Source organism: Durio zibethinus, chromosome 17 (genome assembly GCF_047325235.1).
Source record: "Durio zibethinus cultivar Kanyao isolate XHJ-2024 chromosome 17, ASM4732523v1, whole genome shotgun sequence".
Taxonomy (NCBI): domain Eukaryota; kingdom Viridiplantae; phylum Streptophyta; class Magnoliopsida; order Malvales; family Malvaceae; genus Durio; species Durio zibethinus.
In genome coordinates this window covers 10,828,424-10,900,512 of record NC_143178.1, presented here as the reverse complement: position 1 = coordinate 10,900,512, position 72,089 = coordinate 10,828,424, and the positions used below count along the sequence as shown (strand labels likewise).

At 28.9% G+C, this 72,089-nt stretch overlaps 3 protein-coding genes across 3 annotated transcripts; 2 read left to right on the top strand and 1 right to left on the bottom strand.

Annotated features, from left to right (window-relative positions):
- Window positions 1–40,029: 40,029 nt before the first annotated feature.
- LOC111281841 (uncharacterized) lies at window positions 40,030–41,226 on the top strand. Its single transcript, XM_022869565.2, has one exon. The coding sequence runs from the start codon at window positions 40,318–40,320 to the stop codon at window positions 41,008–41,010; it is 693 nt and encodes a 230-aa protein (XP_022725300.2). The 5' UTR covers window positions 40,030–40,317; the 3' UTR covers window positions 41,011–41,226.
- Window positions 41,227–42,194: 968 nt separating this feature from the next.
- Window positions 42,195–44,717, top strand: LOC111288603 (uncharacterized). The gene is made up of 2 exons (XM_022879562.2): window positions 42,195–42,760; window positions 44,386–44,717. The coding sequence occupies exons 1-2, from the start codon at window positions 42,302–42,304 to the stop codon at window positions 44,557–44,559; spliced, it is 633 nt and encodes a 210-aa protein (XP_022735297.1). The 5' UTR covers window positions 42,195–42,301; the 3' UTR covers window positions 44,560–44,717.
- Window positions 44,718–45,431: 714 nt separating this feature from the next.
- LOC111274598 (non-specific lipid transfer protein GPI-anchored 10-like) lies at window positions 45,432–46,907 on the bottom strand. Its single transcript, XM_022859357.2, has 3 exons — window positions 46,235–46,907; window positions 46,078–46,140; window positions 45,432–45,963 (listed from the first exon to the last, which is right to left on the bottom strand). Exons 1-3 carry the CDS (start codon window positions 46,590–46,592, stop codon window positions 45,803–45,805), a joined length of 582 nt encoding a protein of 193 aa, XP_022715092.2. The 5' UTR covers window positions 46,593–46,907; the 3' UTR covers window positions 45,432–45,802.
- Between the last annotated feature and the right edge of the window lie 25,182 nt (window positions 46,908–72,089).

The window sequence follows — 72,089 nt, the reverse complement described above, 5'->3', positions numbered from 1 at the left end:
TAATTCTATTAAATTTATATATAGTTATTATTAAAATTTTATGCCAACAATTAAAATCAGCCATGAACTAAACCCTATAATCAAATAGATAATTTCATTGATATTTTCTAACATTATCATGCATAGTCTACCTCATTACTTAGTGGGATGGCATAAAAATTCCATCCAAAGCACTTCAATAATGCAAGTTAATTTGATCCCATTCCTCACAAGTCAAAACAATTTTTAAAAAAGGACAAATCATATATATATATATATATATATATATAATTAAGCATCCATCTAATAAAACGTCGTTTTTGATAGCGATAAGCAAAGGCTAACCTAACATTACACGTCTAATATTAATATGGATACAACTTAGAAGAGTCAATGTTGGTGAGCTTCGTGGACTACTCCATAAGAAATTAAGAAAATGGATTTTGTGTGATGATTGGCTAGAAATTATTCTTACTTACAAATAGATCAAGTAATTTTAAATACAACATAATATAAAAAAATAATATCAAAGTGATATAATTTAAAATTTTAACAAAAATAATATATGTGTTTTGTAAAATAAAAAAATATATATTTTGTATTTAGTATATCAATATGAATTATGATATAATAATTTTTATATTTTACAAGTATTAAACACAAAATAAATAAATACAAATAAACAAATTACAAGATTAGTTCTTGAAAAGAAAAAATCTAACAAACTTTTATCGTGGGAATGACTTTGATATTGTACTAGAAATCCATTCTTTCTTAAAGTTACAACAAAATTTCCGCCATGGTTGGTTCGTCTTTTCTTGGTGTGAAATCGAATTTTCTTTATCACTTTAGAGAAGCTAAGCATTTTTGCTAGGGGGTTGGTTAGTCACCAAGAAAACACAGAAATGGGCATTGGGTATATGCTTAGTGATAAGAATTTTGCTATGATTAGCCTCCTTAAAAGGTAAATTAAAGATAAAATTAGGAACAATAAAACAAGCATCATTTGAAATTGTGAAAAATTTATTCTTCCTTTTGAATACTTGATGTTGAATCTAATTTTTCACACGAAAAACGACAAGTTACATATTAAAGCAAATTTAACTAAAAGACTCAAATAATCAAGCGTAATGGCTGTGTCATCCATTAATCTTTAAGGGGAAAAGTTGTACAAGTTGGGATCAATCTCAATTCTCAAATACTATAATCAATTTATTTGCTATAAATTTTTTAGATATATTAATGGGGGAAAATAAAGAATGCTAGCTCTTGAAATTAATAAGTAGAAGAGTCTTCACTCTTTTTGGTCATCATGACTAATTATATTTTTAATAGTATATATGTTATAAATTTTTCCTAGACATTAGGTTGTGGTAGAGATGATATTTCACATTTTTTCCTGAAATGTTTCCCTCTTCTTTTTCCTGGAAAGAAAACCTCATTGAAAATGGAGTAAATCGGGTCTTTTATTTTCATTCTTGGTTTAAAAACTTGATTATTTCATTTATGATCTTTTGAATTTATTTTAATTCTATCCATATGCGAACATCCTATTAAAGTTTGAATAAAATATGAACAAAATTTATTGCGTGATGTTTTTATGGATACACAGGTGGCAATTTTGCATTTTGAAAGTTGAAAATAATCCTTTTGAAATATATATGGTAAGATACAAATAAAAATGAAATTCCTTTCATCATAAATGAATTAGGCTTAGGATGGAGGCAAGGCAACTTTTTGACAATAACAAAAGGGAGCGGGGCTGTTGGAGACTTTATTTTTAGAACCTTTTAAGTTTTCGAACCCTTACTAAAAAATATTAAAAGTATTCACGAACAGGATGGAATTTGATTGACGCATATGAAATTCTTGTCAATTAATAAAGTCTATTTAGATTTGATTTTGTTTTTTACTATTTTCTTTTATTTTATAAAAAATTTTAAAAACTAAAAATAATTAAAGTATTAATTAAATAGAACCTTTGTTAAAAAATTTTTACTTATCCAAAAACTAAAAAAAATAATTTTTTTTAAGTTTTGACTTTGTTTCTAGAATTAAAGCTTTTAACAATCTAATATAAAAGTACCAACTGGGGCTACATCTATATATTTCCATTAACAGCTTTTTTATTAATTATTTCCATGTTCATGGTTACCCTGATTTTTTATCCTTTTCTTTGTAGACAAGTCTAGTTTTGCTTCCACTTTTCTAAGTGTTAATATTGCAAAAGCTTTCATCCTTTCTTGCAATTAGGGTTTTTTTTTATGAGCAATTAAAGTTTTAATAAAAAAATTTTAATTTAATGATTGAATTATAAAGTAGCATATATTATCATGTACCTCAACATTAAATTTATTTTTTTATTTTTTTCTTATCAAATTGAGTGTAAATGTTTATTGAGAGCTAAATAAAAATATTATTACTCAATCCTCAACTCCTTTTCCTAGTGATTAAAGAAATTTTAAGAAAGACATAAGAATTTTGATTCAAACAATCATAAATTATATTCATGTTATGCACCCAAAAAGAAAATTCATTACTCATGAAAAATTCTCATCTTTTTTTCTCAAATGGTCACTATGTTTAGATTCAAACCCACATTTACACGTCAAATGGTACAAAAGTTAGACCAGATCAACTGTAATGAGCATCTTTATTTGGTTTCTTCGTATCATTTCAATATTAAAAACATACAATCTTTAACTCAAAAAAAAAAAAACCTTGCAAGCACAATAGAGTTTTTTTTTTTTTTTCCCTCTATAGTTCTGTCACTTGTCAATAAAGAAATTAAAAAAAATAAAAAGCCTAGCATCTAGAGAATCTGGACTAGGGACGGTAATCAACCCCGTCCCCGATGGGTTTCGGCCCGACCAGACCCTATGGGGTCGGGTTTTTTTTTTTTTGAATTTTGGTTTTCGGGTAGGGTCGGGTTGGGTTCGGGTATGCCTAAAACCCAACCCGACATTATATAAAAAATTATTTTTTAATTAATTAATTATTTATATATATATATTTATATAATGATATTTTTAAATATTTATATTTAAAAAATAATATTTTATATTTTAAAAAATAATATTTTATTAATTTCGGGTCGGGTTGGGTCGGATCGGGTTCGGGTATAAAAAAAAATTGGGTAGGATCAAGTTCGAGTATGCTAAAGCATAAAGTCGGGTCGGGTTCGGGGCGAGCAAAACCCGCCTCGAACCCGACCCGATGCCATCCCTAATCTGGACCAATAAGAAACTCTGAGGTTTCGAATGCAAATTTAAAGCACTTTTGTAAAATAATTCTTTCTTTTTTCTGCCTATATGCAACACTGTATCATATATTTAAATTTAAAATCTCTTTGTTTTATTTTTGTTTATATTTTTTATGTCTCAAAACTATATTTCTTTAGAAAAATATCTAATTTTTTACTTTTTCTATTTCAATTATTTTATGATTTTTATTGTTTACATTAAAAATTATAAAACTTATAAAAAAATTTAATCTAACAAAAATAAAACAAAGTTACACTTTTTCTTTTATAAAAATCAAATAACGACAACAAAAATAAGATAAAAGCAGTATTACATTTTTTATTTTTAACCCATACGTTAGTAATTATAAAAGCGCAAAATTCAATAATAAAAAATTGACATGTGGTAATTAGATATTGTTGTATTTATTTACTCAATCAATAACGTCAATTCTCATAATTGCGAACACACACTTGATTACCACGTCACTACATATAAGAGTTGACATCCAGACTCTTTATCATAGAAAGGGCTTGCCCTCGCCAAATAAAGACTTGTCCAACTATCTCCATCAACATCCCATGAAATTATCACTTTAAAACAGGTTGACTCACTTCTAACTTACTTGAGATTATTAAATACAACCTACAATCACCTAAGTGGCCCATCTTCGAACTATATGAAGACTTACCATCAACTATCAACTGTCTTGTTCATGTCACCACCTTTTCTTTCATAAATAAGATAAAAAAGAGATATAGGTATGATATAAATTAAAAATCCTTCATCTTAAAGCTTTTTAAATGTTTGTTGTATAATTTTTTCCCTCACTAAAACCCTCAGACACTTAACTGATTAAAACATTGGAGTCTATTCCAGAAAACAAACTTTGGCATCCTTTAACCATGCTTTCTTGTTGCAATTCCAATTGTCCCCCACACAACCACTAAGCTACTTCCTTTCCAACCAACACCCGAAAATACCATCAACAATTGGCACCGTTTGTGGGAACAACAACTATGTTTCACTCCCTACTCTTTTGAAATAGCAACACCAATCATGAACATAACCACCCAACCTGCAATCATCTCAAATGCAGTAATCATTCTCCTAACTCCTCAATAAATCCTATCACCAAACCTTCCCTCATGGACACCACGATATAACTCCATTTTTCCAGCTACCAATAACCTAATGTTGTTGAATGCCTATATAATCAATGGGCTATTACCAAAACCTAATGAGAGTTTTATCTCTAAAAATGACCCTAACCCCCTATTGGTCCACACCATAACTGTTGGACCCTCAAACCTAACTTCCCAACCACCCCTTCTACAAAGGCAGTCTTCACAGCCAATTAATGCCACTTATTGGCAAAACATTCCCCTTGCCATATCCACTGTACAAGTTACACTCCCAACCCTAATGTACCAAACAAACATACAACAACCTCTCTCAAAGTTCTACCATGCATTAATGACGTAGATCTCGCTTTTAAATGCCTAAGTAGCCGCTCAACAAAGATTACTCTATTAATACCAATAAGCCACCTAACAAACCCCATAAGAAAGATTTCATCTAAAGAAAGCTTCACCTCTTCCTTCTGAAAACCACCTTAGGTTTCCCTAACATGAGGAAAGTTACCTTAAACCCTTTTAAAACAATAGTTATCCCACTAAACCACAACACAAAATGAAACGTTGACCAACCTAAACCTAAAAAATGAGCTGATAGCATAGGTGGCTATCGTATAAAAAAAACTAGTTGATATCAAAATGGAAAAGAACAGGGACCTACAATGGTTAGAAAACAACCATAACCTTTTAACCACCCTCATCAGACAAGTTGACATCCTTAACTCCTTTAAACTTTCCAAATAAACTTACAACAAAGACATCGACCCAGAATATCACCTTGACCATTTAAAGACCTTTATGGGCCTTCATAACGCCTCAGATATAGTTAAGTATAGAATCTTTCCTATAAAATTATGGGATAAAGCCCATATGTGGTTTTATTCAATAACCCCTACAACCATCGATAGCTTAGATAAGTTCCTAGCCTACTTTTTCAATAGTAGAGCAGCAGCAGGCTCTTTTGCAAGCTTGTTGGCTATAAAGCATAAACTTGATAAAACTCAATGGTAGTAACTAAATAAATTCAATGCAACAACCTTAGAGATTAAAAACCTAAACACAGAATGGGCTATTCAAACAATCACCTCTAGGCAAGACATGATCACCTCAGATTTTCTCTTAATAAAAATAAAACAAACAATTGTATCAAAACTATGAGAAAGCTTAAAAATTCATAGAGGTTAAGGAAGTTAGAGTTGTAAACAGAGCTACTAAGCATGATTAGCGCCTTAAATGTCCACGAGGTGATAGCAAGCAAACAAAAACCCTTTAACTATTGATTTCACGATAACCACCAATCCTACAATCAATCTAGAAGAAGAGCTTAACAACAAAACAATAGTTAGAGCTCTTAGCCATAGCCTAACCACTACCAAACCATAAACAGAACACTAAATATCATTATCCAATAACCCATCTAAAAAATTAATCGAAGATCCAACCAAGCTAGACCAAGGCCAAATAATCAACCCCTAATAAAACAACACTATAATTATCACTCAACAAGGGGCATTCCATTGACAAGTACATAACCTTTTAGAATAAGATTGAAAAACTAGAGGCCCTAATCAACAACCAATCCATTTATCATGACAAGTGTTAGAACAATGCATCAGCCCACCTGCCAAGAGACATGCTCAAGTGATAAGAGTACGAAAGTCCCTCATAACAAGAAAAAAAGGCTCACCAAGCGAAGATAGTTAGTTAATGACCTATTTATGGATAACCTACTTTATTTTGGGCATGACAGCCAGTCTAAAAGTAAATCCCACCAACATAATGCTATGACTATCAGTGTGGCCACTAAAAAAATGAACAATTTATGGGTAAAATTTTTTTAAAATGATGTCGATATCTTGGTGGACAATGGCAATGACCCCATCATGGTCTCACCAACCATCGCCAACTTCTATGTGCAAAAGATCTTGGTCAATAGTGGGAATATAGTGGACCTTATCCAATACCAAGCTTTTAAACATATGAGATTTTTGGATGGCAACTTAAAGCCATTAAGGCTTATATTAGGTTTCACCAACCAACTTATTGCGTTTAAAAAAACTATCACTCTACCAGTCACTATTGGGGATGGGGAACATACGCTGATGGTAATGGCAAACTTCATTGTTATAAACCAACTTTTTGTATACAATGTCAATTTTTACAAACAATTGATGAAAAAAGCGAAAATGTTTATTGCCTTCTGCTATCTTAAAGTCAAGTTATCAACTTTTACAAGGGTTGGATTCATGCAAACTAATTGAGTGACGACTCACAAATGCCACATATTTTTCTTACATTTAACATAAAAGGCAAAGCTAGCAATTAAACAACCCTAAACCTACCAACAAGCCCTAATAAACAACTTATGGGATAACCTACAACCCTATTTTTAGTGCATGTTATGAACCGTGCTCTAGCAAAAACTTTTAGCATTGATAGCTTAGACACTCATAATGAGACGAGGCAATCTAAAGCTCACTTTATCAAATAGACTGTATCAATGCAATATACCCTTTAACCTAGAGTTAAACACTCAGACAGGTTCTTTGTTAGACTTTAAAGCCAAAAGTACATTACACTGATTTTTGTAATAAAATATAGATGCTTTCGCCTAGTTTATCGTAAACATTGTAGGCATTGATGAGTGTGCTATCTCTTATCCCAATAGCCATGCAGGTGAGATAAAAGAAAAGGTGTTTTACCCCTAAACATATCTAAGCAATCCATGAAAAAATGGACAAATTGTTGGTAGCAAGCTATATCAAGAAAATGAAGTATCCAGAATGGCTCATTAATGTGGTAATTGTAAAAAAGGATAATAACAAATGGTGCATATGTGTAGATTTCACATATTTGTATAAAGCCTATCCAACATATAGTTTTTCTTTGCCTTTTATTGACAAATTGGTTAACTCCTCTATAGTTCATCAGTATTTTAGTTTCATGGATGCCTTTTCAAGGCATAACTAGATCAAGCTAGCTAGATCGGACAGGTGAAAATGTCTTTTACAACTGAAGATGATCTATTCTACTATACAATTTTATCCTTTGGGCTAAAAAATACAAGAGTTACTTATCAATGGTTCATCAACAAAATATTCAAAAAACAAATTCAGTGCTCTTTGGAGGTTTATGTGCATGACATGCTGGTGAAAAACCTTTCCCTGAAGCAGCATATACAAGATTTGGCAAAAGATTTTTTTTATCGTACACCGTTATAATATGAATGCAAACCCTACCAAGTGTACCTTTTTTGGTGTAAAGGTAAGCAAATTCTTAGGATTCATGATCTCTAATATGGGTATTAAGGTAAATCTCAAAAAGGTCATAATTATCTTAGATATTAACCCTTAAGACAACTAAGAAAATGCAAAGACTCACAATGTAAGTGATAACCTTCAATAGATTCGTCTCTAATTTGGCTGACAAGTGCTTACCTTTTTTCAAGATTTTTTGAAATACCACCAAATTCAAAGGGATGACTAGTGCCAGAAGGCCTTTGAAGAACTTAAATAGTATCTCTATTCACCCCTTTACTTGCCAATCCTATCCCTTATGAGCCTCTATACATATACTTAGCTATATCAAATGAAAACATGAGGGCGATACTAATTTAAAAAGAAAATGAAAGCCAAATCTCAGTATAATAGACCTATAGGGCATTGTAGAACAAGTAAGTTAATTACGCAAGGTTGGAGAATATTATTTTTACCTCAATAGTGGCTGCTTGTCAGCTGAGGTAATATTTTCAAACACATGCCATTATTATACTGATCAACTAGCCTCTCAAAGAAGTTTTACATAAGATAGAGACTTTGGGAAGAATGATGAAATTGAGTGTTGAACTAAGTAAATTTTATATTAAGTTTAATTTTAAAAAATCTATTAAAGCCTAAGAGCTTGCAGATTTTATGGTCAAATGTTGTTTTACCATCTAAACTGAGACTCTACTACTAAACATTGCTAAGCCCTAACATTAACCTCTAGAATAGCAACAAAAGAATGAGACAAGCATGTTAACCAATACTATCGACTTACCCCTCAATTTATTAAATGCCCCCGATGTCAAAACCCTTACCAAAGTAGATATAGATGTTGTATGTTAATAGCTTTTCAGGAAAATATAGTTCAAGAGCAGGAATTCTACTATTAAGCTCTCACAGGTAAGAGTGACTATATAGATTATCTTTCAATTTTCTATCTTTAATAATGCAATTAAGTATAAAACATTAGCCACAAGGCTAAAATTGGTCGTTACTCTAAATATGAATGACCTAATCATCTACACTGATTCATAGCTAGCTACTCGCTATATGATTGGCTAGTATGAAGTTCAAAAACCTACATTCACCAAATATCGCGCTATCATTTGCCAACTTAGTCAACCCCTTTACAACCTTGTCTCTCGAGTAAATCCTTCATGCCGACAACACTAAGGATGATTTCTTGTCCAAATTAACAACTTCAATTGAGATAAAAGAGCACAAAAAAATCCTATTAAAGGATATACCAACACCTTAATACTTACAACGTGCCCTTATTCTATATGTGGAAGAAGAAAATGTTGGATAGCCCTCATTAAAGCTTACCTTAAAAGTGAATACTCTTCTAACCCTGCATCAAGCAAGAAAATCCAAAAAAAAGGCATCTTAATTACACTCTTAAGGGACATGTTTTACAAAAAGCTTCTTTGTCCCCTTCTTTAAATGTTTTTCACCATCTTAGGCAAAATATGTTCTCAAGAAAATCCATGAAAAGGTATGTGGCCATTATGTAAACGACCAAGAGTTAGCATAAAAGGCATAAAAATAGGGTTATTACTGGCCTATTATGAACAAAAATGTAGTCGAATTAGTTAGGAAATGTGAAAAATGTTAGTTGTTCACTAAGGTTTCACGGTAGCCAACAAAAGCGTTTAATCAGATTTTCAATGCATGGCCATTTGCACAAAGGGTTATTGATATCTTAGATCTTTTTCTTATGACAATTGCCTAAAAAAAGTTTGCGATCACAGCTTGTGACTATTTCACAAAATAGGTTGAAATAGAACCAATGGCCACCATTACTGTTAAAACAATAGAAGACTTTGAGTGAAAGTTTAAAATATGCAAATTCAATCTCCCTCACACCATTGTTTCAGACATTGAAATACAATTCCAATCCAATAAACTAAAATACTTATGTCAAAATTTTAGAGTACCTCTCATTCATATCTTAGTAGCCCACCTTTAGACTAATAGTCAAGTGGAGTTGATAAATTAAAAGATTTTAACCACCCTAAAAAAGAAACTTCACAAACAAAAAAAGGCTTGGATTGAGGAAGCCCTTGGAGTACTTTTGGCAATTAGGACCACTGATCATTGATGACAAGCAAAACCCCATTTACTCTAAGCTATGGGTTAGAGGCTATAATACCCACCAAGATGGGCATACACACTTCGAATAACACATTTCAACCTTGAAAAAAATGAAGTTGCCTTAAAAGCCAATATGGACTTACTCTAAGAAACCAAGGGTTTTGTTGACATAAAATGGTTGTTAGAGCCCAATAAGTTGTCAGATACTAAACTCTTTAGTTAAGCATAGCATTTTTAGGTAGGTGACCTATTACTCAAGAATCGTGAAACTAGTAAGTTAGTGAAAGAGAGAAAAAAGTTGTCCCATACTAAGAATCTCTACAGTTATTGAGTTTGAAACATATAGATTACAAGATATAGGATCAATCCCATACTAAAGACATGAAATGATGTCCACTTGAAAAAGTATTATATTTAATAGCACCCACTGTCAGGTTACCACACCTTTTAAGTTTATTACTTTATAGTATTCAAGAATAGTTATTTTTTTTGTATGTGTATTTATATTACATCAGCTCTTATTGTAAGACTTATGTTAAAAAAATCTTAATGAAAGAAAAATGACATTCTATTACCTTACTCCACTTATTTCCATTTCACGTTAAGGCTTCTATGTCAACACACCCAATACAGCTTATATGCCATCTTCATTTTGCATTAATGCTTTAATACCAACACACCCATTGCTCTATACACACCATCTCTATTTTATATTAAGGCTCTCATCCCAACACACCCAATGCACCTTATACGCCATCTTAATTTTATGTTAAGCTTCCACACCAACATGCTTAAAATGCCTTATGTACCATCTTTATTTTATGTTAAAGCTTCCACATCAAACACGTTTCGTGCATCATGTTTCCTTTTATAACAAGGCCACTACATTACAGCTATCTATGTGTAAAAAGTCTCATAATGTCAGCAAAAAATGACACCATAGCACTATAACAATGTAAGCCTTACTTGCAACACTCAAAGCATATACTATGCTAACTTCTTACCAAAACTCTGACTTCAACAATAGCATGCACTCCCTCAGCACGACTCTAAGTAAAGTATCATTTTACTTTGCAACAGACACAAAAGCACTACCAAATATCTACATAGAAATACCATCATACAAGATATTTAACCCACTTAGTCTTTCAGAATGAATTATGTTCCAAATGGGTGAACCCCCACACATAAAAGAAAACCATTGTAGAAAGTTGCCCAATCTACTTATTCTTATCGAGAGCATTGAAATAAACTTAGCATGATTTGAGAAAACTTCTACTAAGCATGAATTGACAAAACTTTTTACTTAGCAAGATTTGAGCAAACTCTTATTTCTATTTAGCATGATTTGTACAAACTTTTAAATCTATAGGAAATCAGCATCCCCAATTACTTACTTAAAAACCATTGAGCCTATGACAAAAAAAATGGCGAAGGTTAAACTTGCAATCACTGAAAACAAGTTTGGATTATACAAAGTTATCATAGGCAAGTCATGATATCTAATTTATAATGTAAAACTAAGTTACCATAAGTCTTTTAACTTAGCATTTTCACACAATAACATAGGACTTTACCCTGCATTAACCCATAAAGTTTAACAAAGTGCAAATTAAACAAATTCAGCCCAAGTGTAAATTAAATACAAAATGACAACTGTTGAAGAAATTTTCATTTTATCCATAATTAATGTATAAATACAAAGAGTTTAATTAAAAAATATATAAAAATACAAAATACAAAATATGTGTACTAAATCATTAAGAAGTTATAGGAATTGAATCACCATTAATACCAAAAGCTTAAGCAACGTCGATTAAAGTAACGGAAGGATCAATAACATCAATAACAGAAGCCAAGCCTTAGTCCTCACTTAAAATCAAATAGTAGTCATGGATGTTCTCACGAGTGGCTATCTCCAGGTGAGACAGTTTTTCATCTTTTAGAGTGTTCACTTGCTTTAGCTTATCCTCTCTAAGCTTTAGAGTCTCTCTCGTCAAGACACATGCATGAAACCACTTAATCTTAAAATTGAACCGCATGCCAGGCATCTTAGTGGCCACCATAAACCTATCATACATTGGGTGACTATTTGACAACAATTCCACCATACACGATAACAATAGGACCTGGAGATAATACAACCACCAATTGATTTCTCTCAACATGTATAGTATCAAAATCACATTGACTAAAGGAACCCACTTCTTTAGCCAACAATAAATGAAGTAGTTCACCATGATAACCTAGACGTTGGTGCCAACTATGATAACAATACGTAAAGAGTGGCCAACACCAAGTGAAAGAAGAAGTGCAATAACAGATGAAATCCATGGCGAAAGTTATGTAGATAAAAACCTACCATTATTTCATTCACCCCAATATGACTAATGGTAAAACATTTAAGCAGCAGCAATATATGATGCATGAAGTTCCTCGGATTAAACGTCACATGGTCTAGGACTAACTCTACCAAGGCCGTTATAGTTGTGGATCGATAAATATCTAGCGACCACATTCTTAGTGCCAAGTTTTTGGGCTCTTTCACCACTTCATCTTTTTTTTTCCCTTTCCAATTTTCGTTACTATCGCTAAGGACACTTGCTACAAAACCAGGGGGCCCCCCCTTTCTAATCACAATTTTACGATCGTAACCACCACTACTCTAAAATCCCTAACCCTTATAGCCCTTATCCTGACTACTTTCTCCATCACCTTGACTTTCACTATTTATAGCAAACATCTAGGTACCCTAATCATCACTCTAGCTCTCAATAACAATCTTTCGCTTTGGTGCCATTTTTCACGTAATAACAAAACAACCATAAATAAAAATTGAAAAGATTACTTACCCATAAAAATTTTTCAAAAAGATAATAGCAAAACTACCTTCATCGCAAAACTCAAACAACAAGTTTTATCTTACTAGCAAATTGCAATGTAAGTTTGAAAATTTTCTATCTCCCCTATTTATACCTAGCTAAACAACACAATTGAAATAATACAAATTAAAACACCATTTCAACCAGGTACAAAATGGTCTAAGCTAATTCCTAATTAGAGTCGACCTTTTGGTTACACACTTTTTTTTAAAAAAACACACATTTATTACCCCATTCGTTGAATCGGTACAATTTTAAATTTAACCTATTAATTGCATCTAACAACTCTTCAACCCTATTGCACCATGTGTTTTATATAGCCATAAATTTCATAAACACGGGTCCATGACCAATAATGGATTCACAAAGGCACTCTAATCACATATAATACACGTTTTACATGGCAAATAATACAAAATTTTTTCTTAAAGTCCTCACTTACTGTTTCTTTATATCTCAACAAAACATATGGTACATTAAGCTCTCATCCCTCACCAACAAAAGACACATCATCACCATGACTCACTAAAATAGCATCGATCACCAAATACTAATACATCATCATGCACGGTCCATCAAGGCAACGTTATACAACAATTGCTCCCTCAACAATTTTACCAAAGGTCTAAAAGTGATCATTTTATAACCCCTAACCCCTTCAGACCTGGTGGGCAATTGTTGTATCCATTTACTCGATCAACAAAGTTAACTCCCACGATTGTCAAGTCAACACACACTTGACTATTATATATCACCACACATAAGGGTCAACATCAAAACTCTTCATTGCAAAGCAGGCTTACCCTCGTTAAGGAAGGACTCGCCCAACTCCTTCCACCAATGTTCCATCAAAGTATCACTTCATAATAGACCAATTGGCCTCTAACTTACCTAGGATCATTAAATGCAACCCACACTTGCCTAGGGTCATTAAATGTAGCCCACAATTACCCACATGGGCCCTCTTCGAGCTCCATTTAAACTCACCTCAATTATCAACTATCTTGGTCATTTCACCGCCCTTCCTTTCATATATAAGATAAAAATGATGCTTAAGAATGGTATGAACTAAGAATCCTTCCTCTTGAAGCTTCTTAAGTGTTTGTTGTATACCTTTTCCTTTACAAAAATTATTAGACACTTGATTGACTTGAACATCAGAATGTATCTTGGAGAACCAACTTCATTGCTTCTTGATCGTGCTTTCTTATTACAAGTTCCAACTATCCCTCACACAACCACCAAGTTGCTTGCCTTCTAACCAACACCTAAAAATACCATCAACAATATGTATGTTTATTCATCATCGATCCATCATCCATATATATACCATAAAAATTCCTTACTTTTTAATAATTTACTCATCAATCAATTTTCTTGCTTCTAAGCATTTTCTTAAAAAAAAAAAAAAGTGTTATTATCAAAATTTATTTACATGGTTTTTTTAAGGAAGAATTATACCATTGGTCACTCAATTATGATTGTATTTTTAAAATTGTTACTAAATTACTAAAATTTTTAATTTAGTCGATAAAGTTTGATTAAATGTTTTTTTTTTATCACTTAATTGTTAGACTCTAATGGTGCTGACATGATAATGACATATTAACTATCATGTACCACATAACATTGGTAGATCAATAAATTTTTTTAAATTTATAATGTCATGTCAACAATTTCATGTGATACATCATATAATTTAATAATGTTATGTAGTATCTAACAACTAGTGTGGCAATGCCACGTTAGCATGTCATTAGAAACTAATAATTGGATAATAAAAAAAATTTATTCAAACTTTAGTAATTAAATTAAAAATTTTTATAGTTAAATAACTATTTTAAAAATATTACCATAGTTGATTGATAATGGTATTGAAACCCCTCCCCTTTTTTTAATGACATGTGGCATGAAATTAAATGTATAATACATATTCAATTTTCATTTTCATATAAATTTATGCTTGTAGCACTTTTACTTTTTTTAATTGCTGAAAATATCAGTGTGGCATATAATATAAATCTAAATATATATATATATATTATATACGAGAAAAATAAGTATAGGAAAAGGATTACAAGTATTCGATATTTAAATTTTATATTTATTGGATGTCACTTTAAGTAACTATATAAATAAATTAAACTAAACTTCTAATTATATAACCAATATATTTTCAATGAATCTTATTAATCAAATAATAGTTATAAGAAATTCTTTTGAGCATTTAAACAACCCTTCACCAAATTCGCAAAATTATCCTATTTGTTAGTTAACACACACTGATTTAATTTTAATTGATTGATTTGATATTCAACCTAACGTTTAACTGGTTTAGATTCTATCAGCATTCCATTTCTTGGTCCTTAATAATTTAGTTTGGCATCTTATTTTCTTAGAACCACAAAATTTGTTTGATTCATATATAAATATATATATATATATATATATATATATATATATATACTCAGAATGAAACAAAAACTAAAGTACAATATATTTATTTATCTCATGCTAGTGAAACAAAAAGTTTCGTCTTTTTTTTTTTTTTTATAAAATTACATGTACAAATGAAAATCATAATAAGAATCAAATAATCTATACAATATCTTATCGTGTGAAGTCTAAAATTTCCACCAAACAGTACGAGAGAGTGGCCACATACTACAATAAAATATATTGAATTACAATATTAATAAATTTATATAAAAAAAACAAAATATACAATAATATTTTAATCTTGTTTGTAAAATCTAAAAACTTTATTAATAATATAAAAAATTTACCGATATAACATAACTATTTTTGAGAATAAAATAAATAAAATATTAATTAATATAAAATTAAATCAAATTCTCACGTAATGGAAAGACAATCATATATCACATGACAATTTGTCTCATCGGAAGTTTGCAAAATTCATAAAGCATCACTTCAAAACCAACTGGAATCGATAAGATTAGATCGCTTTGTCTCTCTGGTTTGTTGGCCCTAACTTGTGGCTTGTTTGTTACTCAATGTTGTTTTTAATTTTTTTTTATAAAAAAAAAAAATGGCGATCCTTATTAAGGAACTAAAAGACGTGCAAAAATCACAGAACTTTTGACATTTTTAATTAATCAATAATTCATTGGACTAGTTACTCGATAAGATAAACAAAAATCATATATACTATAGGAGATGGGATCCAACATTATTTAAGTAATCAATTAATTTATGTGAGAATTGATGGGAAGGATCCCATTCCATCTATCTCATTTCGTTTTCTTTTCTATCAACCGTAGCCACATGCAAAAAGGTTATAATAAATTAGAACAACAAATTTGGTTGGGCAATAGCTTTATTTATTGACTTTGTTGGTTTCCACGATGACTAAAGAAAATTAAAAAAAGATTAAAACAAAAAAAAAAAAAAAAACATATCTTCCATTTGAAATTGAATGTTTTATATTTTGGGAGATTCCAAATTAAATTAATATATAATCACTTGCTCCTTGACAAGTCATTATATATATATATATATATGGGGTTAGGATTAAATTTTGATTATTGAGAGTTTTGGATCGTACGTTATTGACACTTGTTCGTGCGTTACTGGAAATTAAACAATAACCCACCGAATAAGGCAACCTTTTATAGTGGTTGGGTTTGAATAATTAAACCTCGCTAGACAAGACTTTTGGGCAATTGATCAAAGCCAAATAATTAATTAGCTTGCCTTTCAAAGAAAAACAGGTAAATTAAAGTAATGAAATTTCTTTTCTTCATAATAAATATACTCGTATGATGATAGAGACAAGGATGGTCCACCTCAAGCATCTCTTTTCAAAAACTAATTATTACTAATTTTTTAATTGGGACGTGAAAATGTGATTACTTGAAAGTGAAGCAAATTAATGTCGCCAAAAGGAAAAGGGAGCATTTATATATTTTTATTTATTTATATTATGAATATGTGGGAAGTCTTTTTAATTATTTTTTGGGTTATTATTATTCATTACTCTTAAATTATAATAAAATATTTGATATAATATTAAAATTTTTAATATAGTATTTGAATTATAAATTTATTAATTAATATGATAATTGAAAAGTTACTTATTTATCATATATCATTATTTGAAATTAATCATATTAAAAATAAATATCATTTTAATTAATAAATTTATAATTCAGATATCATATTAAAAATTTATAAAATTTAAATTTACATTAAATATTTTACTATAATTTAAAAATTATCCATGATATTAATCATTTTTTTAATTTACAAATTTTAAAATTAAAAGAAAATTAATTTGATTCGAGCTCAAGCCTTAATGCCTTCTTTTGTCTTTCTGATGCCTCTATCTAAGCTATTCACGCGGTTACCATTTTAGAAAGAATTTGACAGCATATCATCTATAAATTTTTTTTACTATAATATTATAATTATTCATTTAAAATAAAAATTTATGTAGGAATCTATTACTTATAAATGTAGATTCTATATTATAATTGTTCATTCAAAATAAAAATTTATGTAAAAATCTGTCACTTATAAATATAACTATATAAAACTTTAATAAATCTTATATAATTTTAAATTATAATTAATTAATTATATTATAATTATTGCAAGTGATATATTCAAAAAATTTTCTAAAAAAAAGAGGTGGGGCAATACGACTGAAGAGAAATGATGTTCCTAATTCCCATAAGTCCAATTAATCAAAACTCATGAGTCAGAAATTTATATCGACTACTTTTATTCAAATTTTAACAACTAGTTGCAAAAAGTATTCAAATTTTGACAACTACCTACAAAAAGTTTCAATCTTTTACTAATGTATTAATGAAATATTATTTGATAGTAAAATTTTTTAATTTTATAAGTAAGATTAATATAATGATACATATTTTTTTATTTATTTATTATTTTTTAAATATATTTTAAAAAATATATATTACTTTGTTAATCACATTTATAAAATTAAAAAATTACAATTCTTGGTCTAGTAGCTAAGAAAGTTTTATAAGCACATAGGTCATGGTTTCGAGCTAATATCTCCTTCCCTTTTCATCCTTATAAGGATTATGCCTCCCTGAATAAAAAAAAGTTTAAAAAATTACACTAATAATATATTTAATAATTTTTTTATTAATTTATTTTTTATGAAAAGAGTTTCCAATTTGAATATGGCATCTTTACATAAATCTCCACCTTATTTAAATCGAACATTTTGAATAAATTCAAATCTATGGTAGTTTGTAAAAATTTTAAAAAACGTAAACTCCACTTGGATTTCTTGTGATTTCAGCTTATTTTCACAAAACATCTTGTATTTTTTTTTTTCAGTTAGCACCTTGTAGATAAGTTACAAAATTACCTTAAATGTGAATAAATAAGATAATTTTGATCATTTTATTGGTTGAAATTAACTGTAATTTTCTTTGAGAACAAAACTTAATCACAAAGTATTAATCCAGAAAAAGCAAATCTCCAAAATTATTACGTTAAAAAAGTTAAAATTATCGAAGGATTTATCCAATTGAAATTATCTATGTTGATTTTTGTTTACGCTAAGAGCACTGTATTCATTTGATGGAATATTTCAATCAAATTACCTTATTTTATTTTTGTTAATAGAATCAAATTTAATAATTTTAAATTTTTAATTGATTAAATCCAATTTAGTTATTTAATTAGTTAATTTGATTAACCGAAATAATGACATTCATTCAAATTAAATTATATCTTAAACTTCTAATTTTATATAATCCAAATAAATATAAATAAAATCATGCAATAAAATGTTAAAATACAAAAGTACATCCATTTGTTAAGAGCTCTAACCATGCAAACTTAAAACTTCAACCAAGGATAAAAATATAATGTTTCTTACATTTTGGTTAATAATTCGATTAGTTCGATTTATTAAATTAAATTAATTGAAAATTGATATATTTTTAAATTTCTTTCAATAATTGATCAAATTTAATTTAATTTATTAATTGATCAGTTAATTAAATTAATTTAATCAATTAATTCAATTAAAATTGAATTATGAACAACTATGTTAAGATATCTCCGAGCCTTTAAGTCTAGGCCCAAGGACATGTGATTTCAATCGAGAGAAAACTAGAGTATGTGATTTTTTTTTACATTGTATTTTTTAATTCAATTAAAAAAGGTAAAAAATTTAATACTATGAGAATATTTCATAAACTATTTAGAAGAATAATCTATTGCTTTTCTATGAAATATACTTCTCATTATTCTTTGCCTAGATTAGAAGTATATTATTAAAATTAAACGTGTTTAAAGATGAGTACTAAATTTGAATCATCACCTTCAGTAAAATAGCAAATTTGATCTTTATTTCATAATTTTTCAGTTCACATTACGGGTATTTCATAAATTTTTATACCGAAATTGACAATGAAAATCTCTTTCATGAAAAAATAAAATATGTGTTTAAGTTTTAAAAATAAAATCATAGGTTTATCGGCAAAAAAAAAAAAAACCCATTGGGTGTTAGGTGGAATAATTTGAAATCGCTTAGGTATAAAAGCAATTTACCCTACTTTATCTTTGACTAAGAAAGATTAATTACAATTTTAGGTTTGCTTGTCTCCAAAGAATTGATTTGTTTTATCGAGGAAAGGAAGAATTCAATCCATAATTTTTAGTAAGAATATTATGTGCCAATAAGTTAAATCAAATACCAATAAATAATTGATTTAATCAGTTAAAGTCGTTTTTTTTTATAAAAAAATTTTAAGTTCAAATTTTATCGGTGATCATTTGTTGGGTCATTTCGAATACACGACTTGTAATCATTTGCTTTAAATCATCAAGTATGATATATTTTACCTTAATGTGAGAAACTGAATAATTTATCTATCTTCGATTTTTTCTTACAAAAAAAAATCAATTAAATCAAATGTTTGATAATTAAGTTTAATAATTTGAAATCCCATAAGTATGAGAGTAATTTACTTTTTTTTTCTCTTTGATTGAGAAAAACTAATTAAGTTTTTAAGTTTGTTTGTCTCAAAAGAAGTGATTTTAAATTCACGTACTCCTTTGTGATCATTTAATTTTGAATGTCCGATTCTTATAAGATATGAATAATTTATTATAAATTGATATATATTTGACTATTTGCTTCAATTTTATGTTTTGATTTTTATTGATTTATTTATTTAATGATTTTTTATAAATTGATTGTGATTATGATTTTTTTATACTTATAATTTTATTTAAAAAATGCAGGCATATATTGAAATATTTGGACAATTTGTTTGGGTAAGATGTTTATTTTCTATGATGCTTCTTTGCAATTTAGGAAGGATTTTAAATTGTCCTTACCAATCTCCTTCAATACTGTGGTACATTTTAACATATAGTATGTGCATTATTTGAAAGAGCATTAATGTCTTTGTCAATTCTTTAACGTTGAGAACAAAATGTTTGTATGCTTTCATAAATGTGAACTAAGGACAGGATAGTTAAGTAACTCATTCCCTTTCCCATTGTCTCAACCACAACTTGTTTCTTTGGTCTATCTATTATCCATTTAAATGCTAACCAGTTACATGATGATCACATGCTCAAACTATGGTGCATTTTTTTAGAGAAATTTTTTGGTACGTCTCCTTGTTGCGTCCAAATCATATGCTGATTTTGGTGTAACAGCTCAAATACACGTTTTAAATCTTTCATTGATATCATTTATTCTTTTACTGTGTCCTTGGAATTTTTTTGTATGCATTTTTAATGTGCGTAGTTAATCATCGAGGATTTAATTTAATGATGAATATATGTATTTTTTTATGAAATTGAAATTTAATTCAATTTGTTCATTTAACTATTTTTAAAAAGTAATATCTAATAAATTTAAAATTCAAATTTTAACACATACAATTTTTTTGTACCAAAAAAATGTCTTCCTTAAAAAAAAAAAGGAATAATTATTCTATATTCGTGGATGATAGTTTTGTAAGTTAAATTTTCTAATAATTGTATGATACATATAAATATTCTAATACTTTTTTAAAAATTTTTATATGTCCTTTATTAATCATACATTTTAAATTTCCACTTTATGCTACTTGAGCTATATGTATATGAATAATTTTTTTTCAAAATGAGCAATTTCAATAAAGGTGAAATCTGTGTACTGATTACTGTGAAATTTATAACCTCTCTTAAGTCATTTTAGTTTTCAAATTTTGAAAATTTTCATGAATTTTATGCCTTAATGTATCAAAAATTTTGATTTTCAAGCTTACATGAAGACTTTAGACAACTTGGACGAAAATGACAAAAACCATGCAAACCATGTAAAGGTGACAAGAATGAAGCCATGCATAAACCATGCACTCCATGCAAAATTGGTGAATGAACATTTGGCCAAGGCATAAAGAGTCTATCAAAGCCCATTTGGCCATGCATACAAAGATTCATAGCCCATGCAAAAGGTGGCAACTTAGACAACACGTGTGTAGCCGAACCAAGAAGCTCAATAAATGCTAGTAGCATGTTCATCCAAAGGAGGAAGTTTTGTGCTTGAAGAGTCTTTTGAATTCAAAAGAGTCTTAAGTCAAGTGAAATAAATCAAGAGATCATGCACTTCAAATTTGAACCAATTGAATCTCCCATAATCCTCATTTGAAATTCAAAAGATGGTTAACTTGGCAAGGACACTTAAGCATAGGCGACATATGTGGACTAATAAAAAAAAAGACATTTGGCCACACAAGCTTCACATCATCCAAGAAGTATCTATCTGGCTAAGCCTCATTCAAATTTAAAAAGATTGCATTTTTGTATTGAAAAGAGTTTGAGCCATAGTGGAAGTGTCTAAGTTCATCATCCCTTGTCCTAGCCATGCACTATATATAGAGCTCACTTGTAGAGCATTTGGCATTCCATCCCTCATATCATTCTATTTTTTTCTCTCTAGTCTTGGTTTGATTAAACTTTTGTAATCTTTACTTTTTACTAAGGTGACAGACTAGCCTACATTCATATTTTCAAAGCTATTTTCCACACAAGTTCAATTTACATTTATTCACAAGTTGCTTTTTTCTTTTACTTTCAAGCACTAAAGTTATTTTCCAAGTTCACTTTAGCTTTCATTTGCTCACTTTCTATTTACATTTCTTGCAATTTCTCTTTACTTTACCTTGCTATTTACATTTGGCTAAACTTCATTTTCTTTTACAAAGCATTCAATTTTACTTGTTTTCCCTTTACATTTACTTGTAACATTACTCTTTACTTTTCTTGTATATACGACCCTCATCATTGCTAGCAAGTTCATATTTTATCTTAGTTATACATTTAGCCTCTACATTTTAAAGTTTTCTTGTTTTCATTCCAACCAATCATTTCAATTTTCTATACAGTTCAAAAAATTTATTTTGGTATTTGGTTTCACACCCAACACATAATCCCCAAAGGAACAATAACTCTACTCATTCTTTATTACTTGAATATGACTTATGTACGTGTAGGCTACAAAAAACGATAATCAATTTTTTGGCACCATTGTCGGGGATTATATAGATGCTAAAAAACCAATATCAATACCAACTCTTTCACTTTATAATTTAAATTTTTATTTTATTATTTTAATATGTTCTTTTTTTTCTTTTATATCTGACTTTTATTGCAATGAGACCAGAACCTTTTGGGATTATGCCAAGCCATCATTTGATTGTTCCTACATTCAACCACCATTCTAAAATCCAACACTTGGGAGTGCTATTAAAAGGTATGACTTAGATCCCGTTATAGCTATAACCTCACAACTAGCCTTTTTAGCTACAAAAATAGATACTCTTGAATGAAATCATTATCTCAGTCATGTCCATTCAGTTCAAAGCTCTTTTGATAATTGTCATATCTATAGTGGAGAATGTTATAATGATAGGTGTCAAGATAATTAACCCTACATTATTCAAACACCTACACTCAAAGTCATAAGTAGCTCTTTAGTTCAACATCCATGTATATTCTTACTTATCCTATTGACCTACCACCACCATAATACACTCTCATGTACAATATGCATCCCTAACACAAGAAAAGAAACCTTCCTTAGAGGAAGTGTTAAACTAAATGCTTTAAAATCAAACTGTCACCATGCTTCAAAGCTAAGCTTCTTTTAAAAACCTTTAAAAGAAGGGTTAACAATTAATAAATGCCTTTAGAACATGCTTTCAGGAGATCCTACCTAGTAATACCAAATCTAACACTGTATAGGAAGATGATGAGTATTATAAGGAGCAACCATTAGGGGAAAATAAAGAATGGTGTAGAAACCTTAGTGAAAATGATAAAAGAAAGGATGATATTGATCATAAGTGCGATATAAAGTTGTATAGTGATATTGGGTAGTTTAGGTCTATAAAAACCTTAGAGGATGATAGATCAATTAAGGGATATGAATATCAATAAGAATATAGCACTAGTCTTGATCAAAGTATTATTGAGCCTTGTAGTCTAACCATGCCAATTTCCTAATCCTACAAAAATCAAATACATGATTTAGAATTAAGTAAGGCGAATAACAAGGTTGATAAAGGTTGTTTAGTAGAAATTTTGCTTAAATCTTTAAAAACACCCCTTGTTAAGCTTAATGAAAAAAATGAGGACATTGCATTCACTCTTATTAAACTAACAATGGATGAACATTTAGTCTTAGAAACTAACCTTATAGTTTTCATCGTTGTACTTTTTTCACTAATACTGAAACTAGTGCCCACTTACCTTAATGCAGCTAATGCTATAGTGAAGACATTATTATGGGTGGGACACATATCCACTTTCATCACAATCACTGAGTACCACCACTTAGAATTTATTATTAAAAATATAATGAGTAAAAAGATCATTAAATGGGTGGATGTTGGTATTAAGTGTGGGATAATTATGTAACCTTATGGGAAGTCTAACTATAAATTATAATTAAAATGTTGTTTGGGAGGCAACTCAAGTTTTATATTTTTTTGTTATTTATGTAATTTTTATGATAGGCATGCTTTGATTTTGTTTGTTCTTATTTTTGCTTTCTTAGGAATAAGGATGATTCAAGGTTTCTAAAAAAACCCAAACAAATTGACCTCAAGAAGTAAAGATAAGAGAGTATTCTTTTTCCTTTCTTTAACTATTTCAATTGAAATATTGTGCAATTCAAGTGTGGGAAGGAACTATTTTGTGGAAAAAGCTTTTCAATTTTTTTTTTCAAAAAATGTCCTTAAACTCTTTATTTTCGAACTAAGTTAATAGGCTATAGTCATGAGAATGCTATCTTAATTAATTTTTTATAAGTTGACCATTAGTGACATAAGTATGAATTTTGGACAAGTATGAATGTAGTGAAAGTATGAAATAACATCTTAAGTATGTTATCTTTTGATTGTTAATTTCATATCATTTGCATTTTAATTTCGATCTTTAACAACAGTCAATTTTTATGAAAAAGTTATGTAAATATAAAGTTACATAAAGATTTAAGGCATAAGTATAATTTTAGAATTTGCTTACTCAACCCTTGAAGTGAAATCCTAGACGATACTTGACTTAAAAAGTGATTTAGGTCATCTTTAGAACATTTGAGCCTTTTCAAGCCCACTTATGAATAAATCATCCTTATTACCTTATTTTGAGCCTAAGAATCATTTTCTTGTTTATTTACCCACATTAAATAAACACAAGCATTTTCTTATAAATTATCCCTCTTATTATCACCCAACCCATTATTTTTATTTATATTAGGGACAAAGTAAGAGAACAAGTTACATTTATGAGATCGAAAGGCATAAGAAAATAAAATAAAATAAAAGTGTAAAAGCCAAAATGGCTAAAAAAACAAAAGAAAGAGGCCAAAAATAGCCAAAGAAAAAGATGCCTCAACCTTGACAAGTTTTAAAAGCTCTAAGTCTAAGAAAAGTTTCAAAAATAAGTAAAGGGTTTTAAGCCTAAAATATTTTTTTCTTACCTTAACCCGAGCCTTACATTACAAGCTGATAAAAATTTATTGATCTTGAGTCAAGTATGCAATACATTAATGGAGAAGGAGTGAGAAAAGTAAATATATAAAGTATGCTCTATCTTTAAATTAATATGTGATAGCATATCTTGCATACTTTTGCTTAGATTGTATACCTAGATTAAAGAAGATTAACTTCACATGCATGAAAGTTTTGTGAAATTAAAAGCTTACTTTGGAATAAATTTGATGTATAACTATATTTATAACTATCTTGACAATATACTGTAGAGTATGATTGATAACTTGTGAAACTTTGACTTTGAGTGTACCTATTTTGGTTATTAGCATATTTAATTTAAGGAGTTTGCTTGAGAAAAAGTAGAAAGCTAAGTTTATAGTGTGATGACTATGAAATTTATAGCTTTTCTTAGGTCACTTTAGCTTTCAAATTTTGAAAATTTTTAAAAATTTTATGCTTATTATGTTAAAATCTTAATTTTCAGTTTTGCATGAAAACTTTAGTCAACTTGGATGAAAATGGCAAAAATCATGCAAACCATATAAAGGTGACAAGAATAAAGCCATGCATGAACCCTACACACAATACAAAATAGGTGGATGAACATTTAGCTAAGGCATAAAGAGTCTACAAAAGCCCATTTGGCTAGGCATGCAAGAAGTCTTAACCTGTGCAAAAGGTGGCAACTTTGGCAATCGATGTGTAGCCAAACCAATAAGCTCAATCAATGCTAGTAATATGTTCATCTAAAGAAGGAAGTTTTGTGCATGAGGACTCTTTTGAATTCAAAAAAAGTCTTAAGCTAAGTGAAACAAATCAATAAATCATGCATTTCAAATCAAACCAACTGAATCTTCCATAATTTTTATTTCAAATTCAAAATATGGTTAACTTGGCAAGGACACTTAGGCATAGGCAGCACATGTGGACTAATCATAAAAAAAACATTCAGCCACATAAGCTTCACATCATTGAAAAAACATTCATTTGGCTAAATCTCATTCAAATCCAAGAATATAGCATTTTTTAATTTAAAAAAGTTTAAGCCATAGTCGAAGTGTCTAGGTTCATCCCTTTAGTCCTAGCCGTGTTCTATATATAGAGCTCATTTGTAGAGCAATTGGCATTCCATGCCTTATTCCATTTCTATTCTTTCTTTCTAGTTTCAATTTTATTAAGCTTTTGTAATCTTTATTTTTCATTAGGGTGACATACTAGCCTATATTCTTATTTTGGAAACTATTTTCAACACAAGTTCAGTTTATATTTTATTCATAAGCTTTCTTTCTTCTTTCACTTTCAAGCACTTAAGTTATTTTCCAAGTTCACTTTAGCTTTTTGTTTGCTCACTATTTATTTACATTTCTTGCAATTGCTTTTAACTTTACCTTGCTATTTACATTCGGCCAAACTTCATTTTCTTTTACAAAGCAATAGGTTTTACTTGTTTTTTTATTTATATTTAGTTGCAAAATTGTTATTTTCAACCGTTATTATTGCTAACAAGTTCCTATCTTGTCCTAGCTTTGCTTTCAGCCTTTACGTTTTAAAACTTTCTTGTTTTCATTCCACATTTTCTAAATATAGAGTTTGAAAGATCAACGTGGGTACTTGGTCTTATGCCCAACATATAATTCTTGAGGAAATGATAACTTTACTCACTCTTTATTACTTGGATTTGACTTGTGCACTTACAGGCTATAAAAAGTAGTAATCATGTAATCAAGTTAAAATTTACTATACCGATGATTTTTAAAGGAATTGAAAGATTAATACCATAAACAAAGAAAATATTATTTCTTCCATTTTAAAATTAGGGTTAAATACAAAAATGGCATATGCACTATATTTTTTTGTCAATTTTGTACCTAAAAAAATATAATTTGCAATTAAATACTCTAACTTTCATTCCATTATCCACATTGGTACCTTAGGCTAACTCCATCAGTTAATCTACTAACGTCACATGAATATCCAATACGACAATAACATGTGTCCAAAAAGTTCAGTTAATATTACATCATCAATTTCTATGAAAACATTAAAAAAAAATTAAATAGTTCTAAAAATTAAAAAAAAAAATTCTAAAAAATTAAAAAAGTTTAAAGAATTAAAAAATTTAATAAAAATCCAAAAATTTTTCAAAAAAATCTAAAAAACTTCACAAAAACTTTTAAAAATCTTAAAATTAAAAAAATGTAAAATTTTATGAAAAAAGCTAAAATTTTTCAAAAAAATACAAAAAATGAAAAGCAAAAAAATTATAAAAATTATTAAAAAAATTAATAAATTCAAAAATATTTGGGTGAAATAAAGATAGGATAGTTAACGAATCTTTTTAACAAAATTTTGCATACTCAAAATATATGAGAAAAATGGAAGAAAAATACTCTAGTGCCTTTATGCAAGAATAAAGATGATATACAAAATAAAGATGAAATAAAGCTTATAAGTCATACTATGAAACTTTTAGAGAGAGTAATTGAGTATAGGTTGTAACACGACGTCACTATTTTTGAAAACTAATTTGGGTTTATACCAAAACCCTCCATAATATAAGCAATTCAGTTATTGAGGCTTTTGTCAGAGGGTTTTTAGGCAAAAAAAAAATCTACATATGGTATTTATCTATTTGAAGAAAATATATGATAGAGTTCCCAAATATATGTTTTGATGGGCCTTAATGAAGAAAAGAGTTCTTTTAAAGTACATTAACATAGTTACAAATATGTATGAAGGAGTTATAATAAATATGAGAATGCTTTGAGGCGTGACTAGTAACTTTCCCATTACCTTAAGATTGCATTAAGGCTTAACACTAAATCTTTTTTTTTTTTTTTGCATTAGTTATGAACGAGTACAATAGACATATCTAAGATAAGGTGCTATGGTGTATGTTATTTGCTAATAATATAGTCTTAATTGCTGAAATTAATGATGATCTTAATGTGAAATTAGAATTATAGAGGTATATGTTGGAGTTTCGAGGCTTTAAATTGAGTACATCTAAAACTGAATATATGAAATATAAATTTAGTAATCATAGAGAAGTAAGTACTAGTTTGATTAAGTTGAATGGTGAGGTAGTACCAAAGAGTAGTCATTTTTTATATTTGGAATCAATTATTTAAAACGATACTGAGATAGAATGGGATGTAAATCAAAGAATTCAAGTAGGATGAGTGAGGTGGCAAATTACATCAGATGTGTTGTGTGATCTCAACATGCCTTTAAAGTTAAAAGTAAAGTTGTATTAAATAATTGTAAGGCATGCATTGTTATATGAAATTAAGTGTTGGGTCTTTAAGAAATAATATAAGAAGAAATTGAGTATAACTAAGATAAAGATGTTTAGTTGGATGTGTGATAAGACTAAAAGAGACAAAATAAAAAATAAAAAAATTCAAGAAAAATTAATGGTAGTCCAAATTGAGAAAAATGTGAGAAAAGATTGTTTGTAATTGTTTGGATATGTGAAACATAGGATTGATTATCTATGCACCATTTAGGAGAAATTAACTTTTGGGTTTAAGAGAGATCAAACATTTAGAGGTAGATCACAAAAGATATAGATGCAAGTAATAAAAAATAATATAAGGGCTAAAGAAGTAGATGAAAAAGTTATTTTTGATAGAATTGATTGGTGCAAGAATATTAAAAATTATGACAAACGTAATTCCTTTCTTGCCTTCCATACAGCCAACCCAAAAATTATGGAATATAAGGCTTAATTCGTTATTGTTGTTGTTATTTTAATAAATTCAAAAAATACAAAAAATTATTAAATAAAAAATTTTAAAATTTTTAAAAAAGATAAATATGAAACTATAAAAAAATCTAAAAAAAATAAAATTGCAAAAGTTAGGAAAAAAATTTATAAAATCATAAAAATTCAAAACATATTTGAAAAATAAAAAGTCATTAAAATTTCAAAAAAAATAAAATTAAAATCTTCCAAAATTTTAATAGCTAATATTTTTTAATTTTTAAAATTTTTAATTTTGCGATTTTTTTAGATTTTTAATTTTTCATATTTTTTGAAATTTTGTGGAATTTTTAATTTTTTTCAAAACTCAAAATTCTTTTTCATATTTTTAATTTTTTTAATTTTTTAAAATTTTTTAAGTTTTTTAGATTTTTTTGAATTTGTTGCATTTTTTAGATAATTTTTATTTTTTTATGTTTTTTTGAAAAAATTTTAAAATTTTCAGAGTTTGATTTTCAATTTTTAAATTTTTATCTTTTTTTAATTTAAGATTTTTTTCAATTTTTTTGATCTTTTTTCATTTTTTTGAAGGTTTTAGATTTATTTTTTTTTTTAATTTTTCTTGTATTGCTAATGTGGCAATTGATGATATAGATGAGGAAATGAAAGTTGTATTGGATATTTATGTTACATCAACAAATTAACTATTGACGTTAGCTAAAAACACTAACATGGTTGATGAAATAAAAGTTCTAGTTTCTAATCATAAATATTATTTTTTTTTCAAGTACCAAACTAATAAAAAGTGTATAGTACAAGAGTTAAATGAGTATTTTTCCTTTATATTCTATTTTGATTCCCAACTTTGAAAATTTAAAGACAACCAACCTTGAATTGAACATTTTATGTAACTATACTTTGAGTAAGTGGCAAATCTACACTAATTGTTTTGTCACATGATAATGTCCAAATGATAAAAAATAAATAAAAATTAAAAAATTATAATTTTTTATTATTTTGTTAAATAGTGGATTATCTGTATTTTTTTAACATTTTTTTAAAAGTTTTTTAAAAATCGCAATTATAATTAAGCATTATATTCATATAATCAATTGAATAATAAATTATTATATCATAATTAAATTACAATAACTAAATAATTAACTAACAAACTAGAACACAACTAAATAATCAAACCTACACAATTTTTTAGCACTTAAATGGTCAAATAATTACATTTATAAGTTTAAAAAATTAACACTTTTAAACACTGATGATAAAAACTTTAGTTTCAAAATTAAATGATTAAAAACTCTCAAATAATTAAAAGTTAAAAGATAATTGTCTCTAAATTAAATATCTATTTCTAAATGACTCAAAGTTTTATATATAATATTTTTTATTTTTTATTTTTCAATTTTACCTTTTAGAAGTTAAAAGGATGATGCACCTAAAAATATAGTTTTAGAAGTTGATTAAGATATTAATTTTGAAATATTTTAAATATCAAGATGAATATTCAAGAGATTAATGATCTTTGACTTAGTGGTAAGGAGGAGTTTTTAGAACTTTAAAGTTTTAGGTTCAAGATTCATTTTATGTGTTTGTTTGAACTTTATGTTGAACTTTGTTGGTATCACAACTGCTTCATATTGATGAAGATGGTTCCAAGGCCACTACTTGTTGATGTACATCCCTTACACTAAAGGTTAATTATTGGCACTAAATGGAGAACCATAAACTATAAGGAAATGGCTTCAAGGCATGCTATGAAAATACTTTCCTTTAGATTTATTTACCCTCACCATTTCTTGGGATGCAACGGGGGTTGTTCAAATAATATACGAGATATAATAAAGCCTTGTTTAAACTTACTTTGTATTAATAAAATTCAAGCCACTAAACACCCTTAAAGAGGCATGGAAATGTCTAGTTTTAGACTAGTTTACTAAAGCAAAACAAAGTCTAAGAGACTCATCTTTTTTTTAGAGTGAGAAGGAGAAAATTTTGGCATAGTTTCTCCATATATTGTTAGCATTAAATAATATATTTAGATTGTGTTCTGGTCCCCTCTACTTATAGAGATAAAAAAGAAGCATTGTAACCCTTTAGAAAATAGTGATGACTCTTTACATATGTCTTTTCATTAAATAGACACAACCTTAAACCAAAATACACATTTACGACTAATTATAAACATAATTATTCACCTTTCTGATAGTGAAAAGTTATCTATGAAAGAGTATATCTCATTCCAAGAGAAATTATTTTAGAAAATCACTTTTTTTCGTCGAACAATAGAGTGTTATTTGAATACCCTAATAATTTTTTACCTTATGTCTTGAAACAGTGAGTGGACATTCGAATGTCCTATAAGGGTATACCCTCAAACAAAAAGCTAGTATTTGAATGCGCTATGATGGTATCCAAATACCTTTAGCTAAACTTCACTTTTCTAGCTTATTCTTGATTCAAAAGCTTGTTTTAAGCTTTCCTAAAGTTTGATTTCTCAATCCTTTAATTAAATATCATACTTAACTAAACATCTTTCACTATTTTAAAAATATGTTTAATAAATTTGTCTAGTTAAAAAATATGTTTAATAAATTTGTCTAGTTAGATTCTAATTTACTAATTCGTTTATTTATTTGATTTTCAATTATGTAATATCTGATCAGGATTATAACTTGTAATTTCATTAAAAAAAAAGAGATAAGTAATCCAAAATGAAAGTTTCAAATTTAAATGTTGAAAGAAATATGATAAAATTTGTAATTTGTCCTTGTAATTTTATTAAAAAAAAGTGATCTAAAATGATGGTTTCAAATTTAAATTTTGAAATAACTATGGTAAAGTTTATGAAAAATTATCTTTTTATCATTAATAGAATTTAAAATTTTTATTAGAGATTAAAAAATTATTACATATTTTATTAAAGTATATTTATTAATATTTAAAATAAGACATATGATAATATTTTTTAGAAGAGAATTTACTTACACTAGTATAAGTTTTATAATTTTTTAAATTGAAAAAGTTAAAATTAAAAATATTATTTTGATTTAAATTAATTAAAGGTTTAATTTTGATTTAGAATTTAAGGTTTAGGATTTTATTTTGATCCAAAGTATAAAATTTACATTAGTATAAACATATTTCTATTCTTTTGTTGAAATTATAATCATAATTAAATTTTACATTCATATAATCAATTAAATAATTAATTATTAAATTATAATTAACATACAATTATTAAATATTTAATTAATAATATAATTAAATAATCAAACTCACACGTAATAAAATTTAAACTAAAGATTTCAAAATTTTAAGATTTTATTTTTGTTTTTAAACATAGACTTATTCTCGACATATGATAATATTTTAAAATTATTTGTGAGTTTAAAATTTTAATATTTTATATATAAAAAACAATTAAAAAAATTTTCCCCAGAAACTTCTATATGCTTGGAATACGATCACGAGACAAAAACGGAAAATACACGAGTTAAATGCATTTATGTAACGAAAGATCAAAAAGCAGAAAAAGCTTTCGTCAACCAAAACATAAAGCAAAATATTATAAAAATTAAAACAAAAAAGTACGTATCATTCACGTAATTCTAGATTGACGTACAAGAATATTTATGTAAATCTAGAAAAATCTGAAGAAAATATCTAAAATAGTTATTGATAATCGCACCTGCCCCATCTTCAAAGCCACGACACAAGAATATGACTGACATTTCAACTTAACCCTCTTCTAACCGACGACAATGATGTAAACACCACCCCTAGCATGTGAATTGATCTGGTGCTACCTAGTCCACGTGTCACTTTTACAATCGCCCTCGTAATTTCCTTGTTGTTATACCGAACGAGCCGGTACTCTGAAAACATGGGCGGTGTCTGAACACTTGAGAAACAGTCGGTAATATCCGGTTCCGTGTGCGACTATTATGGCGGCGAAAATACGTGGCTCCGATTGATGATGACGTGGTGCCGTGCATGAACATGAGCCGCAGAGACTGACCCTCAAAATTGATGAAAGATAAAATGGCTGGTCCATTCTGCGCCTATATGAGTAGGTAGGCTCGGCTTGGAAATTTTGGCTCAAAGAAAAGTTGTCGAAGTTGGTACGTGGCCAGAGAAATGGGAGGTGGGACCCAAAGAGGGGTGGGGAAGGGGTGAGAAAACAAATTTAAAAAATTGAAAATCGACCCACAACAACCATGATCTAAATTTGAATATTAAAGTTTCATTATATTTAAACAAAAGTGAAAAAAGTTAAAAAATTTTATTTGAATTGAATTATATAATTTTTATTAATTTTTAAATATTTTAAATTTTTATAAAAAATAATTATTTTATATTAAAAATAAATTTAAAAATTTATAATACAAAATATTATACAAAAGATCGAAATCTATTATCATCCATGGGTAGTGTCATCAAATTTATAATAATTTATGGGGTTTTATTTGAGTGGTGCAGAATAGTAGTTCATAGTCTAATTTATTGAAGAAAAAAGGATGTGATGATGATGATGGCGTAGATGAACCCCACTATTTGCAGATCTAGGGATGAACCCACCTAAGAAAGGAAGGCACGTAATTCTTTTACTCTTTCTGTCAGTTTTCTTCTGCACTGAAATTTCCGGAGAGAGTGAACGTCAGACATCAATTTTTGGCGTTCCAACTTGTTTCCAATTAATTAATTAATGTATTTTTTTAATTTGATAAAAATAATGGATTAAAGGTTTGTTTGATATGGAATTTTTTATATAAATGATAAAAAATAAAAATGGGAAATCTGAGTAAAAATTTTTAAAGTGAAAAATATGTGAATTAAGAGAAAGAGAAAAATAACAAGTTAAAAATATGTAATTTTATTAATTTGCTTGGTAAAAATTTTAAAAACAATAATGAAAAAAATAATTTTCTATTCACTTGTTATTTAATTGAGTTGAAAAATAAAAAAATGACATTAGTTTGTTATTATATATTCCATTCATAAGTGAAGATAAAAATTAATAATCTTTTAATTAAAGGAGATTATTCAAAATATTTTTAACTAAAAAAATATTTTAAATAATTTTTTATAAAAAATTAAATAATATTATTTAAAATTTTTTTGATAAAAAATATTTTGAATAATTCTTTTCAATTTTTAAGGTTCAAGGAAATTGTAGTTTGTAATTAAGTAACTATATTATATTATTATGATTTTTACGGTTAAGAATTTATTTTTAATGCTTTGCTTAGTATGATAGATAAAAAAAATTAAAAAGATGAAAAATATATATGAAAAAGTTTAAAAAAAAATGTAATTTTCTTTCCATCATTGCTTCGTAGAGTTAAAAAAAATAAAAAAAAATAAAAAATTATATAATTTTATCATTATAACTTCTTTAAAATGAAGACAAAGAGAAAAACATTCTAAAAATGATGGATAATTTTGTAAATATGTAACCCTTACACCTTTTTCATTTTCTTTCATATTTTCTTTCTAATTTGAAATGAGTTGTATTTTTTAAATAAATGTAAAAAATGATAATTTTTCTTATTGTATTTTCTCTCACTTTTCTTTCCTAATAAGTACATTCAAAATCCATCCTTTTATTTTTTCACTTAATTAAGCGACAGAATATCATTTACAATGATAATAATACAATTAACCAATCATAATTTTGAAATTTGTGGGATCTATCAAATTTTATGTGGAAATTATTTTTATAAGTGGTGAACCCATACATAATTTTTTTATTAAGATTGAATAATTATAACATTGTAATAAAAAAATTTAGAAGTGATACATTCCATACCAAGCACACATTTAATCTCAAAATTAATCCAACCATGGTTGTTAATTTTGTAAATAACAATAATGTCATTTGGAGTTAGGTTCCAAAGAAAGAATTATGTGTGAAAATTAATAATATTTGTAAGATTTTATAAACCAACCTTATTCAATTTGTTTGTTTTGACTTGTAAGAGGTATAAGTATATAGATAAAGAATAATTTTGGTTATAAGTTGAAAAAGAATTGATTTTGGTAAATGATTCAATTGTGAAATAAAATGAAAGTTAAAAAATTGCCAAAAAGTGTAAACCAAAAAGGGTTTTAGTTGAATATGAAATTTATTTCAGATTGTTCATTCAATAATTTTTAAAAGATGATGCCTAGTAGGTTTGGTGTTTAAATCTCAAAACTTGTATACATTCTTTATCTTTAGGTTACAATCTATTTTGTATAAAAAAAATTTGAAGCCAACTACTGTGTAATATGTTGTGAGAGTGCTAGACTTTTAGGTTTTGTTTAGTAGGATGGAAAGAAAAAATGAAAAGATGAAAAATTGAAATAGAAGAAAAATAAAAAGATGAAAAATATATTTTTTTCTTTGATTTGTGTACTTGGTTAGAAAGATTGAAAAGTTCAAAAAAAATGTAATTTTCTTTCTCTTCATTACTATGAAAGAAAATAAAATAAAAATTACATGATTTTATCATTATACCTTTTTGTAAATTAAACATGATGAAAAATTTTATAAATATATAATACATACTCTCACCTCTCTCATTTTTTTCTTCGCTTTTCTTTCCAGTTTGAAGTGATTTTTTTTTTGTTGATGAGTATGGAAAATGATAATCTTTCCTATTTTCTTTCCTATTAAGTATATCTAAAATTTATTTTCCTTTCACTTTTGCATCCATCCTTTTTGATTTTTCCACTTTTCAATTGTAAATTGAGGTGCAATTGAATCGAGCCAGGATGATACAATTCGAGCTCAACTTCAAATTAATGACTTGATACTTGACTTGAGCTCGATCAAGTTTTATTTTTTTAACTCGAACTTAACTCGTTATCGAACCGAGCTACTCGAGTTTACTTGATTAAACTTGTTTTTCAATAATAAATGAGTTTGATTCCATGCTTGCTTTCAAGCTCGATTATTGATACTCGAGCTCGAGTTTGAATTTGAACTCAAAATTTTTCACATACAACTATTTGTATCAATTAAATCTAATAAATAATTATATTTTTTTAAAAAAAAACCATAAAAATAAATTAATTAATTAAAACTTTACCCAACAAGCAAATCTAAATTTTTCTTAACAAAAATATTCCTAATCAAATTAACCAAATACAAGAACACTACTATAACATTACTTTCAAGCTTAGTAAAGGTTAATTATTGTTGTTGAAAGGAAGCCATTCCATATAGAATATCCATTCTATTATCGAATAACATTAAAGTGGAAAAAAAAAAAAACAATGAGAAAAGATAACAAATTATATAAAGATGAATTATAAAGAAAAGCAAGATTATTAAGCACCTAAAATCTTCAAAGCTGGTGAAGTTTCCACATTTGCTTTTAGAGAAGTATAACTGCAAAATTCAATATTAAAAACAATTCAAGCATAAATTTTTTTAAGTAAATGAACTTCATTCTAAATTTTCAATAAGCAAATAATGATAAATGCATATTAACTATATTAGTACTTAAAAAAAATAAAAATCAATGTTTCAATCAAATTTGATGAAAATGATAAAAAAAATAAAAGAAACATTAACATTAAAAGCTAAGGTTCTATTCAATAGCCAAAGCATGTCCCTGGCCTCTTTCTTATTCACTTATAAGCTCAAATATTCTATCATGTATTTTTTTATCTTGAGTAAATGAAAGATCTGATTCAGAGATGAGAGTGCAGCCTAAAAAATCTCCTTCATATGACTTGCCAAAGTAGGGACATAGCAACAACAAAAGGAAATCAACCATTACTACTAAAAGATTGCAAGTTGTTGGCTAGCAAAGAAATTATCATTTTGGCAGAATCAATCACTTTCATATTATGACTTTTCATCAAAACTATATAGACTGTAAGCTTTGGCAAGTAAGAAAAATTATCCATTTTATATCTTAATTTCTAGATTGCAGTAACCTATATATTTGTTGTTGAATTTTTTTTTACTAAACAAAAACCCTAAGAAGTTAACTAATTTATGAAATAAAGTAGCTAGGCATATTTTCTTTGTCTAAAAAGAAATGAAATGTGTGTTATGATTCATGGGGAGAAAGGGTATTTACATTTAACATTTTTTGAATGATTTCAGATTAAAAGCTAAGGCTCTATTCAATTTTAGATTTATATTGCTAGCTGGCCAGACCAAATCATACCGTACAAATTATGACCAATTCAACTTGAATATATAAATAATATTTAAAATGATTGAGTTCAAAGAAGCTTAAAGCACAGCCCCCAAAGCAATAAACTTCCATTCATATTATATCTAAATCAACTACTATCCTAATTAACATTAATGAACTATAGACATGTTTAACTTAAAATGAAATAAAAAAAATCACTTTCTAGAAAATAGAAATACATACCTTGGTTGCTGCTTCTTACACTTATTATTGCTAGTTATGGTGTTGCTGTTCTTTTGCTTAGTCTTGACCTGAAGGAGTTTTGTTGTTACTTGAGTTCTATGTAGTTTCACAATTGTTGCTGCTGACTATGAAAAGAAGGCATATCGTTGCTAGGAGTAATCATTAGTGATAGGTAGTTGACAAAAAAAGAAGAAAATTTTGTTGATGAAAGTAGAAGTATGAATTGGTAAAGTGAGGAAAAAAAAGCCACCGTTAGGAGGAAAGAAAAGAAGAAAAATGCTTTGAGTGTTGTTTTGAAGATTAGGAATTTAAGGTTTTTAGGTAGGTAAGTAGTAAGGGTAAAATAGAAAATTATTAATAAAATATAAATATATATTAAAAAAATAAAAAACTCGATTAGGCTCGTAAATCGCTTGAGTCAGACAAAAGAATACGAATTTGGCTCATTTGATAACTCGAGTTGCTCGAGCTCGAGCTTTGCTTGATAACGATCAAATCGAATTCGAGTTTTTTTCGAGTCGAGCTTGAATAGTTTGTAAGTATAAATGTTTATTTACAGCCATAGTAGTACCAAGCATAATTTTAAGTTTCAATGACTACGATTCAAAATTTGACAATCTTAAATATAAAAAGAAAAAATTAGTTAAAGAGAAGATAAAATGGGTTGTAATTAGGGCATAATCAAGTCGAGTCGAATTAGTACATAGCAATACTTGAGCTCGAGCTCAACTCGAAAATTATAACTTAAAACTCGGCTTGAGCTCGACCAAGATCTATTTATCTAGCTAGAGCTCAATTTGAGATAAAGCTCGAGCTCGCTCGATAAAACTTATTACCTAATAAAAATGTGTTCTTCATAATTTACAACATAGTTTCTCCTTTTTAAAGCTTTTTAACTCAATCCTCATACCTGTAGAGCAAATAAGCTTTGAAAGTTAACTCTATCACAACAAATAATTTAAGTTTAGTGAATGTTTGAAGGTTGAGGCATACATCAAAATTTTGAAGAAATCAGCAACTTTGCATATAAAATTAACACAAACCTAAGTCTTTTTTAGCTAATTAGAATTGAAAAACAATATATTTGTAAGTAGAAAAAGTAACACCTAGAAAAAAAAGTGAAAAATGTGATGATTTAACCTTAAAGAGTGGGAGTTAAAAGCATGAATACCTAAAAAAAATAATACCTAGAAAAGAGTGAAAATGTGACGATTTGACCTTAAAGAGTGGGAGTTAAAGCATATGAATAAACCAATAGATCGAACGTACTCAGCAAAATAGATCTATTGAAGGAGCAAAGGGACCATAAATGGAACAAATAAGATAAAAACACAGACACCAAAATTAGGAAAGAAAATTTTTTTTACTTGAATTCGATTATAAACTGATGGTGATCGAAGGTAGGGTTAGGCATGTGGATATAACCTATCAAATTTGCATACAGCTATGTTGAAATAAGGCATGAAGGAAGAGTGCTAGAAAGGAATAGGGTGGCTCCTAGGATGAGATGAGAAAAGAGAAAAGAGAGGCGTCGATGAATGGGAGTGAGAAAAGGAAAAGCAAATGAGTTTAGGGTTATATATATATATAAGGGTGAAATTGTAAATTTTAATTAAAATAATAAAAATATATATTTAAATAAAAAAATTCGATTAGGCTCGTAAGCTATTCGAATAAGATATTAAGATACTCAAATTCGACTCGATCGATAAGTTAATCTATTCGAACTCAAGTTCGACTTAATAATAACCAAATGGAATTCTAGTTTTATTCAAATCAAACCCAAATAACTTATGAGTACTAATGTATCATTTACATATCTAATTGTAATATATTTTTAAAATGTAAAAAATATAATTAAGGTCAAATTTGCTATTAAGAATAATATTGAATTGTAACTATGAGTTTTTTCTCGTTATTGGATTTTATTATTATACTTTTGATTCTATGCATATTTGACAAAAAAAAAATTGGGGATAATTTACCATTGAGATTAATTAAATATTTCGTTAATATGTTTTGAATACGGTATTTTTTAATAAAAAGATAATAAAATTAAAAATATAATGAAAATATGTTTTTTTAAAGTTTTTAATTTAACCTTACGATTTATTTGATTGAAAAATAGTTAAGTGCATACAATTTTTTTAATCTATAATTTTTAAATTATAATTTTAATAACATGTTAATTAATTCAAAAATTATATTTAATATTAAAATATAATGATAAAAATCAATATTAAATCAAGATATAAATTGATTCAACTCACAATGTTTGATTAGGTTTTTGTTGTATTTAATTTTGTTTTGGTCTGAACTAGAGATATTCTCAACTCGACTTGGTTTTCCATATATATGTTGAAAAACTGACATTACTCAATTCCCATTGAATTTTCGAAATTTTAAAAATTGATAAATCAAACAGATCAAATTTATGAAATTCTAATTTATTTTAGTTTTGAATAAATTAAAATCATGTACATCAATCGAAATTTATGTACAAAATCAAATTGATATAACGTTTAATATGGTAAAAATTTGATCTTAACCCCAAAAATTGCAATTATAATTTATAGACAAATTAATTAATCAACCAATGAATATATAAATAGAGAAATTAAACATATAGTTAGAGAAAATCAAGAAAAAATTAGATTGAATTTGAAATATAATTTTTTGAGATCCTTGATTTTCCATTAACGCAAGATCTCGTATGTTGAATTTATTATCATTTTGAAAATATTAATGTCAATTTTCATAAAAAGAAGATTAATTAATCTCAATAAAATGCCTAAATCTTTTATATGTTAGAAAAAAAGTTATAAGAAGACCTCACCTAAAAAAAAAGATAAAATTGGTAAAATAGAGAAAAAATGGCAACCACTTATTAAAACATTGAATGCCTGGTAATATAATAATAATAGTATAAAAATTGCTAGATTTGGTTGGAAACTTGGACTTGTGTGGGATCTTAAGAAGCCGAGTCCACCCACTGGATTCACCCTCTCCCTACGCAACGGACTTCAAACTCCTATATTTAAATTTAGTTAATTTGACAGAAAAGCAAATACGCCAAAAAAATAAAATGCGAGTCCTGGGAAGAAGAGACGAATTAAAAAGGCATTGATTCCCGTGAATGACTCATCAAACGAAACTGACTTTTTTTGAGTCCGATCCACACGCGCCTGTCTTTATCCAAATTAAATAGTTAATTTAAAAATTTTGGATCTGAGTTTTCCTTTTTTTTTTTTTTTTTTTAAATGTTTAAAAAAGGTAAAATCAATATTTGCCCCATGTTTGCAACTACTATATATACCCATACCATTTCTCTTTCTCAGTCACCCAAAGCCCGTTTTCTCTCTCTACACTCACTTTCTCTCCGTAGAATGCCCCTCACTCCCTCCTTTTTTTCTCTCTTTTTCTTATTCTATTTTCTGGCTAGCCGAACACTTCCTCAAGTCACAATACTTTAATTCTGACACGCTTTTGCTTCCCTTATAAAATCCTTCTTTCCCCTCTTTGCCTGTCTACTTAATCTAACAACTGACTACATTGAACACTAAGGTTGTTTCTGCAATTTTAAAGGCTCTTGTTTTTTGAAACTGAAGGCTTTTCTAATGGCAATGGAGGATAACAAAGGCAACAAGAAGAGGGCCCGGGAAGAGTCTGAGGATTCTGAGTCAGAGGCTAACTCGGTCCCGAATTTAAAACTCGCTCGAGTCGACTCGGCCAATACGGGTCCCGACTCCCAGTCGCCCACGGCTACTCACGCGGAACCCGACCCATATGCCGGAGACGTTCAGTTGCCGGAGGTAAATCGTATTGAGGTGGATTTGCTCAGCATATTGGACGATTTCTACCCGGTCATTGGATCCGACTCAACGATTCAGGGACTCGACTCGGTCATGAAAAGCTTCGAAGAAGAGATTCTAATTCCCACTCAGGCGCCGGTACCGGGAACGACATCGGATTCTGGTGAGTGCCGGCCGGAACTAGGGTTTCTGTTAGAGGCGTCGGATGATGAACTGGGTTTGCCGCCGAGTTTTTGGTCCGTTGAGGGGGAGCAGAAATTTGGGACGGTTGATGTAGTGGAAGGTGCAGGGTCAGGAGCCGTTGGATTTGTGGAAATGATGGGAGATGAGCTTCCGATTCCGAGTTGCGAATCGTTCGAGTTCAGATTCGGCGGAGATTCGGATGCCAACATTAACTATAGTGATAGCGGTGATTTTGTGGCATTCGGAGGCTTGTTCGAACCGGCTGCGGATATTTCGGAGCGGACGTGGCGTCCTGATTCGCTATCCGCATTGTAGAAATAAACAAAAGAAACAATGGAAACGCTTCGGCGCCGTTTCAAATGGTTGACATGGACATATTACCGTTTTTTAATGGTAGAGATTTTTTTAGGGCTGTAAATTTAGGGTAATTATTAAAATGAGAAGTAAAGGAAAAAGAAAAAAAAAGGGGAGAAGAAAAAGATGTGAAAATTTGAGAATGCAACAAATAGCAGCTGTTATGCTTTAACAAAATTTCAAGCAATTTGCTGGATATTCATTTTAACTAGAAGATGTAATTAATTTGGTAATTAATTATAATTAGTCTAATTAAATGGACAGCAAATTTTCAACTAACATGAAACGAAAGAAAATTGAAAAAAAGGATTGGATTCTAGGAACTTTTTTTTTTTACTTCTGAATTACTTATATATATATATTTAGAGTTAAATCAACCCAATTAATAGGAAAAGGAGATGCAATTTAAAGGTGGAGACATTTTTGATATTTTGAAAACGGTTTATCATTAATTGCATTTTACATGTATGCATCTATGCTCTCTTTTGCTATTTGAATCAAAGTTTACGTTGTCTTTACTATATAATTATTTTAAAAAAATGATATTTAATAAATTTAAAATTATATTTAATTTATAAAATTATCATAAGATATGATAAAATAATATTATAATTATATTTGATATATAAAATTATAATAAGATATGATAAAATAATATTATGATTAATATTAAATTAAATAATATTATACTATATATATAAAAATTAAATTAAATTTATTTATTTATTAATTAAAATTATTTTTTATAAAAATTTATATAATTTAAATTATTGATATAATTCTTAAAGATATAATAAAATATGTAATTTTAATTTTATATGCTAAAAATAATTATTTTTATTTTGAAAATAATGAATCATCTTATATTAAAAAAATAATTAATTTTTTTATAATTTTATAATTTTCTTTAAATATAAATAAAAAATAATATTAAATAATTACCATCCTATTCTTACAACAATCTTACATATCAAACATAGCCTAAAATTCACATCTTAGCATATATAATCTCGTCTCTGTTCTTGTGTTTCAAACTTCTTTATAAAAACTAAAAGGTAAATCCTCACTAAGATACTCCGTTTTGGGTTTTCTAAAGATGATTTTAATTTTAGGATACAAGAACTTGGGCTTGAGAGTAGCCCGTAGCCCATCGATTGAATTAGACCCATGCAAAAGTAAAATAATAATGAAGATGTAAATAAAATATTTGGTATTAACAGTCTTATCCTACTCTCCGTCCTGCTCCACTCAAATGGCGCTGACCAGTATTGGCATCAGCAATGGTAGTAGCAATAGTGGTTATGGAGTCCGAATCCTCTGCGAAAACCCAACCAAACAATTCTACACCACCCTCCCTCCTCGCTGCCACCAACTCTTCCCCATCTCCCCCAGAACCCTCCACTTAACCTCCGCAGCCAAAAAGTTCTCCTCCCGAACTGGACGCCTCGACAGCAAGAACCGGAGGAGCACTCTCACGACGAAAGAACAATATGAGGAACAAAAGCAACAACGGACGGCGGAGATTGAAGAAGAAAATAATGTTGTCGGGGTTGGCTTAGATAACCTTGGTGGGAGTTCATCTGAGGTTTCGGCTGATGGGAAACCATTTCCGGAACTTCCAGGTCTTCAACCAGATTTGTGGGAAGGTCCTCAGTGGGATGTTCTTGGTTTCCTTGTTCAGTATTTGTGGGCTTTGGGCATCGTTTTCGCGGTATCTCTCAATGCTCTCATCAGTGCCTTTTTAGCTTTTTTTATTGTTCGATGTTGTTATGATCATGCCTGAAATGATTCATATTTCATTTCATATTTGAAGAGTATTAGTGATTAGAACTGGTTGGTTGCAATAAAAATGACAACTTTAAGAAGATGGTAATGGTATTGGAAAATTTCTGCCTGTATTGTATTCAAGATGACATCTAAATACTTGGGACTTGACTTGGGGCTTGGAGATTTTAGGTTCGAAATTCAAATCTTGAAGATTTTATGAGCTGAGAGATGTGCCAAAAAGAAATTCTGCTTGTCTTGGAATTAATTGCTCTTTGGTGGATTACAGTTTGTTTGACAAAGTGAAAGAGTGACAAAGCTTTGTTCATAGTGAGTTGTTTGATTTTCATAGAGGAAAAAGGTTTTTTTAAAACTGTTAATTCGAGCGAATCTCACTTTTATTCAAATCATGTTCTGCAAGCGCATTCTAATTATTACAAATTACATACTATTAGATGGTAAATATTTATTTGAACAGAATAGTAAATGATTTTTGTAATAAATAGTTAAATTTTTTTCAAGAACATGCTTATGTGGTATGTTTGAATAATATATGCTAGTGTGGAGTAACCATTTCATAAAATCATTTCTCTTTGTAAATTACTCCCTCATACAATCAAAGTACACACCTGTAGGAGGGGAATAAGGGTATGAAGAAAAATTATAGGTAAACACCAAATAGGCACCCATAGAATTTGGTGAACTTTGAGAGACCAATATGAAAAATTTTGAAGTTACTGTCTGAATTTGGCAGCAGCCAGCTGCAACAAGATAGCTAGAACAATTTTTGTGTGGAGAGCACAGAGCACCTGAGCTTGAGAGCCTATATTTTGTGCCTATCGCAAGTGAAGGTGTGGTTTCTAAGTTTTGTGAACCATGGAATTCAAACTATGATTATGGTTTTTAATTTTACATTAGCATATACACCACAAAGGAAAGAAATGCCCCTGTCCCTATCTGCCTAGCATGGAAATTTTGCAGAATGTTGCATCCTTTAGTAGAATGGTAATTGGTAGTCCTCATAGTTTCTTATGTTTAATTTCTTTGGGACATGCTATAGGAAATATTGGTGTCATTGAAAGTCCTTGACACAATTGGGATCTGATCTTCATGACCAAAACTGCTGAAGATTGAAAGTTCAATTATATGACAACTTTCTAACCTTACAAAGCCTTCTCTTTTCTTAACACAACCATTCATTCATTATGATGTAGACTTTGTAGATTCTTTCCTGGATTATCCGAAAGATGGTTTGAGAAGTTAGGTGGCCTGAAACCATTAAATTCTAGACAATTAGGTGGAGAAAATTTCTGCTAAAGGTTTTTACTAGTTATGTATATTTAGAAGCCCCCTATATCTATTTCCATGCTTGTTAGCTTGTGATTGCTGAAAAGCCTTCATATTATTTGAGGATTGACAAAAAGAATCCAATTTTGATAACAATGCTGAAAGTTCTAGCCTGTTGGTACATGTAAAATATTCTGCTTGTTCTTTGCTTTTTAAACAAAATTTCTTTGAAAAGGCACTATTTGATGATTCTTCATTAAGAGGTCTTGCATTCTATTTTATCAGTTAATTGCATGTGGGATTGCTGTGGCTACTTACAACGAAGGGGCAACGGATTTTAAGGAGACTCCTGCTTACAAAGAGTCTATCCAATCTCGAGAGCTTTTAGAAGAACCCGAGGCCTCTAATTCAGATGTATTTGAATCAAACCCTACTGAAGTTGCACCCAGTTTGGAGTAGTTGCTGTAGAATGAACACAAGAGGTCTTTCTATCTTGGTTGATAAACAAATCACTTAAAATTAGGGCTTTGTCCTTGATTTGTAACCTAATATATGCTTGCAAATATTGTATCTTAATGATTTTGAGATGATGTTAAAATTATCTGATAGTTGGCAAACATTAAAGGGCACGGTCTCGCTTTTTCTGAAATAATTATTCTTACCTAGGTCTTAAGAATTTGGTTGAGTGACATATCCTTTTAATGGTAATATACTGGCTTGCTTGGGGGATGGTAAACCTTTCTTTTTTTTTTAATGAACATTGAAAGTTTGGGATCAAATTTCAAATGAAAATGTTCGGTATAAAGAAGGTTGTAGTTTGGATATAGTGAAACGGGTTGTTAGTACAGAAATTTGAATTTCAAATTCCTTAGATGTCTCTAGAAAGGGTAGTTGTGTCAAGTTATTGAAGTTCAATCATTTTACATAGCTGAGTTCCGAGTTCAATCATCTATAATTTTCATTATATAAGAAGTTGCTACTCGGCATTGCTGTTAATAATTCGATAAAGGATTTTGATGCGGTGCGATGTAGATAAAACAGCTAAGATTCACAAGAGCTGCTTGCTATTTGGAAATTATGATTGTAGAATTATGTGCACATTCCCCTTTAAATATAGATGCCACTTTTTCTTTCATTTTTTATTTCCTCAACGACACTGTAGAGAATGGCATGTCAAAGCTGGACAGGGCATCGCAGTTGAATTCAGCCTTCAATTTATTTTTGGAAGATCTTGGTTTAATTAATTATATTAAAGATTAAGCTACTTAGAAATCAAAATTTAATTTAATTAGTTCATATAATTATTTTTAAAAAATAACATTCAACAAATTTAAAATTTAAATTTTAATACTTACAATCTTTATTCTTAAATTACGGTTCTGTTATAAAAAAAATTAAGCCTTTACAATAGTTCTGCTGTGCTGGGATCAAACAAACATTAACAATTATAAAGAAACAATTATAAAGAATCTATTGCATAATAGATAAATATTGTTTCAATAAGGAATTAATATTCAATAAAAACAAACAAATTGCATATAAATATTGTTTCAACAAGGTATTAATATTCAATAAAAGCAAATCAAGGGTGAACCTAAATCAGAGTATAACCGATCCAAATGTCTCCAACATCAAATAACATTAACAAGCAACATACCAAAACCATAAACATTCCTAAGATATAACATTTTGTTAACCAGACTCAATATTGCAGTGACAGTCTTGAAAACAGAACTACAACAGTCACCATTGGTAAGAGACCTTGTGTCTTCAATCTTCCAGCATTGCTCCGGCCAAACCCCAACCCCATGATGGTTGGTCTTGGTGCCACTGGAACAATTGGGTTCACCATGGGGGAAGAAGCTGGGGAAAACAGAGCAAAAATAAAACTTAAATGTGATGATTTAATAGCAAATTTAATCAATCTCTGGTCTTACAAAGGTCACAAAAGAAATGCCTTTAAAATAATTTGATTACCAGCAACAGAAGAGTTGTGATTTTCCCCAAGAGAAACCTGAGAACCAGGAGGTGAAGGCACCCCTTAAAGAAAAGAATGCGATTTTATCAATTAATCAAATATCTATAAGACCGGTATAAATGTAAGGCAGTTAATTTCAGAAAATCTGAATGGTACCTGAGCAAGCAGAAGTGTTAGCTTGGACCCTGCAAAGAATAGGTAACTGCAGAGCAAGTGTCCTGTTAATAGGAAAAGCACTCAAGTTGGTGTCATTGAACAAGAGACAAAGACAACCAGGTTGCTGGCTGTAGAGCTGATTGAGGTTGTCACAGCAGGACTGTGGCGGTATCTGAGCTGTGCCCTGCACAAATGGTGCACATGGAATCAGTGCCACCAGGCGTGGACTGCAGTCAGCTATGATTGGACCAGGGGTGATAGGGTCCTGCGAAAGGGCAGTGAGGAGAGTGGCAACGAAGAGCAGCAGCATAAAAATGGGTGTGAAGGCAATGTGAGAAAAAGTGTGCAAATCTGCCATGGTTTAAGTTCCTTTGTGCAGAAACTAGGGTTCACCAAGTAACTATTTAAGACGTAAATGCATCGCTTGAGTGTGAGTGTAGTTACATGCATGGTGTGTGTTATTCTAACATGCAAATTTTATTCTCTCCCTGTGCCTGTGGGACTTAACTGTACGTCTGATCAACTCAAAATATATAACACCTCTATTTTGAAATTCATTCTATTTTTATTTGCTCTAAAAGACTTGCATGATTTGAAACTATAAATGAATTCATATCCGAAGCACGATAAAAATCTTCTCATTCCAACCATAATTTTTTTATTTTCCAACCATAACTTTGTTATTTTGACTAATTAAGAATCAATTTGGAAATCCAATTTATCACTTTTATTTGACCTGATAAGTTATCAAATTATGATTAATTTGGTATAAGCCAATTTAGCGTTTTGCCTGATGCATTAATTTTAGTTGATGTGGTAAGATAATTTATACTATAAATTAATTAAGTCAACATAGATAAATCTGATTGAACTGACCCCAAGGAAAATACGGAGCAAAGCTCAGAAACCTTTGTTGCTTAATAAAAAAAATTGATTGTGGCACTGAATTTTGGGATAAAATCCTCTCCCCCACTTTTAAAAGAAAGAAAGAAAAAATCCAGAAGAAGGGATGAGAGGGAGACAAAAGGACAAAATGTGTGAGAGAGATAAAAGATTTACATACCGTATTTAAAAGTGAAAGATGTATGGCAAAAATATATTGGTTTCAAAGCAGATAATCTCTGAAAGTCTGATGAATGATGCAAGGGGCTGCTATGTCTTTACTCTCATAGAAATTGGTAAAACCAACAGAATAAAGGATGAATGGTACATAAATTCCATATATATCAACAAAATGTTCACAGATTAATCAATATTTGGAAAAACTTGAAAGAAATAATGGGGGCTAGCCTATCACTGTCGGGGCGTTACCAATAGACTCATGCTATCACATGCTTCATTCAGTTTTACGCACAACTTTCTGAAAAAGATGGAATTTCTCAATCGAAATGGTGCAATTTGACACGTTTATTTGGCCTACGGCCATGAACTCAACAGAGTGGTATCCGCTTTGAAGAATTATGCTACAAAATACTTGTAGTAGAAACTAAATGGCACTGCCTTCTTGGCCTGAAAAACTCACTGGACTTGTTGTCCAGAAGTGCCGATGTAGGCTGCTACTTCCACCTCCACCTTCTATCAGCTCCCCTACAAAGCCCCTGTTAATGGCTTCTGTCTCTCTCTCTCAATCTCTATAACATTTTATAGATATTAAATTACACATATGAGTTCTTATATCTGTTAATTTAATCCAAGAAGTGGTTTTGGCAGCAAATTTAGGATGAACCAAATGCCAACAAAAGAATAGCTGATGCAATTTCAAGACTTGATGGTGAGTTTGTTCGAGGCTTGTGAATTTTTAGTCCATAGCCTAAGATAGAAAATTTTGCTCCCTTTTTCCTTCTTAATAATCCTCTCAAGTGTATCGAAAATAAAACGAATGAACAATCGTATCGTCTGATCTCAGCTGCAGATATGCAGATGGGAAGGTTAGGAACACATTTTCTAGCTTGTACGCTTTTTTTTTTTTTGTGTAAATTTTGATGAACAGAATTATATATATCTATAAGAAATATTTCTTATTGGCCTTCCTTCAATCTGATTGCTTTGATTTTGCATTTTATATATTTGCAGATGTGGAATTTGTTATGGTGCATGATTGGAGAAAAAGGTGACGGTCACTCGTCTAAGCTTTCAGCCAAAGAGCTTCCACAAAAAAGGCTGCTTGTAAAGCCAGCAGGATTGTACACCCATCCTCCTTTGTTGACTGAATTTTATGATTAGCGCATTGAGTTTGATTTCTTGGTGGTGCAAGTCAAAATTGAATCCCAACATTTTCCACAATTTTTTGTTCTCAAATTTCTCTCCCTCTTCCCCAGTATTATTCAATCGTACAACCAAAGATAAAAAGTAGATTTTGTCCTTATAATTATATTACATTATGTCAACATTGAATTTTGCGACTGTTTTTCAATATTATTAAATTTTATTTTAATGTCATTGATATTTTGTAAGTTTGAAAACTAATCCATTAGATACAACACATTGAATTGTCATTAATTTTTTTTATTTAAGTGTGATTGACAAACTAAGTGAATCTATCTTTATGAGAAAATTTAAAGTTTGACTAAAAATCTCTAAAAAGAATAAGTTTTGATCTTCTAAATAAAACTGAATTTAGGAGTTCATTAGTGTAGGGAGGGATAGAACACCCTTACAATATCCATCTTAAAATGGTATCAATTAATTTTAAATTATTTTATTCAAACTTTTATTAAAATGGTCTCTATTTTATTCCTAATTTATTTTTATTAATTTATTATTTAAATATTTGAAATATTTTTAAGTTTTCTCTAATATTTTGGCTGAACCTCTAAAAATATCTCTCATCTCAAAAGTATTTAAGTAATATGCCCAAAACTCCATCATCGAATTTATTAAGTATTTTATGAAAGAAAATTAATTATATATACATGATAAAATATAAACATATAATCACAAATAATTAATCATGATAGAAATCACAAAATTTTCAATTTAATTTGTATCTCAAATTAGAATTAAATAGAAATTTTTATATTAAGTCCAATTTCTAAATTTTTCAATATCTTGATCGAATTTAAAAAAACGTTTTCTCTCGTAACTTCCTTAGAATTCCATCATTAATGAAAATTTTTTTAGTTGCAACTAAAGTTTATTAATCTACAAAAATTCAAATAAAGAAATATAATTATATAAGAAATTAAAATTTACAAATTTGTTTGATTAACACATCTATAACAAACAATTAAAACTGGCCCCTACTCCTTAACTTAATAATTTGGTGGCCACATCATTTTTGTCCTTAAAAATAATTTGAAGGGTAATTTAAGAAAAAAAGGCTTATATTAAAATGTTCTAGAGAGTTCTAAACTCTCTAACTATCCATCATAGCTCAAACAATACATAAAATCAATTACCTAAATAAAAAAAAAAATCCATACCTATTAGAACTCGAAATCACCCAAAACCCAGGAAACGAAGGAAAATTCAAAACTATTAAACTAACACATAGTAAGCTCAAGCTCAATCGACTCAGTTTTCACAACACAAAAATAAACCCAAAACCTGTATACAATCAAATCAGAACTTAAAGCAAATACACCCAACAAAGACAACAAAATCAAGTAATTAACATAATTAGAAGTAATTTCACAATAGTGAAAATATAAAAAAAGGAACTTTGAGGGCTTTGATTCTTAGGTTTTCTTATGGAATTTCTAGGTATTTGGTTCCTTTGAGGGCTTTTATTCTTGGGCTTTCTTTTGGAATTTCTAGATATTTGGGGTAATTTAGCTTGTAGAAAAAAGAAAGTAGATCTTAGGTGGTTTTTGGTCGGGTTGATGATGGAAAATAGGGTCAGTAGCTAAGGGATTCCCAGCTATAATGATTGTCATAACCTTTAGGTTGGGAGAACCTACTCATTAGACATAAAAACTAGAGTCGCCACTAATCTTTTTTATCTAGGTGTAATTGGCCACTTGTGTGAATCTATCCTTTTTAAGGTTATCCTAAGCCTAAGCTAGGTGACCCGAAAAAGAAAAAGTTTTGGTCTACATCAACAGAACTAAGGTTTGGAAGTCAGTTACGTTCAGGAAAGGTATTAACACCCCATTACGCCAAAAATTGGTACTGAATTAATTATGTATTATTTTACCACAAGCCTTATCAAAGATGGTTTTATCATGCAAATTATCAATTCCAGTCCTCTTATTTATTTACACAACATGGTTATACAAAATTTTTATCAAAATCAAATCATGTAGTTATGCATTAATGCAATAATTAGAAATATCATGCCAATATAAAAATCATACCATGCAATAAATCATGTTATAAATAAATAATCATGTAATAATATAAGTTCTCATGCAAATATAAATTATCATGCAGTAATAACAATCATCATGCAATAAATCATGGAAATATCAACATCATTAAATATCATGCAAAAAATTATCATGTAAAAGTATCATGCAATAATATAAAATATCATACAATAATTATCATGCAAAAATATCTTGCAACAAAATATAATATCATGCAAATATATTAATTACCATGCAATCAAATATAATCACATGCAAATATATTAATTATCATGCAATAATTCATCATGCAAACATAATATAAATAAAATACTAAATAATCACACAAATTCATGCAAATAAATAACAAAAAATTCAATCAAAGGTTTTTTCGTTATTATTTTAATCAATTAAAAGAAAAAAGTAAAAAAAAAATCAAAATATAGATGGCCTAAATAAATGAATAAAATAGAAAACAAAAAAATAATGAAAAGAAAATAAAAATTGCAAAAACCAAAATTTACCAAATCAATTGGGTTAGGCTTGGTACATTGCGTAGATCTCTTCTACTCAGGTCACAAACCTCCAGCTTTCGTCATTCAAAATGTCACCATTTCCAACTAACAGAAAAGCCAAAAAAATTAATTTTTTTAATTTTCGTCTCTTCCTTTCTCTTGACATTACCATATCTGTTTCCAATTTCCAATTAAGAAACCACCTCTTGCATATTTATTGATCACCAGCCTTAGCCATTTGCCAGAGTCAGCCTCTTTCCTTCACCTTTCACCAATCGAAACCTAGTTGCAACCTAGACCACCGACTTAACCTTTTTTTCTTTCTTTGTTACTAGCAATTTCCCTAAAAACTTAAAAGCTTTACCATTTCCTACCCTCTTAGATCGACTTAAAGAACACAAGGATTCTCAAAAGCCTTTAAGTCAAACCTCAAAAATTCTTTGCATGAACAGTTATGTATTGCTTGTGGATTATGGGTTTGGGGTTTCGATTGCCAATAGATGATTATTTGCTTCTATCAAACTTTATCTCTGCTTGGTGCTACTATTGATTTTCTGGTTTTGTAGGTCTATTTAAGGGTTGGTGATGAACTGCTGGGTTTTAGGTTTTCTTTTAGGTATAGGTAATTTGGATTTTTTCCCAATTTTTTTGGATTACTTATTGGTTATAGATTGCTCAATAAGTCTTGCTCTAAATTGGCAATCGTTGGGTGTGGGTGTTTTTGGGTTTGGGTATTTGCTAATTCTTAGCTTAGATTCTTGGTTTTGATTTGTTGCTTGAATTTTTTTGCCAAAATTTATGTGCTTTTGTGTTTTCCGAATGGGTGCTTATGGTATTGGCTTTATGGTGTTGGCTTTCAGGTGTGGATTTGATTTTGAAAATTGTCTTTATTAACCATTCTTTGATCAGTGAAGTTGCTTCTGGTTTACTAAAAAATGGTCAAGTGAATTACCTGTTAACTGCTATGTGATTGTTGATTTAAAAATAATGACTCAAATTTTATAAGAGATTTATTTGAGATTCATTAGATATTTCTTGATGTTGCTTGAATTTTTTTGCCAAAATTTATGTGCTTTTGTGTTTTCCGAATGGGTGCTTATGGTATTGGCTTTATGGTGTTGGCTTTCAGGTGTGAATTTGATTCTGAAAATTGTCTTTATTAACCATTTTCTGATCAGTGAAGTTATTTCTGGTTTACTAAAAAATGGTCGAGTGAATTACCTGTTAACTGCTATGTGATTGTTGATTTAGAAATAATGACTTAAATTCTATAAGAGATTTGTTTGAGATTCATTAGATATTTCTTAATGGACAAAAGATTTGTAAAAGAAGAATTCTAAGAGAAAAGAGATTCTTAATAGGCAAGTTTGACTTGTATAAGAAGAATTTTAAAAAGAAAAATTTTAAAAATAAATTTTTTTTTAATAAGCAAGTTTATATTGTTATAAAAAAGTGAAGTCTCTGCAGGGTTAGAAATGAGAAAAATATATAAGAGAGTTGTAAGATTTAATGAGTAGATACCTCATAAGACTACTGAAGATTTATGTTTTATGGGTGTGTATGTTTGTTTATGAGTAGACTAAAAGAGACTGAAAGGGTCCACATATGTATGATGTATGGGTGTATAGGGGTATGTGTTTGATTGTGTTAAAAAGATACATATGCGTATGTGTTTTTTGGATTGAGAATATTTTATAGGACTAGAGGAGATTGAGAAGGTCTAGAAGTATTGATTATTGAGTCGTTGATATGTTTTCATGTATATTTATAATTTTTTACAACTAGTAGATCTTATTTCTTATCCATAGACATAGGTTAGTTGGATCGAACCACGTTAAATTATTGTTTCTTATGTGATTATTTGATCGTTTGATTTTGTTTTCATTGGTGTGATGGATTTAAGGCTTTTAAGCCTAATAAGTGGTATTAGAGCTGTGGTAATCTCCAACAAGTGATATTAGAGCTAAAAGTTCAAGATGTGAGAAGAGCTAAAAGTTTAAGCCATAGAAAGAGGCAAGTCCTAGAGGAGCCCGATTCAAGAAAAGAGTTTGAGTTCAAGTTTTGAAGATTGAGGATCGGTTTACGATAAGCATAAAGACACATAAGAGAAGAAGATTGTGAGACTTTCATTGTAGGTGGAGTCAAGTATGTCTAGCATGAAGATAGATGATTTGATGAAATTTGAGTCAAGGTAGAGATTGTCAGGAATAATGACTCAAATCTCATAAGAGATTTGTTTGGGATTATTTAGATATCGCTTGATGGACAAGAAAACTTGTAAAAGAAGAATTCTAAGAGAAAGTAGATTCTTAATAGGTAAGTTTGACTTACAAAAAAAGAATTCTAAAAGAAAAAAGATTCTTAATAGGTAAGTTTATATGGTTATAAATAGGTGAAGTCTCTACAAAGTTAGTTATGAGAAAAAGATGTAAAAGAGTTGTAGGGTTTATGGGTAGACACCCCATAAGACTACGAAAAATTTATGTTTTATGTGTATGTATGTTTGTTTATGAGTAGACTAGAGGAGATTGAGAGGGTCTACATAGGTATGATGTATGGGTGAATATGGATACATGTTTGGTTGTATTAAACGGATGCACATGGGTATGTATTTGTTTGGTTTGAGAATACTCTATAGAACTAGAGAAGGTCGAGAAGGTCTATGGGTATTGATTATTAAATGGTTGATACGTTTTGATGTATGTTTGTAATTTTCTACAACTAGTGAATTTTATTTCTCATCCGTGGATATAGGTTAGTTGGACCGAATTACGTTAAATTACTGTCTCTTGTGTAATTGATTGATTGTTTGATTATGTTTTCGCTGATGTGATTGGATTAGGGCTTTTTAGCCTAACATGTATTACTTGATTGAATTTGCTAGATGTTTTTGTATCATTGGAGCTTTTTGTGCCGATTGCTTTTTTCATGTTATGCCAAATTTGCTCCTTGTTTGTGTTAATTACTCCTTTCTTTGATTCTATTTGATTGTTCCTTAAAGGGCTTTTGTTTGATGTTGATTTACTACTGTTTGACCCAAAAAAATCCTTATTGCCAGAACCTTGTTTTTGCCTATTTGCTTTTATGCTCTGCCCTGAGATTCTCTGAAACTAGTATGGTGTTGAATTGGCTTGTTGGATTGCTAAAACTAGATTACTGGTCTAAAACTAGTCACATGAACTATTGCTAGAATTTTTTATTTTTGAGGCTTTCAGCTGCAATTACTCTTCTTATTGGCTTGATGATTGCTTTTGGATTATAATTGAAAGCTACTGTAAGACTATGTGAGGCTGGTTGCTTGATTATTTACCTCATTTGATCCTCATCTGAATGGTGTTTAGTTGAGGCTAAGTTGCTTTCTACTTGATAATTTAAAAGCTTTGCCAAAATTTTTTTTCAATGGCTTCTAAATTGATTATGAAGTGAATTGCTGTTGTGAGGCCCCCCTTTTTTTGATAACAGACTCAAGATCTTTATATAAGGATTGAATCCATTTTGATTTAAAAGAAATTAATTCAATTAAATCTAGGATTTCTCCAAATTTTGTTCTCTATGTAATCTTTTATTTTTCAATAGATTGAGCCTTAAGTTTTTCCAAAATTATTCAATAATTAAAGTTAAAATTTGTTATAGAATCCAAGAGTTGAATTGAATCCAAGATTTTTTTATGCAAAATCCAATATTTTTCGATTTTTTAATTTTTTAATTTTTTTACCAATTGATTTTGACTCTTTTGACTAAAAAATAAAAATTGAACTAAAAATTAAACTAAAAAAATTAAAGTACAAATAAAATTTAAGGCTTAATCTTTGAACCCAAAATTCACTTTTTCAATTAAAACCTAATTGCATAATTAAATTCAAATTTTGAAATCTAATAAATTTTGAAAAATCTTCGAATAAAATGAAGTGTCTATATTGCTTCTCTTTGTGCATTTTTTATGAAACAAAAATTATACAAAGATAAAAGATATCCATTTTGTTCGGGTCAAGAAAAGTTGGAAAAGAAAATTGTAAAATTTTTTCCTTGACAGAAGTTTGAAACTTTTGAAAAAATAAAATGCTCTCCTACAAGTGAGGTCTTGAAACTTTTGAAAAATAAAATTCTCTTCCATAATCAAGGCTTTTAAACTTTTGAAAAATAAAATGCTCCTCCACAATTGAGGCTTTGAAACTTTTGAAAAACAAAATACTTCTTACAACTGAGGCTTTAGAACTTTGAAAAATAAAATACTTCCTAAAAACTGAGGCTTTGAAACTTTTGAAAAATAAATTGTTCCTCCACAACTGAGGTTTTGGAACTTTAAAAAATAAAATGCTCCTTCACAACTGAGGCTTTGGAATTTTGAAAAAATAAACAAGACACCTTGAGGTTTTAGAGATCATGGCTTGAGGTTTTAAAGAACATGCCTGGAGGTCTTAAAAATTATATCCAGAAGTTTTATAAATTATGTTTGGAGGTCTTTGGGATTATGCTCGGAAGTCTTTGAGATCATTCTTATCTTTGAGAAAGCTCATCGTTAACAAAATCATTGAAACTTAAAAAAAATTAAAATTTTTTATTTCATGTGCCATCCTAGTTGTACTTAAATCTCATTATGTACCAATTAATCTTGTCGAACATCTTCAACATTTTAATCAAGAAATGTTAAGTCCAAAATTTTCATGAAAACTCTGAGAATTTTAGTTTAAAATTCAAAATTAAATGCAATGAATGCCATAAACTCCAAATTCAATATCAAAATTCAAACTTTAGTTTTTCTTGAGATTATGCCCAAAAGTTTTAAAGATTACGCTCGGAAGTCTTACAAATCATGCCCAAAGGTCTTGAAGATTATGTCTGAAGGTTTTACAAATCATGCTTAGAGGTTTTGAAGGTTACACCTAGAAGTCTTACAAATCATGTAAGGAGATCTTGGAGATTACGTCTGAAGGTCAAACAAATCATGTTTGAAGGTTTTGGAGATTATGCCCGGAGGGCTTACAAATCATGCTCGGAGGTCTTACAAATCATGTTAGGAGGTCTTGGAGATTATGATCGGAGGTCTTACAAATCATGCCCAGAGGTCTTGAAGATTATGTCTAGAAGTCTTATAATCATGCACAGAGGTTTTGGAGATGACACTCGAAAGTCTTATAGATTTTGAAAAAGCTCTTCCTTAAGAGAGATACTGAAACTTTAAAAATTCTTACCTTAAAGTGATTTCTTTTATCTCAACCAGACCATTATTGATCATCTTCCATTGTTGTTTCTCCAAATCATCCCAACATCTACTTTTTCTTTCATACTTTTCAAACACATGCAATGAATGTACACAATGAAGAAAAAAACTTAAAAGTTCCTAAACTCAATTTCACAACTTAAACTTTAGCCTTTCTTCTTTTCTGACATACATAACATATAGTGAATGCAATAGATGCTATGAATACAATGCAATGAATTTAGTGAATGAAGTGAATGGAGTGAATGTAAAAGATTCAAGATTTGCAAAAGATTTAAAATTTGCAAAGTTTCAAAGGTTTACAAGGTTCCAAGATTTGCCAAAGTTTCAAAATTCATAAAGGTACCAAGATTCGTTAAGGTCCCAAAATTCTTAAAAGTCTTAAATAATTCTAAAAATCCACAAGTGAAGCTTTTCATTCAAAAATTTTTCAAGATTCACATCCAAAGATTCATATTTGAAAATCTTAGAGATTTGCGTCCAAGAGCACATTCGAAAAGTTCAAAGATTTAAAAATTTTAGAGGTTTTTATCCAAAATTTAGATATTCACATTTGAAAAGTTCAAATCTAAAATTCAATGTCTTAAGGATTCTATCCTCTTATGATGAAACTTCAACATTTTTCGTTTTATGTGCTAACATAGTTGTGCTTAAATTCTCAATTGGTGCCATGAGCTTAAGATTCAACTAGTGTCAGCTAATCAAATTTATTTATTTCTTTTTTCACTTTAAAGTTCTGTAAAAGTCAATTCCAATGTATCTTACCAAGATGCAAATACTTTTCACTAAAAATTCAAATGCAAATACTTGTCCCAATAAATTAGATGCAAATATCCTTTTCATCACTTTCTTAACACATTCAAAAATGTCAGAAATTTAAATGCTCACCAAATGGTGCAAATACATGGTTTTAAGTGTGATGCAGATGTAATATCAAATAATGATTTATATACTTACCAAATGATGTAGATGCATGGTACAAATGATTATGCAAACATTTATCAAATGATGAAAAACAATTATAGAAATAAATCATTTTTGTTGCCTCAAACAGGTCACTCTTGTCACATTGATCTTGGAAATTACATTTCTCCTATCCATCTAAATTCACATATACAACAATTCAAATTTGAAAATTTTTAAAACTCTCAAAAGAATGACAGCACATTAACTCACATAACAATTTTCCATGACCAAAATGTATCTATTCTTTTAAAACATGTAACATTTAGATATCTTAAAAACTGGTGATTGCTACCTACAATGAATTAGGTGAATCATTTCTTGGGTTTTTAAAAAGGATGAAATGGTTTGGTACATGAAAAACTTTATTATTAAATAAGAAAAAGATAATCAGTGTTTCTTCATCTAGGCTCACAAATGAAAGTTCAAATTTAAAAATGATTTTTTTAAAGCACAATTCATTTTGGCACTCTTTTGGGTTCTTAACATGGGACATTTTAACAAATGTCATGATTAACTGTGAGAGGTTCAAAATTTTTGAAAGATAAAGAATGGCTTGCAATTTCTAAGAAAGAAGGCTTAAATTTCCAAACATATCTTTAGATTAGGGTCATCTTCTTGGATTTCTCAAAAGTCTTTATTGTTCATTGGTTTCTTTAAAATCACTTCATTTATTGCTTGAGTTGCTTTCAATCTTACTCTAGACTGTCCTTTGGGTTTTCACCTTAGAGCTTTATTCAATCTTTTTTTTTTCTTTTTTTCCATTTTTCTTTTTGATTATGACATCATGCATTTGAAAATTCAAAATTCATCCAAAATTAAAATGTGATGGTGATTTTCTAAAGGAAAAATTTTCAATTTAGATATCCACATTTAATCAAAATGAACTTTTCAAAGGACGTAACGTAGGCTAGGGTTTGGGGTTCTAAGTGAAAGGATAAATAGGCTCAACACGTGTTTAGAGGTAATCAAACCAAGGATCATTTTGTTTTTCAATGACATTTTTCTTTCCAATTTTTCATTTCTTTCTCTTTTTCTTTTTTTCCTTTTTTTTTGTAATTTTCAACATTTTTCAAAAAAGATCTAAGCACGAAAAAGCTTTGCCCTTAAAATCATTAAAGACCTTCACCTTTCTTTTATGTGAACAAACTTTTCAAATTTTACCCTTTAGTGTGGGGATGATCCTTGGTTAGGGTTTCTTTCAAAGAAAATTCAATAGGCCTAAAAGGGGTAGCAAATGGATTTTTTTTTGGTAAAGGGAATATTAAATATGATAATTTATCATATCAAATACAAATACCTCTATTGAAAAATAATTTTTAATAGTAGATTATATTTTTAATTTTGGAATCTTTTGAATATCTCATATGTATGATGCTACAATCAATTCTTTTTCTATTTTTCTTTTGTTTTTTTTTTTGGCAACTTAAGCATAAAGTATATCATCTTACTACATCAATAAAGTCTCAATGTAACAATCTTCATTTTCACAACTCATACCAAGAGATAAAATCAATTTCATCCACAGGAAAAGACATTGAGAAAATTGGATAATTTGACTTTTTGGTAAATTTGGCCCACGATATGGGTAAAAAAAATTTTTAGGGCAATGAATGAAAGAGAAAAAGAATGTTGCATAAGTCAAGGTGTCAAACAATGATATTAAGAGGATATGATCTTTTTAATAATTCTACCTCAAGGAAGAAATTGGATGGTTTAGGCTTTGTGAAGAAACATGGGTAGTGATATATTTGAAATAGTCTTGACACTTATCAAATTGTCAAAATCTAGAATCTTTAAGAAAGAGCTTTATGTATTGGCTTACAAAGAAATTTTCAAACTTTATTGCTTATAGCCTTAGTGAAGATCATTGACTTGAAAATCCCTCTTTGTCAAGTGAAAATTAAGATTATGGGACTTAAAAAGTCAGGCTTTGTGATGGTGTGGTGTACAATTGAGTTGGAGTATGTAATGGTTATTGAAACAATTGGGTATGTTCATTCTTGATAGTAATCACCAATTCTCTTAAGATTATTTCTATAAATTTTTTTTTTAAAAAGCACATTTTTCAATCATGGAAAGAAATCATGTGGACTTTTATTGTCAAACAATTTTAAATTAAAAAAATATATTCAAATACTTGTATGTAAACAAGAAATCATATTTATATACCAAAGATTGCCTTAAACAAATGAAATAATGTACATACAAAAATGTTTACATGGATAAAATTATGTGCAAATACATGTATGCAATGTCGTAATATTCACAATTATTTACAAAATTGAAAAGGCAAAGATTGCCCCAAACAAATAATATAATATACATACAAAAATATTTACATGGATAAGAATGTGTATACAAATACATATATGCAATAAATTCATATTCACGACTATTTACAAAATTGAAAAGGCAAAGATTGCCCTAAACAAATAATATAATATATATATACAAAAATATTTACATGGATAAAAATATATATACAAGTATATAATGCATAATAACAATAAGAATTTATATTCATAACTATGTACAAAATTGAAAATACAAAGATTCTCCTAAGCCAATAAAATAATGTACATACAAAAATAGATAAAAATTTATATGCAAATACATGTATGCAATACATAATGAAAAACAAGAATTCATATTCAAAACTATATACAAAATTGAAAAGACAAAGGATTTTTCGAACAAATGAAATAATGTACATACAAAAATGTTTACATGGATAAAAATGTAAATGCAAATACATGTATTCAATACATAGTGAAAAACAAGAATTTATACCCATAACTATGTAAAAAATTGAAAAGGCAAATGAAATAATGCACATACAAAAATGTTTACAAGTGTGCAATACATAGTAAAAACAAAAATTCATTTCATAACTATGTAAAAACTTGAAAAAAATACTCTTTAATTTATAATTAAGCATTCACATCTTTTAATATATGAAAAAGTAAAATGAAATAATGCATGAATGAATGCATGTATGCATGAATGCAATAAGAAGGATTTAAGGATGTAAATGCATCTTTATACAGTAAAAGAAAAAGGTTAGTAAGCATAATATATATAAGGAAAAATATAAAAGGGTTAATATGCACATAATATATACAAGAAACAATATATAAATTTACAAGCAGAATAAATGTCTCATCATGTGTCCTATTAAGGGTTTTCTAACAAAGGGAAGGGCAAGGCTTCAACTTAAGTTCAGATATTTAGGATTTATTTACATATTGGGTTCAAAGGTCTAACACTTTAAAGGCTCTCAAATTGTTCCCAACTTTATCATCCTTTATAGATTAGTTGGGCACCCTAATCCTTGCCCACCATTATATGCTCAAATGAAAAAGGTTTAATTTGAGTGGGAGTTTTGCTAGCTTACACAGAGGTTATCACCTCACAAGAGTGTAAGTACTTGCTCCCTTCTAATAAAAGATAAAACCTGCATATAGAGCTTATGCATGAATGTAAGTGTGGTGTGTGTAAAGGGACATGTTGATTAATCAAATAGATAGGTGTGAATAAAAAATAATATCTGCAAAACAAACAAGTAAAAAATCACATAAATAATTACATAATAAAAACTATCAAAGTAAGGCTTAATATAGCATATAACTAACTAATGGCTTGACTTTCTAATATCCTCAGTAGAGTCGCCAAACTGTCATAATGTTTAGGTTGAAAGAACTTACCCCTTAGACACAAAAACTAATGAGTCACCACCATTTTTTTTTTATCTAGGTGTGATTGGTCACCTATGTGAATCTATTCCTTTTAAGGTTATCTTAAGCGTAAGCCAATGGATCTTAAAAAGAATAAGTTTTGGTCTACATCAATAGAATTAAGGTTTGGGAGTCAATTATGTGTAAGGAAGATATTAGCACCCCATTACGCCCAAAATTGGTATCAAATTAATTATGTGTTATTTTACTACAATCTTATCAAAGATGGTTTAATCATGCAAATTATTAATTCCAATCATCTTATTTATTTGCACAACATGGTCATACAAAATTTTTATCAAAATCAAATCATGCAATCATGCATTAGTGCAATAATAAAAAATATCATGCCATTATAAGAATCATATCATGCAATAAATCATATGCAATAATATAAGATCTCATGCAAATATATTAATGATCATACCGTAATATCAATCATCATGCAATAATCATGCAAATATCAACGTCATTAAATATCATGCAAAAAATTATTATGTAAAACTATCATGCAATAATATAAAATATTATGCAATAATTATCATGTAGAAATATGATGCAATAAAATATAATATCATACAAATATATTAATTATCAGGTAATCAAATATAATCATATGTAAATATATTAATTATCATGCAATAATTCATTATGCAAACATAATATCAATAATTATTATATGTAGCTAGAGGTTTTTTTTTTGGTTATATTTCTATTTGTATTTATTATTTTTCTAAAGTTTTATGCCTGTTGATATTTGTTAGCCGATATGTTTGAAATTCTAGATGATTTTATTTAAAGTTTATAAAAAATTTTGCTTTTAATTAGTGGTTGTTTTGCTTGGATTTGTTAACAAATACATGCTCTTAAGAATGAATAGTTAGGGATCTGTGGCACTTACATTTTTATGTTTGCTTTACATATTTCTTACTTTTTTTTATTGTGTATTTGTTGAGAGAGCCTTATCCAAATCGAAGTATTTCTTTGATCCTTGTGGTTTTAATAGATCAAAAAATGGTAAATTCTCATTATTTCCACACTCTAAGTAAAGGGTTGCATAATACTAACAAACAATAATGTTATGATTTATTTAGGGGTGGTTTGATGATGTCCAAAAGGATCCCACTTTATCTTCTAATGTGATGTCATACTCTAAACCATGAGTCAAATATTCACTACATGATGCAGATGCATGTCCAAACAATGAGACAAATGCAATTATCAAAACAAAGAATTTGTTTTGCCCTAGTAAATCATTCTTGTCTAATTAGTCTTGAAATAATCTTTCATTCATCACAATGCAACAAATCAAATTTGAGTTTTGGTTTTCAGAACTTATAAAAAAATTGTAGCAGTAATTTATCCAAAATGGTCGTTAGAACTTCATTTCTACAAAAATGTTGATATTCTCATCCTAAACTTTATTGAATGGCAATAGAAAATTACCCTACGTAACTTATTTTCTATGATCAAAATGAAAATGAATAAATTCTTCACTTTTGTTTTAAAACATGTGATCAAATCTTTTGGGAACCAATGATTATTACCAAGAAAGAATAGGGTGAATCACAATTTGGTCTATTCAAAAGACTAAAATAGTACATCAAGATCTTGGCGATCAAAGTTGACTATGCTATAAGATAAAAAGAGGAAATCAATGCTTCCTTATTAAGGCCCATAAATGACAGATTTATTTTAAAGTGCAATTCACTTTGGCACCCTTTGAACTTTTTAATATGTGGTATTTTAACAAATGTCAATGCGAAAAATGATAGGTTCAAAATTTTTGAAAAAGAAGAAAAAGTTCAAGTTCATAACAATTCTTCAAAGTTTGACTGATCTTAGATTTCTTAAAGCTTTTCAATGTTTATTTATTCATTCAAGCTCTATCTCCTTCAAAGGCTTCTTGCTTCACTTTGTTGTTATGCATGAATTGATCTTAATCTTGCTCTAGACTACCTATTTTGAGTTTTCACCCTAGAGCTTCATTCTTTCTTTTCTTTTTTTTTTTCTTTTGAATTGTTTCACCATGCATTTGAAAATTTAAAATTCATCCAAAATCAAATTGTAATGATTTATTAAAGAACAAACTCTCCAACTTAAGTATCCATGCATGATCAAAAAGGACTTTTTGAAAGATGTAACATAGGCCAAGGTTTAGGGTTTAAAGAGAAAGGATAATAGGACCAAAAAATGTGTTTAAAGGTCATCCAACCAAGGATTATTTTCTTTTAACAAAGACACATGTCCTTTCCATTTCCCAAACATGTTTTTTCATATTTTCAAATTTTTTTCTTTTTTGTTCTCATTTCTTTTGCTCTTTCTTTTTTTGAAACTCAGTTTACTTCAAACTCACCCCTAAGCATAAGGCATATTTCTTAACACTTAACATAGATCCAATGCCATCTTGATGAGATCTTTTTTTGAACTTGCCCCCCAATATAGAGGTTGATCCTTGTTTAAAGTTTATTTAAAAGAAAAAAGAATATGCTCAAAAGGGTAATCAAATATACGATTTCTTATTTTGTAAAAGAAATAATGAAAATGACCATTTATCATTTCAAACATGGATACTTCCATTAAAAAACAATTCCTGGGAGATGAGTTTCTTTTCTCTTTAATTTTGGACTTATTTAAATATGTCACATGCATGATATTACAATTAACACTTTTTTCATCCTTTTTTCTTTTTTTTTTCTTTTTTTTTTTGCAATTCATGCTCAGACTGCACCGTATCAATTTTTCAATCAAGCAAAGGCCCAATGTAACAATCTTTATTTCAAGTCCACTCAGGTTGTTCATACAATCATCATTCAATGACAATAAATGTCACACCAATAAAAAGAAAAGATATTATGCATAGGTTAAGATATGGGTTAAGGATATTTGAGAAAATAAGGCTCTTTAGTCATTCTACCCCTAATGAAAGAACTAAAGGATTTGGATTTCTTAAAGGAACTTGGGTATTGATGTGTTTGAAATAGTTTTAACACTTATCAAACTACCACTATTTAGAATCTTTTAAGAAAGTGCCTCATGTACTGACTAACAAAGAATTTTTAAAATGATTTTACAAATTAATCATCCCTTTCATTACCTATAGCTTTAATGAAGATCATGGTTTTGGTCAAGTGAAAATAAGGTTTATGAAAAATAAGAATTCAAGCTTTCTAAGTAGTGTGGTTCTTTAGTGGAATGACTAGGTTTGTTCATTCTTGACACTAATCACCGATTCCCACAAGGTTGTTATCATAAGGATTTTTTTAAATCATTTTCTTTAATTAAAGAAAAAAATCATGTGGATTTCCATTGTCAAACAATTCGAAATTCAAAAGATGAAGGAAAACAACTTTCAATATTTACAAATCCTTTTCAATTTGAGGTAACATGTTGCAATGCTTAAAATGCTTTTTAAAACAAATAAAGCAAGAGTTCATTTTCAACTAAATTATGTACAAAACTAAGGAGAATGAAGATTGTCCCTAATAAATAAACCAATGTACATACAAAAATGTTTACACAGATGAAAAAATTACGTACAATTACAAGTATGCAATACATAGGAAAAAAACAAGAATTCATTTCCAATTAGACTATGTACAAGATTAAAGCAAACAAAATTGCCCCAAAATAATGTACATACAAGGATTCTTACATGTATTAAAAATACACGTACAAATGCATCTAAGCACTAAAAAAAAATTCATTTCCAATTAGACTATGTGCAATCCTAAAAAAAGTAAAAACTACCTCAAATAATTAAAATAAGGTACATACAAAAATGTTTATATGGATGAAAAGATATATGTACAATTACATGTATGCCAACCAATGGTTCATTATTTTTAGTTATCTAAGATAGCTAAGATTGTTCTACAAATGAAATAATGCACTTATAGAGATGTTTTCATGAATGCAAACACATGTATCCATTACATAATGTAGATAAAAAATTCATATTCAAAATTACATACAAAATTGGTGAGAGCAAAATGAAATAATGTATATAATAAAAAAGAATTCACTTTCAATTGAATGAAAACTAAAAAAAAAGGTATAGTTGCCCTAGATTGACAATCCAATTTTCTTTTATATATATAAGGACAAGTAAAATAATGCTTGTATAAATGCATGTAAAAAAAAATCAACTAAAAATCTCACATTTTCCTTTAAAAAAAATCTTTTTAAAAATTTTTTCATAAATTTAAACTACGAAATTATATCAACAAAAGCAAAAATATCAATAAATACAAGATTAATACAAAAACATGTTCTACTTAATTGATCAACATAGCTTAAACATGAGTTCTCTAAGTTTACTATATGCTTGGTTAGGATGTCGGATCAAGCTAAACGTTTTGAAATTGTTCCTTACTATTGTCTAATAAGGCACTCTAATCATTACCCATCACAGGCTACCAACGAAAAATGACTCAATTTGAATGGGAGTATTTCGCTAGTTATTATAGAGATTATCATCTCACAAGAGCGTAAGTACTTTACTCTTTTCTAAAAGGAATGGAGCCTGAGTGTAGAGCTCATGTGATACACATGCATATGATAGTGTGTGTGAAAGAACACATATGTCTTTATTCATAATTTTCCCAAGCTAAGTGAAAAAATAAAACAATAGATTTAGTAATGCAAATAAAAGTAATCAATATTTAAGACCAATCAAACCAAAAGATAGGATAATTTAAAATTAATTAATGGCTTGACTCTCTATTTTTCCTATCGAAGTTATCAAATTGTCATAACTTATAGATCCATAAACTTATCGCTAAACACAACTTAGGAGTCGTCACTAATCCTTTTTATCTAGGTGTGATTGGTTACCTAATGAATCTATCCTTTTAAAGATATCCTAAACTAAACTAAGGGTCCAAAAAAAAAATAAGTTTTTGCCTGCATTTTTAGAACTAATTTTGAGAGTTTAGTTACGTACGGGGAAGGTTATAACACCTCTACACACTTGTACAATGGATGGTACCACTTAATTATAAATTATCCTAAGGGTCTATGGATCTAATGGTCTTCTATTAGATATTTAAATATTGAAAATAATTTCTTAGATTTCTTTATCAATATGGTAGAATTCTTAAAAATATTTCATTACCTAAAAAATATTTAAGAGGTTTTATTGTAAAAAAAAAACTTAATCATTTATTTTTTTTTAAATTTTGCTTTACCAAATATATTTGAATTTTCTACCATTTGAACCTAATTTAAAAAATATTTTCTCACCTAAAAATTTGTTAAATTATCATAAATTTATGATTACTAAGAATTTCATCTTTAAGATTTATTTTTTATTTTTTTAAGTTTTATTTCTAATATATTTAAATTTTTTAGTATTTTGAAAATACATAGAAATAATTTTCGCCTAGAGATTTACGAGGAAATCAACCATTCTTGATTTCTTAGAGTTTTATTGGGTTCACCCTAAAATTTGACATTCCTATTTGCATTTTATTTATTTTTAAGAATTACATTATTTTTTATTTTAAAAATAAATGTAAACTATCATTTTTTAAAATTTTCATTTAAAATTTTCATCATTATAGAGAATTTAAAAGAAAACTTTTACCTTAGGAATTTCTAAAAATCAATTATTCTTGATTTTTAGATTTTCAATCATTTATTATAATTTAAAAAACTTTATTTGAATTTTTTATTTGATAGTATATACTTTATCCATACCTAATAATAAAAATACTATCCTAAAACTATCCATGAAATAAAGTGACTAAATATCAAAAAAAGAAAAATAAGTGACTAAATAAGAAATAAAAGAATCATAAAATAAGTAAGAAAAAACAAATAAGTACCAAAGTGGGAATTGGAGTCTATGAGCACGTGGGCCTTTGGAATAAAATAAGGCACCATGGTTCTTCATTGCTATTTTTATCTTTTTTCACTTTTTCATCGAAGCAAACTAAGACCGGTTGCTTCTTTACTAGCCACGTGCACCGTTGAGCTTGACACTGGCAACGAATTCTTCTCATTTCTTTCTCTTGTGTTTATTCTTTCCTTGCCTTGTTGACCAAAGCTATTAAAGAAAATCAAGATCGAAAACCTTTCAAAGCCCATGCTGCCATTGTTTCTATGGATCCTGGCATTTTTTGGGTGTTGGAACTCGTTGCCCTTTTCATCAATTCTATTTTTTCATAAAACTACGCCTCTCTCTTCCGTATTGCATTGCGTGCTTGAATGTTTTGTATGTTCATGAAATTGTTATTGCTCTTGTGTTGGGTTTCTGTGCTTCTATTTGGTAGGTTCGGGTATAGGATTTGTGTTATGGTGGTCTTTTTGGGGTATGGATGATGATGGTACTGATGGTCTTGTTTGGTAGTAGCGATAATGTAGGTTGTCGAGTATGGTGCAGAAATGGTGTATTTTAGCGGTTGTGTATTTATGTGTGAGTTGTGTTTTTGTAAGCTTTGTGGGTTTTCTTTGAGTTTTGGTTTTGGGTGTGATCGGTTATGAGGTTGAATTGATGGTAAGGCTAGTGAATAAAAGTTTGGGTGGCAGTGGGTGGTTGTTCTATTGTGAAAGGTCTAGGCTATTGACCGTGTGGTGATAATGACGATGGGCAATTGTGGAGTTTGGTCGGTAGAATAGGAGGCAGAGAAGTATTTGTGGTGGCCCTATGGCAATGATGGACCAGTGCTTTGTGAAAATGAGGTATTGGTGAAGGCAGTGATATTTCTTTGGTTTGTGATGCTGAAGATGGTGATTGAGAAATGTTCCCTTTTTTCTTCAGTTCATGGGTTTATATAGGGTCAACAGCCTCTTAGAGATAAGAGTTTAATATCAAATTGAACTGCCAAAGTTATGCATTATCACCAAAATATTATCTTTAATTCTCAAAATTATTAAAAACTTAGCCAAGCCTTTATCTTTTTTAATATTTTTATTATTGGTTTTATCCTTTTATTTTTAAATAATTAGATAATTGAAGATAAGAAAACAAGATAAATAGAATTAAACTAAATAAATAATGTTTTTTGAGAACCATTAAAATCTTCGTATTCTAAATGGTACGATCTAAATGCACATTGTAATTATTATTGTGGAAATACAAGCCATTTTACGGAGAACTGCACTGCTTTAAAATGCAAGGTGCAAGAGTCTTTTTTCTTTCTTTTCATTTATCATTTTCATTTTATCCCATCTTGTTGGCTTATATCCCAAGCCAATTTGTCTTTCTTATCATATATTGCTGGTGGCTCCATGATTCCTTGCAGATTCTTCCCTAGTTTGGTTCCAGGTTGCCATCCTATTCTAGTAAGTTGCTTGACAACTATTTAAGTAGTAGTGGATAGGAGCGGTGAATACAATTTAGATTCTTTAGTTACATATGTGGCATTGGCAATCTTAAAATATCTCTAAGAGCATTCCAAAGCTTCGTCTGCAACTTTCACATAAGGGTATTCACCAATAAATATAACCAAAAAGATAAATAACAATAAAGATAAAATAAACATGACAAATAAAAAATACAAATAAATAGAAAAATCCAAAATTTGATAATTGTAATTGGGTTTGAAGCAAGTTCGAGCCCAATTGGTTTAGGCACTAGACTAAATAGGTTATCTACAAGCGCCATCAAGTTGAGGAAAGGTTTTGCCCTTTTCTTCATCTTTGGGAGGTTGTACAAAGCAGGACATATTAAAACCACTTGCAATGACGCTAAACACGTCTGCAAAATAAAATCGATGTAAGATTTAGTAACAAAATTAACAAAGCAAACTCAGTATGAAAAGTTAGTAAGCACCTATCCTAGTACTTGGCCTCTTTAATTACATTAGGAGAGGTTAGCTTATAAGGATCAATTATTAACTTCCCTTTTTGAGAAAGTTGTTTATTATATCTTGAGCACTAAGCTCATTTATAGTTAAGGGGCTAGTCTTGGCTTCTTAAAAAATGCTTAAGCTATTATTAATTTGCCAAACCCTCTTAACCTTTTCTATACAAAGGAAGAAGACCTTCTAGGTCTTTATTGAGCTTGGGTAGTTGGCAAAAATCCTTTTCGAGGGCCTTGCTATTAGATAAAATTAACTCTTATCATGGGAATACTTCTTCACCACAAAAAATTTCTTGAAGAGGGGGACAAAAGGGAAAAGACCTAATTCTTTCCAAAGAATAATGAATCTTACTATACACTCAAAAAATTTTGGAGTGAACTGAGTGATAGTTAAATTATAAGATAAAAGAAGCTTTACAATAAAAAATACAAAGAAAATTTAAGGTTGGCCACTATAGAGTCCTAATATATCCAAATTTTCTTGAACTCTAAAACGATAGTGATCCTATCATTGGAGGTCTACATCATAATACTGTATTCCTCTTTAGAAAAATCAAATTTGATTTTCATTATGAAGACATGATAAACAAAGACAAGTTAGAGTAGTCATTGAAATTGGCCTTACCCTTTAAGCTCTTTATCACCTTTTTAGGGGGTTATAGTTAGAGGACAGAGGGTATAAAAAGAGGCAACATCTTCATCATCATCGTCTTCAATAGCCTTTTCCTTTACTTCACCTTCACCCTCTTTTTTGGCTTAGTTGGAGCCTTAGCCTATTTAGAGTCCTAAGCATGCTCAATCTTAGAAACCTTATCACCAAACTATTTGATTTGTAATAAATGAGTAGGCCCTTAAGCCTAAATAAGGGCTGGGACATTCACTATGTTAGAGGAAGAAAAAGTTGAAGAGAAGTTAAAAGACTCATTAAACTTAAAGGTAGAGCTAGAGCTAAACTTTGAGCTTGAATTATTGGTAAGTTGGGAAAAAGAATAAAGGTAAGAAGGGTGTGAATTATTTGGAGAGGGACCAGAAGAAGTACAAAAAAAGACAAAAGAGTCGAATTGACCATGGCTACTGAGATTAGAGGGTTTTGGAGGTTAGAATCAATTGTAGCAAGAAGCTTGTCTATCCCATGATAAACCATTTCCCTTTGCTCGGGCATTATCCTTCACTTGTTTTTGGCTTTCAATAGACATCAAATTTAACTAGTAGGTAACTCGACGTTAGTCCTTTCTTACAATGACATAAAGGATTTCAACATCTAAAAGGAAAACTTATTGGCTGAGCTGACCTTTCCTTATTTTACCCTGAAATTGTTAGACATGCTAAAATCAAAAGACATAATTAAAGGGAAAAAAAACTTGCTAAAGAGTTTGAGAAGAGGAAGGTTAGATGAAAGTAGGCTAGAAGATTTTAAAGTTGGTTAAAATTGGTCAGCTTGAGAGTTTGGATGTTTGGGTAGTAAGAAAATTAGACCCTAGAGGGCCTCTTATTTAGCCAAGTCCCAAATCAGATAAATGCTATAGATTAAACCTTAATTCAAAAGGTTGCCAAATTTTCTTTTTCCTTGATAAATGCAGATTTGAATGAATTTGCATAAGAGGCATCTCAGTTCATCCATTAATACACTATACAGAACTCATAATGTAAAACATGCTAGTACCACCTTGTCGTACATGTTGTATCATGTTGGACTTTATGCAATCCACTACAAAAGATTCATAAGTACCGCATTGGCTACAAACATAACAAGACATTAGGTATGTTATATATAGGAGGAGCGTGATACTGGTCACCTTATACTAGCACACATCGACCATATCACCTCAAACCCAAATAATGCTACATCCTTATTCATGTCAGTTTTTTTCGTTTACCACCTTGGTAGATTGAGGTTACAGTAATCATCAAACAAAAGCTCCAAAGAAAATCCACACTCAATTAATAGCTTGATCCAAATAATGATAGATCAATTAACCTTATCTTTATCAATGACACCTTAGATTGCTTGGTGGGGGACAAAATGTTAGGGATATTTTAGTGTCCAAAATGCAAAATGGACTTTTTTTCCATTAGTATAAGTTAACTAAGAAAATGGGGTATTTTGGTCATTTTGGCCGAGTTGAGTGTCAGGCCGACTTGAATTCTCAATGTTCATGTCAGTTCAGCCATCTTAATGACCTACAAACTAGTGCCTTGGGATGCTGACTTGTTGTGCCTTTAATGGATAATAGACTGTTAACTTAACTCGGGCCTACAAGGTCAACTCTAGTTTTCTACAATTGATCTTAGGTAGCCTAGGTCTAAACTCCCTATCACATAGATATAAATAGCATCATCCAGATATTTTAAACCCATTTTGAATTCTAAAAGCCTTAAGCTTTTATTTCATTCTTTTCTTCTTCTTACTCTTAGATTGATTTCTAACTTGAACGTTAGATATAAACGCTAAAACCATCATTCAGCCTTTGCTGTTAACCATTTTTTTTTCTTGTGTTTTTAGTCTCAAACAACTCAACATAAACACTAACCTCACAATTTTTGGGTTCTTTCAGATAATTATTAGCCAACTTGCACAATTGTGGACACTCATTTGCATTTGCAAATCCTAGTTACCTAGTTCGATAGAAAAAATTAAATTTATCTAATATCTCATTTAGCAAACAATTATATCAAAATATAAAATTTGAAAGTTCTCAAGAACTTATAAATTAATATATTTAAATTATTTCATGTAATTATACAATCATATTTATATGTTATATTACAAGGTACAAAAATACCATATAAAATATGCTTATGTAAACACAATAGACAATCTATCTTAACGGTATATAAGAAAATTCTAATATATGATTTAACTATTACATAAATCAAATTTAACTATCAAATCCAATAATTAAATATTTTTTTAGAAAAATGATAATGCCTAAATTTATAATATCAAAAGAAAAATTATATGTATATATATATATATAAAGAAGTATTACTTTTTACTTATATACATACATACATATATATATATATCGATATAGATATATCAATCCAACAATTATCTTAAGGTGTTAAACCTATAAATGGTATGAGTTATATTAATTTTTATTTCAATTTGTAACTTTTTTTTTTCAAAGAGTATATACATTACTTATTTTTATGATTTTTTTAATAATTTTTAAAATTTCGTTTTATCTTTTGACACATACCTTTAATCTTTTTTAATACCTATGTAAAAATATGTGTTTTTAACAAAAAATTCTCTCTTAAGAAGTACACCAATTTATGTAATAACTAATAAATTTCTTTATTTTCCTTTAATAAAAAATAAT

Bases quoted from the DNA above. Each gene is read 5' to 3' on its own strand.
- LOC111288603 (XM_022879562.2), top strand. From the start codon at position 42,302: ATGGCGCTGACCAGTATTGGCATCAGCAATGGTAGTAGCAATAGTGGT. The intron at 42,761-44,385 runs GTATCTCTCAAT...CTATTTTATCAG, and splicing joins CTTTGGGCATCGTTTTCGCG to TTAATTGCATGTGGGATTGC.
- LOC111274598 (XM_022859357.2), bottom strand. From the start codon at position 46,592: ATGGCAGATTTGCACACTTTTTCTCACATTGCCTTCACACCCATTTTT. The intron at 46,141-46,234 runs GTACCATTCAGA...CTTTTCTTTAAG, and splicing joins TAACACTTCTGCTTGCTCAG to GGGTGCCTTCACCTCCTGGT. The intron at 45,964-46,077 runs GTAATCAAATTA...TGTTTTCCCCAG, and splicing joins TCACAACTCTTCTGTTGCTG to CTTCTTCCCCCATGGTGAAC.
- LOC111281841 (XM_022869565.2), top strand. From the start codon at position 40,318: ATGGCAATGGAGGATAACAAAGGCAACAAGAAGAGGGCCCGGGAAGAG.